The sequence below is a fragment of the Schistocerca americana genome, chromosome 11, assembly GCF_021461395.2.
Source record: "Schistocerca americana isolate TAMUIC-IGC-003095 chromosome 11, iqSchAmer2.1, whole genome shotgun sequence".
NCBI classification, from domain to species: domain Eukaryota; kingdom Metazoa; phylum Arthropoda; class Insecta; order Orthoptera; family Acrididae; genus Schistocerca; species Schistocerca americana.
Window position 1 is genome coordinate 183736249 of NC_060129.1, and position 70466 is coordinate 183806714.

At 50.5% G+C, this 70466-nt stretch overlaps 6 protein-coding genes across 6 annotated transcripts in view; all 6 read left to right on the forward strand.

Moving 5' to 3' along the window:
• The first annotated feature begins 25964 nt into the window (after positions 1–25964).
• On the forward strand, positions 25965–29153 carry LOC124553507 (seminal vesicle major clotting proteins-like). Its single transcript, XM_047127360.1, has 2 exons — positions 25965–26114; positions 28602–29153. The coding sequence occupies exons 1-2, from the start codon at positions 25965–25967 to the stop codon at positions 29151–29153; spliced, it is 702 nt and encodes a 233-aa protein (XP_046983316.1).
• A 1320-nt stretch (positions 29154–30473) lies between these two features.
• LOC124553508 (plectin-like) lies at positions 30474–32925 on the forward strand. The gene is made up of 2 exons (XM_047127361.1): positions 30474–30966; positions 31085–32925. Exons 1-2 carry the CDS (start codon positions 30474–30476, stop codon positions 32923–32925), a joined length of 2334 nt encoding a protein of 777 aa, XP_046983317.1.
• A 10194-nt stretch (positions 32926–43119) lies between these two features.
• Positions 43120–45571, forward strand: LOC124553509 (plectin-like). The gene is made up of 2 exons (XM_047127362.1): positions 43120–43612; positions 43731–45571. The coding sequence occupies exons 1-2, from the start codon at positions 43120–43122 to the stop codon at positions 45569–45571; spliced, it is 2334 nt and encodes a 777-aa protein (XP_046983318.1).
• Positions 45572–56143: 10572 nt separating this feature from the next.
• On the forward strand, positions 56144–58595 carry LOC124553512 (plectin-like). The gene is made up of 2 exons (XM_047127363.1): positions 56144–56636; positions 56755–58595. Exons 1-2 carry the CDS (start codon positions 56144–56146, stop codon positions 58593–58595), a joined length of 2334 nt encoding a protein of 777 aa, XP_046983319.1.
• Positions 58596–66216: 7621 nt separating this feature from the next.
• Positions 66217–68614, forward strand: LOC124553513 (plectin-like). Its single transcript, XM_047127364.1, has 2 exons — positions 66217–66727; positions 66774–68614. The coding sequence occupies exons 1-2, from the start codon at positions 66217–66219 to the stop codon at positions 68612–68614; spliced, it is 2352 nt and encodes a 783-aa protein (XP_046983320.1).
• Positions 68615–70279: 1665 nt separating this feature from the next.
• The window catches only part of LOC124553514 (prestalk protein-like), a 567-nt gene continuing 380 nt past the window's right edge, over positions 70280–70466 (forward strand). The window contains exon 1 of the mRNA XM_047127365.1: positions 70280–70466. This exon is cut by the window's right edge and continues 380 nt beyond it. Within this exon, the coding sequence (XP_046983321.1) occupies positions 70280–70466 (187 nt within the window).

Genomic DNA, 70466 nt, shown 5'->3' on the forward strand with positions numbered 1-70466 from the left:
TCTACGGTCGAACACATGAAGCCCGGTGTGTGTTCACAGATTCACGTACGCCAGCGAGGAGCACATAACGAAATCAGGCATCGTAAACCAAAGTTTTGGCGGACTTCATTCTCGCGATAGGCGCCACCCAGCTACACGACAGAATAATATCGCTGACGCAAGCTTTTTCCATTTCTTTGCCTTCTCAGTGAATTAATTGTTGACTCGAATGCAGTCTTCCTCCTATCATGAGCAGTGTGTAAAGGCATTCGAGGAATCCTTTCTTATCTGTTACCATTTAACAGATCGATACAAAGCCGACGATGCCGTCAACTTTTTAATTACGTCATCATAAGCGATGCCTGATGACAACATATTCGCTAATTCTACGTACACGACTAAGATTTCTCCTTGGCTCTAGAGCAATTTTTCTGTCCATTATACGTCTTCAAAACCATGGAGTGTAAATACGTTTCAGCTCTTACCGTTCCACGTATTCCGCACGACGCGTGTGATCCACGCGAGCGTAATAAAACAGCATCAGTGAGTTATTTGGCTTCGATAAAAACGTTTTGACTGTACTTCTTTACGATTTCCTTACATGTTTACCGGGAGATTTTTTCACTCAATCGCCTCCTTCTCGGGGGTGTAGCGTAACATCAGCTGGAGGCAGCTGTGACAGAAGGCCGTCCATGAATGTGCCGAGTACGAAACGGCACAGTCCGGATGCGTTACAGTGGTACAACTGGCCAGCGACTAGGAGTGTGATTCACATGTGGGGAAGGACACACACCTACGCGAGCTCTTACTGTGGGTAGACATGCGTCGTGTAGGGATTCACTCTCATTTCGATGATGAACACTTGCATCTGAATTTTTCTCCCGTTTTCGCTTATTTCACAAAACCGCCATCAATCGCGGGAGAGTTGAAACTGCCAACATTCCGCGGTGCTGGCAGCAACAATCGGTCTCTGACGCAGCGACAAAGCTCTGTCGGTTGCAGGAGACGGAAAATTAACAGAAAAATAAATCCAGCTTCTACATTACTACCATATGTATTTGTGACTGACGTCTAAATACGCTGACAATCAGTACAGAGTAATTATGCAGATCTGATGCAGGTTTCGTGATTCTGTGTGTCGCGTGCTGGCTTTCCAGTGACGCGACGCAATATGGGCGGAAGACCGGGGTGGGAGTCGTTCAGTGACGTGTGTGTAGCGTACGTTAAAAGTGAACAAATTAAGCAGTGCTGGTTTCGCCATCCTGCATCGTTATACAGAGACCGGAGAAACGATTTGACCAAAAGTTTAAGGCGCAAAGACAGTGTGAAACATAGTGAATACAACTCGGAGTCGCAAATTTGTATTTTCGGGGCTACAGGAACGTAATTAAAATCTGACATGTGGACGTCTTTACCCAAAATGAAAGGTAATTTATAGAAAATGTACGGCTGAACACAGTGTTTGGACTAACCAGTCTTCAGGATGAGAAGAAGAAAACTATAAAACATCACATACACGTTCATCATACTTAGGCGACGTACCACACAATATTTCCTTAGAAATGAAGACAATCGCATGTCCATATTTAATACTTGAAGATGTCTTAAAAAGGTCAAAGTAAATGAAAAATGAGTCACCACTTAATTAAGTAAGCGTGTCGTAGCAAGTGACATAGTGATAGTCGAACTCTCACGACTCCATAGAAAGTGCTGGAATCAACAAAATGACGGAATGCGTTGGTAGCGATATACAACTATAAAATTTAGTAGACGGCAAGTACGTGAAAGAAAATGCGAAACGTTTAAGCAAGTAGTAAATGTATAAATGTGGTGAGAAAAGCGTCTGGCACATTATTATGGGGCAACATATTATGAGCCCCTACAGCGTCGGTATTAATGGAACGAGAGAGACAATGCACCATTGGTCAGTTCCCCAGTTCCCTATGGACTGAAAATGAAACGCAACTTTTAATGGCGTTGGTCGCATTGCTCCTATCATAGAGACGAACTAATTTTATAGTTTCTGTGATGTGGAAGTGATGACTCAGAGACCGATGAATAGTGTGATATCAGCTGCTCTCTGTATCTCGATATATCCCTGCGACACAGTAGCCTACGAGACCGAGTTGCCCTGATTTGTTCTCCTGACAGAGGCGAACTACATTCTATTTACGGTTTTCACTGTACTGAAACGTCGTGAAATTTGCCTCAAATCCTCCATGTAGGTATCTGATACCTGCAGCAAGTTTCCATGTGTGTACTGAGCAGTCAGGATGAACGATACGACAGAGACGACGACTACACGGGAAACAACATTCAGGGGAGGAAAGTTTCGGAAACCGTTTTTCTCTAATCATGTGGTTACATGTTAAACAGTAATCGGTTTTGCTAGAGTGAGCAAACGTCCATGTCCCGAGCTTCATAACTATTACACGCGTGGTCTCTGCAATGCAGCTGTCCTTCACGAAGCAGACTTACCAGTCTTTGCGCAGTAGGTGCAGACATTAACAGATGGTGGAGAGTACGGAATCCTGGCAGACGCCAGTGGAGCCATGATGTAGTGGAGGGTGAAGAGGAGATTGGAAATAGAGGAACGTTCAAGCGTTCATAGAAGCGTTCATTGAAGCGTTCATAGCTGATTTCTTGAGCGATCAAGATTACGCTCGTTGTGGAAAGAAGTGCGAGATGGGCACTGCTGCAAACACATTTCACCAAAAAGCTTTCGGCGTTTAGGCACGGCGACAATACTGTTCAAAGAGTAAAAACACACTCACACCGCTCTGCACAGAGTCACGGGGTGTCTTGTCTCCGGCCACTGTTTGCCGTAGCCCTCGCCACTAAACGAGAGGCTGGCTGTGGTTATAAGCACATTTCCAGGATCGATATCGCAGAGGTCCCGTGATGAGACGGAACTGTTAATAGCAGATCCGTTTGCAGAGACTGCTCTATGTAATTAATAGTAGCTGTCCTACTATTTGACGTTCACAGAAACGGACTGAGTACCAGATACGCTCCCCTACGCAAGTATGTTACTGAGAAATCGGAGATTCGAATAGTAGAGAACAATTGTATCATCGCAAATGTCGTGGCAGTTGTGTTTGTCCCATATTGGGCAATCGCTTCGAGAGAGTGTGTAGATATACAAATCGCGCCGATCTGTGGTACAGCTTTGCGATGTCGACTGTTGAACCGCGACGAATGGTACGTTTAAGAAGAGGACATAAAAATGGCAACATTTGTTTTCGTGGTCATTCAAATAAATCGCGGGATTGTTTTAATATAGACCAAGAATGTGGAACCGACTACGGTAGAATTTGGAGATATAAGACGCTGCAGGAATAAAATCAGCATCTTGGCAACAGACGTCACGTAATCCGTTGGTCGAGGCGAACACAAAGCCGTGAGGAGTACAAGTTTTGCTCTTGTAGCCCAGTGAGTTAAACACGATCGGACAGATATCCGCCGATTACACGCTTTCCAAGTGTGTTAATACCTGTAGTAAAAGAAAAGTTGTATTAAATGGAAAAAATCGTCTGTCCAGAAATGCATGGCTCTTTTGAGAGTAGTTACCGTGTTATTCTAGTGAGAAGCAAAAAGGCCGGGCTCACCCGATTTCAGGGCTAGCATATGTGGCAGTGCGCAGCCGTTCATAATGAATGAGACGCGAGTGTGGATGTTATGACGTCACTGTGGTGTACGAGCAAGTAACGCCGGCCGTGGTCTCTAGTTAATGAAGTACTGTCGCAAAGAGACTGCACAGCTACGCACTAAGCTCTCGATAACACGAGATACAATAATAACAACAACTCATTCTCTATCCATTATCATCACGACAATTGTAACACGCTTTTAGTATGTGGCCGGAATAGGTAAAGAGCCACAGCACCGCGTCGCAATGGAAGGTGCCAAATTAAGGAGAACATGTCAAGCAGTCAGCTCCTAAAAGACAAGTTTAAACCAGAATAATTATATGTAAGCGAGCGACAGAGTTGCAGACGGTAAGATAAACACCTCTGAGATGATTTTAGAATGTATTGAAGCTAGAGCCAAACAAAAAGTATGCCCTTGAAATTCCTTAACTTCCTAAAACGACGGTCTTTCTCGAGTGCCACATGTCTTCTCTTAGTGTGGTCAACAACAGGCCAAGCTGTGTCGGCTCTAGAATAGATGTAAACCTTCACAAGTTGCTTTCTCGGTAAGCAAATTTCTCTCCGATGCTGGTTTGACGACGGTGAGTTTCCTGCACTGCTAATGGCGCATTTGATTGCCGGCGGACACAAACACATGTGAAAACAGTGAGGGTATTAGGAAACCTGAATATGCTTAGGACGATAATGCGAGAAAACAGTTAGTAATAAATGTAAATATTCGCCGTAGTGTTTTGGCAACATTATTTACGTTGTATATATTCAGGTAAAACCAAGGAACATCTGCTCCGTGAGAAGACAGGCCGCAGAGACGAGAGTGTGCAGCAGTAACTTGTACCGTCACGACGGCTGCTGCCTTAGCGCTGGGAAGCTGCAGAGGCTCTCCTAGACTTGATAACTTTTAACCCGTGGTGGAAGCAGCGTCGCAGACATCGACACCTTGTTTGCCAGCACGGCTGTAGTCGGCTGGTCCAGAAAGAGGCGACGGAGAGATTCGTCCGAACTTCGGTTTGTTATTCGCGGCTAATCCGGCGAAGAACGCCGAAAAGCGAGTGTCAGGGCAATGTAGCTGCGGTACACTCCGTTCCCATTTGTAACGAAAGTTTCGGCACGGTTCCAAGTCTCTGTAATTGTTCGTTTACGTATTGCTGAAGAAACGAAAGCCTTTGAACTAATTACGATGGTGAGTTTACAAAACATTCAGCTTTACGAAGACAATGGCTATGGAAATTACTCTCGCTTATATAAGTTAATATAATTCTCTAGCGACCAGTGTCATGGGTAGTTTCTGTTGGAACGAACGCCGACTTTTGCGATTCGGTTTCTACGTCTGCATACGAGTTTCAGCCGCTGTTTCAGAGCGATAAAACATTATCAATCCCTGTTAACAGGGAGCTCACACAACGTTTGTGAATGCCGACATGATAATTAAGCAGTAACAAGACGAAAAATCTTTTTAGCTCGTCAATTACTATTGCGAAAATATTGAAATGCTTTTATATGCGGACAGTGTTTAATATAGCAGACAATCGTTTGCTACAGGGTGGAACTGTCACGCAAGCACGACGCCACAAGTGATTAGTGGAAGTGAGTAGTATTTTTCATTGAGGAATGCGATGCGTAATTTCGATTGGACAGAATGATAAGTTTTGCGTGTTTGTGTGTGGAAGGCCTAACTGTAAATGAGGGTTTAAATGGACAACATACAGTTATGTGTGCCCCACCGACGATGTTTATCGTTTAAAGGTTTATCCTTTACATGTAAAGTTTGATTGGTGGTTGTGCATTTACTATAATATCTCCGTTTTCATTTTCTCCATAAAACCGCCATTGTCAGCGAGCAAGTGATAAACTGCCGACATTGTGGAGCGCCAGCAGCAACAATAGGTCGCTGGGGCAGCGACAAAGCTCTGTGGGCTGCAGCAGACGCGGAATTAACGGAAAAATAAACTCAGCTTTATCTTTCCACGATCTGCAACCGCGATTAAAAGTGCCCAACGCCAGTACCGTGTCAGTATGCGAATGCGACGCTGGTTTTACGATTTTGTGTAACCCGTGCTGGCGTTCGAGTGGCGTCCCTTTTGGTAGTCAGTCACTGACGTGTGTGAGGAAACGCAAACGTAAGCAGTGGCGGTTGGGCGGGGTTTTGTCATCCTGCACTGTTACACATCATCACACATGACCAGGGTGCTGACCGCAGTCTCAATTCTTCGATAAAATGAAAGTGCTTAAAACCGTAAAATGATGGAATGCTGTGGTGGTGTTTTTTTCCCTCGAAATACAGCAAGAAATCCGGCACCGGTGACCATGTTTCGGGAGTCGATATGATAGCGTTTACATGACGAACCAGAAGCGGTAGCGGCAGTTCGGTTTATGGAAAGCACATTCGTTAGCCGTGTGTAGAACTGTTAAATAACGTTTATATTTTGTTTGACAGAATGGAAGCGATTATTAACATTCCGTTACTTTCTCGAAACGGAAACACAAGTGATTCAAAAATTTTATTTTTACGCTAAACATTCTCCTCCGTTCAACATTTATAATTTACTATAAAAAGGTATCAGAATTTCAATGTCCATATTATACACAATGGAGCCCGTATACATTTTTTTCGCACTGTGTATTCCGTTTCACCGGCATATTCCCTATATCAAAGCTTAACGCGGGAAGTCGCATGCTGCCATCTGTCGGCCATCGACGACACTGCATCCTCTGTAACTCCTTTCGCAGTTACCTTCTTCTGCAACACGGGGCGCCATCACAGCGTATACCGCTGATTCGGGTGCGAATCACGCACTTCCAAGAAATAAAAACAGAACATCCGTACATCGAAATCTCTTGTAGTGGGCAACGAGGGAGGGCTGTAGCCTATATGTATGACAGAAGATAAAATGAGATTACTGTGAGCGGACAAGACCGCCACACCAGAGAAACAGGCGGCTGCGGTTCCAAATTCGCCTCCACACAGCACCAGAGAATATCGTATAACGCAGTCAGGAGTCGTAGAATAAATTTCAGACTGTTTTCGTTCTCGAGCGAAGCGTTGCTCAGCGCTGTCAAATAAGTAGTAGCATATTAAAACATAAAATAAGTTTATATTTCGTATTTCTTTTGCAAAGAATGGAAATAAATACTGTTTTTTTCGTCACATTCCAACACTCCCCGGAACATCTTTTCTTTTTCCTGAGAGGAAAAAAAATTGATTTCAATGTGAGGTGCAAGTATATTGCCTACGAAGTGTACTTTTCAACTACTCAAAATAATACGTGGCATTAATTTTCTTTTAGTTGTTCAGTAAAAGGGCACAATTCGTAGCATGGAGTAACAAGAGGCATAAGCAGTTAGGTGCGACGCTGGAAGATACATCATCTGAATGGAGAAAGAGCCAAATTCACAACCGGCGGCAGTCTTCAGAGAATGCGGTCGCGGACCGCGTGTTACGAGCGATCGACTGTCTGGCGGATCTTGAAACGGAAAATCTGAACTACATCGACAGCAGCGGGAGGCAAAGAGCGGAAAAGTTCTGTTACGTAGGAGGACTACCCAGAAATCTGTGGGCGGCGATATGGCACCGGGTGGACAGATTAAAATCGGCGTAACTGGTCAGTGAGTGGGACACGTTACTTTAATGCATCTTACAACTGGCAGCAGACGCGAAATGACGTCTGCCTTTTGCGTAGAAGATCAAATTTTGCACGCAAATCATACAGACTTGTTAAGCACCTAATACTACTAGAGATGTGCCTTGTAAAGGCGGGCCAAGTTTCAGAGGTGAACGTAATTTGCTTGACGCTGGGTTTAGAATGAGGAAATACAGTAAATAACGAACAAGTGCCCGACAAAATTGAATGTAAAATTGTTAATAATCGTGCCGCTCGTAAAAAAGTATTATACAGAGCGTTTAAATTGATTGTATTGATACCGAGAAAATATACTGGAGTTCAAAGGTGAGTAAGTATGGAAATGCTCGATAAAGAGAAACAAGTGATTACATACAGCAAAACACGTCGTGCGTTGTCTTGGAGACAGGGGTGCCTTGTGACGTCACCCCACACTGTGGGCTGCTGCTGCATCCGTGGACGAGCCTCGGCAGCCGTGGCCGCCATTAAGATTTCACGAATGACTCAGCTGCCACTGCAACTCGGTGATGGCAGACATCTGTAGCCGAGTCTCAGTATTTTGTGCCTGTTGTTCTTTGTTGGAAAATCGCAGCATTCGTTCACACTATGCAGTACTTAACTCGGTTCGCCCTTTTACTAAATATTCAGTTTATACAGTAAAGTATGAATTACATGCAAAGGTAATTGTAAAATCATTCCTCTGTCGGAGAAAGAAATGCTCTGGATAGAGGAATTGTTTCCAGGAGGATTGCGTGACAGACGCAAGACTGCTTTCTCGTCTGAGCATTTTGCTAATTCCTTACCTAAAAAAAATACGAGAGTGGTAGTAGAAATAGTCAACTTCGTCATGAATTACAGGCTAGGTTACGTGTAGGTCATAATAAATAGTGTAATTTAGTTGTGTGTAAAATGAAACTTGGCACGGACGATAACTATAGTGAGTTTGCCTGTGGAGGGCCCAACTTAAAACCTGGGTTTCTGTAATTGCAGGTAACTCAATCGCATCACGAAAGTTATCATTCAAAATTGTCATCGCATTAAACTACCAGAAACGTACTGTTTGATTCCGAGTTGGCTCATTCGTTACTTCTTTCTGTTTTCATTCCTTTAACAGAATCCCAGTTACTCCGGAGAAACTCTGAATGTTAACTACCATCATTCCGTGGCGTCAACAGCAACAATCGACCGCTGATGCAGCGACAGAGCTCTGTGGTCTGCGGGAGACGGAGAATTAACGGAAAGATTTAGTCGGCTTCTACATTACTACGATCTGCAATTGCGATTAATGTCCGAATGTGGTTACGACCAGTACGGTGTCACTATGCGAATGTGGTGCGGTTTCGTGATTTTGAGGATCGCGTGCTGGCTTTCCAGTGACGTGGCGGAATATAGGCGGACAAGCTGGCTTGGTGTCATTCAGTGACGTATGTGTAACGAACGTATGAAGCGACTAATTTAAACAGTGCTGTTTGAGCGAGGTTTGCCATCCAGCACCGATATACAGGGCGTGCAGAAACAGTTTGACCAAAAATGCAGGGCGGAAGGACAGCATGAATCATAGGAATGTGTGTTTGGCAACTAAGGGTCGTAAATCCATATTTTCAGCGCTACGGGAACGTAATTGAAATCTGCCATACTGAGGCCCTTGTTCAAAATGATAGGTATTTTCCAGAAAATGTATACGTAAACGGAATGTTTGGACTAACCAGTCGTCACGACGAGAACAAGATAAATTTCAAGCGTCACAAACACGTGTATCGCATTTAGCTGACGAACGAGACAGTACTTCTTCAGAAATGAGGACAATCACATGCCCATGTTTCTTGTTTGAGTATATTTAAAAAAAGTGAAAATGAGTGAAAAATGAGCCACCACTTAATTAACAGGAGTATGTATAGAAAACGTTTTAACTGACCACCGTTTCCATGCCGCCGTAGCGCCTTAAATATTTAACTGCGACCTGTATTTCTATACTCAGATTCCTTCGTTTGACACTCTCTTTGTGCCCTACGCTTTTGGTCAAACAATGGCAACATGTCAGAATGCGTTGGTAGCGATTTGTAACTTTAAAGCTCAGTACACAGTAACTATGTTAAAGGAAATGTGACTTATATAACGAGGCACTACGGAATTAGACGTGTAATATGTTTTCTGATTACAAAAAGTTCTCTAGTGGAGCGGTAACCGCACAAATGTCGTGACAAGTGTGTCTGTCACGCTATTATGGAGCAACGTATGAGACCACACAGAATCGGTATTAGTGAAAGCACGCACCGTTGGTCAGTTGCCAAAGCGTTCATAATTCAACAAAACACCTAACTGGGTCTATGACATTGGAACTAGCATCGTGAATGAAGACGAAATAAATTTATAGTGTCTATGATGTGGAAGTGTGGATTCAGAGACTGATGAATACGGGGAATTTAATTCCTCTATTTTTTTTTTTTTTTTTTGTTCGATAAATACTGTATCTACGACACTATGGAACCAAGTAGCCACTATTCCTTCTCCTGACCAGAGGCAAACACTATTCTACTTATTAACTGTTTTGACAATACTGAAATGTGGTGAATATTGCTCCTAGCCCTCCATCAAGGTGGGCTAACAGAATCGGATACCTGCCGCGAGTTTCCATGTTTGTACTGAGCAGTCAAGATGAAAGGCGGGACAGAGACGGCGACCACGCGGGACACAACATTGGGATGACCAAAATTTCGGAAACCACTTTTCTGTAGTCATGTTTACATGTTAAACCTTAACCGATTCTACTAGCCGGAACGAACGCCTGCGGTACGTCCCAAGATTCTTATGTATCAGACCCATGGTCTCCGCTGAGCAAACTATCGACGATGAAACAAACTTGGCGGTGTTTCCGTATTGTGAAAGGAAGACGTCAACATGTAATATAGAGTACGAATTTCTTACGGAGGTCAGTGAAAATATAAGATGGAGAAGTGTGAGGAGCAGATCACACGTAAAGGACTGTTCAGAAGTCTTATCCAGGCCCATTAAAGCGTTCGTGGCTGCTTTATTAATAGACCGGAATTACGCTCGTTGTCGAAAGAAATACGAGGCGGGCACTGGTGGAAGCGTTCTGCACCTGAAAAGATTAGGCGTTTAGATGTGGGCAGAAGACTTGGAGTAAATTCACATTCCCACCGCTGTACGCAGGGTTAGGGGATGCTTTTGTCACCAGCGACTGTTGTGAGCCGGAGGCTGTGCCACTAAGCGAGAGGCGGCTATGGTTGTAGCGACACATCCAGCATCGATATCGCAGATGTGGAATGTAGTAGCAGTCCTACTATTTTACTGTCACAAAACGATTTGAGGGTCGCATACAGCTCCGTAAATATGTATATAACCGACAAATCAGAGATTCGAATAGTAGATAATAATTGTATCATAACGAATTTCCCGCAGATGTGCTTGTCCCACACTGGGCAATCATTTAGAAAGAGTACGTAGACATACAAATCGCACTGGCTCGTGGGACAACTTTGCGATGTCGACTATTGAAACACGAGTGATAGCACGTTTAATAAGAGACAATCAAAATACTAACTTTTGTTTTACGTGATAATAAAAAAAAATTGCAAGATTGTTTCAATATATGGCAAGAATATGAAGGACACTACGGCAGACTTTCGAGATTGGCGGAAGGTACGGAACACAGTTTGTGTCCAAAATTTTGCACAGGCCGGTGTGCAGCGTGTAACGCATTCAGGCACCGTGAACAAAGCTCTTGCGGTATTGGTTCTCGCGACCTGCTCTGCCCAGCAACAGGACAGAAGAATATGGATGAGACAAGTTTTTTTGTTTTATTTTTCTACCGCCTTGTCAGTGAACTACTGTTTGACTTGAACGTGTTCTTTGTCCTCACAGGTGCAGTGTGTAAAGGTTCTGGATAGATATATTTTAATCTGTTTCCAGTTACGAATGGAATCTGTCGATACACACCGCGTTTAAATTCCGCATCGGCACAAAGCAGGTGATATTGTCGACTACTTTTAATACATCTTCACAATCGATGTCTGTTGACAAAATAGACGCTGACAATGCGTATATGATTAAGACTTGGCCCTCACTCAAGACGAATGTTTCTAGCCGCTACAAGTCTTCATAACCTTGAGGCGTAAATACGTAACAACTATTACCACACAAAGCGTGTGATCCGGGTGGGCATAATAAAACAGAATCTCATGCATTAACTGACCCGGATAAAAACGTTTTGACGGTGTTTTTTGACGATTTTTGTACGTGTTTTCTGGAAGATTTTCTCACACAACCTCCACCTCCTCCTCAGAAATTTAGGATACCATCAGCTGGAGGCAGCTGTGACAGAAGGCCGGCCATGAATGTGCGGACTGCGAAACAGCACTGTCGGGATGCATTAAAATGGTGCAACTGGCCATCGACTAGGCGTGTGATTCACATGTTGGAACGGACACGCATCTCGTGAATGGTGGGCGACGCGACGTCCTGCTGTGGGTGGATTTTAAGAAAGGTCAGATAACAGCCGCGAGAGAGTCGAACTGCCATCAGTGGCAAAGCTCTGTAGGCCGCAGGGGACGCAGAACTGACGGAGAAATATGTTCGGCTTAACTATGTATAATATTTCGCACTTGGGTTTTAAGCAAAAATATTGGCAGCACTGTTAACGACGCAAAACCGAGACAAACAGACTTTTTTATTTCATACAAGGGTTTTACGTATTGTCATCAGAGAGGCCGCACAGATCAGATTTCGCAACTGTAGTTTCAACCTGGACAGCGGCTGTACTCCAGAGTAATTCGTCGAATCATTGACGCCCCGACGTGGGGAAACAGCGTCGCAGACATCGACATCTTCCCTGGCAGCCCGACGACAATGATACGGTCACCAAAAAAAGAGCCATGGAACTTCATAAGATAATCCTGAATCGCTACTCAAGTTTAACTCGTCAAGAGCACCGACAGCGTCTGACGCAAGAATGGCGTCGCGAGCAACTCCGTTCCCAGTTGTAACGGAATTTTCGGCCCACAGCAGGTTTCGCGGCAATTTATAAACACCGCGTCATTTTAATTGTCCGTTTATCTCATACCGAACAGCTATAGAGCGGTGACCGAGAAGGAAATCCAATTACGATGATGAAGTGAAGGCTTTTCTCAACTGTAGTTTAATCGGAAGACCGTAATATTTCTTGTCGTCTTTTCTATTGGTTAAGGGAGACAACACTACGCTCTTTCAGTGAATTCCCCTAGTCAATGAAAGTAAAAAACAGAAGATTTACCCAGAGTTGGGAAATTGCTTCATCGCCTCACTAGTAAAGACGACCTCATTTCATGGCAGATGTGGTTTGGAAACTGAGTTTCAGCTGTGGGCAAAAGTTTGCTACCGAAACTAACTAGAGACGCTCCTTACTTCCCAAATAAAGCATCGCATACGGCGAGAACTGAATAACAGGCACAGAAGTGAAAGAGAGGAACTCATATATAATGATTTAATCGTTGTTTTCCTTTCTGGTCTCAATATACACCTGCGGCACAACCTGAGCAAAACGCGTGTGACGTTGTGGTCCACGTGTAGGAACGGTCAAGCATAGTCTGTCGGAACAAAGAGGTGCTATCAGTTTCTTAAGACCAGAAGACAAAACAGCTTCATTTGTCACCAATCCTGATTAGACTGAAAGCTGCTACACGTAGCCTCTGGAACCGTACGTGGATAAACTCCAAAGCAGTTTCGGTATTTACTTCGAAGCGTCGGTCGGAACGAAAGAAAAGTAGTATGCGTCATTCACAGAAATATTCAGAGTACGTTATAGTGCTACAACGATGAAAAATAATATTACGACAATGTCAAACCTTATTTTCATAAAATAAACAATAACTGACGATATTAAAATTGTAATTATAATTTTATTATTTTAATTTTTGTGCTCAGTGAATCAAAGACTTTCTATTGCACGGAATAAACTAGCATTGTTTGTACTACGAAACTATATATGATTCTTAAGTGAGAACTAATTCTATGTAAGACATTTTGTCTGGGCGGGTTTTGTGCTCGTACTGGTCGGTAGAGAAAGAAAAGTTTCTTAATCGATGTATGTAATGTGAATGTATAAAGGCTATAAAAAGGAGAGAGAGGCAGAGAGAGAGAGAGAGAGAGAGAGAGAGAGAGAGAGAGAGAGAGATAATTCTCGCGGACAATGACCATATTGTATAAGACAAGGTAAATACAAGTTATTCAAAACAAATATCTCTAAAGCGTATCGTACTGTGATTTAAAAAGACTGAAAATTGCGGTGTTTAATCTAAACCTGTTCTGAATAACAGCGAAGAACATTTATGTCATCATATATTTTCTTCGTTTGACCACGGTTGTGATTCGCATGTTACTTTTTGTTACGCGACGCGTTAGGAATATTTTCATTATACGCGCAAAAGCGCACACAGCTTTGATCGAACCTGCATCTTTCGGAAACGAAAACTCTTAATCAGTACAATGACGCGAATACCGTCTGAATCGCAACCGTGATCACAAAAGTGTTTCCTGGACCTGATTTTTATAAATGTGTAGACTTGAAAGCGAACAATATTGCACCATCGCTGGCTCGCAACAATTGAAAGAAAACAAAACAGGGACTGAACAACTTTAAATTTTAAGGCCGTCATCGTTACGAAATCTGAACGACGTAAGTTAATTAATTAAATATTAACAGGAAGAGAATTATTAAATTTTAAATATTAAATGATAGCAAGAATTTAAAGCATTTTAGCATCAGTACGTTTCTTTGCATTAGTAGCTGAGTATCAGATACCATCATATCTATTTAAAAGATAGTGCGTAAATAACATTGCCACCTTTTATAATTATTGTTCTAGCAATTCAACGTGAGACGCTTTCCTATGTAAGGTCAGTGTATTGGAGACATATTAAACATTTTATTAGTACACATTAGTTTTAGCTTAGCAACTGTGCTTGCCGTAATTGGGACACGGTTTTCAAAGATTATCAACATACACAATGCGTGCCATTTTGTAGTGCGGTTTCCTGGTATGGACTTTTCGCACACGTCGGAGAGCGGACACCACACTTAGTACGAGCACCTAGTAATGTTAAAATTTCTTCTCTATTCTCATTAGGGCAACTTTCATGCTGATTTGATACGTGCATGGAATGCATAAGAAATCACAGCACTACTTCGCAGAGGAGGAAGCAAACCACAACGAAAACTCTTTGGCAACAAAGGCTGTGCAATTCGAATGTCGATGCAGAAAATAAAGCGATGGAAATTTGTGCGTTTGGAACATGTAATCCCCGTTTTCCTAACGATCGATTAGATGTACGCCATTTATATGTTTAGATAACATATTAAAGCAGTAGCAGAACAAACAGTACACCATTTAAAAGCTAAAACTTAATTATAGGACAAATCTTTCGCAGTACTAAACGCATCGTCTTAGTGAGAATACTGTAAGGCCGAGCTCTGTCGAAGGCAGGGGCTGCACGTGTGGCGCTGCAGAGTCGGCCGTAATAAACAGGGCGAGTGTGTCCTTCCATGGGTTGAAAGCAGGGATGCGTGTCGGTCGTCAGGTGTAAAACGCTACGAATGGCGAAGATTTTGAGACGACGGGATGTTAATCTCTAACTCGGTATACGGGCGTCCTCCATCAGTAACGTATTCGGTTCTTCAAGCTTCATCTCTCGATACTGTGTCGCTATCTGTACTGGAGTATGCAGGGACCATAGCCTCTTATTCTGTGTAAATTCGGACATCACAGATGTTACTTCTTAAGGCATAATGACGCACACCACACGTGCTCCTGAGGAAACGGCCAGAAAACTGTATGCTTCCCGCCAGGCCGATATTTGCTCTCCTGTAGAAGCGGCCAGCTAAATGAGCCACAGTCTAACAAGAACAGGAATTCTGTCGTTCGTGAAAATAAAGAATTGTCAGGACAGTGTGTGAAACGTTTGCTGTCGTCCCACCTGACCAAACGCAACTGGGATAGATACCGGATTAGCACTGCGAGTCTTGGGGAAATTAGCTTAACTGAATTGCTGCACGTGTGACGCTAATACGACACGGAGATCCGTCGTTGATATGAGTGCTTAATACTGCAACTGTCTTATCCACCTGGTTTCGAACCTCGGCACGGCAAGGATAGATGCATTTGCCGTCTACATGTGTGTGACTATGGCCTAAGGTATGAAACGCTGTGTGTGTGTGCCCAAAGTTTCACGTGCGCCAACGAGCGCCGTACAACGCAAAAAGGCGCCGTAAATTAAAATAAAGCTTTGGTGGCGTTCGTTCTCGCGTTCTGCGCTGCCCAGACACGACAGAATAATATCGCTGACGCAAGATTTTTTTTTCGATTTTTATCACGTTTCCAGTAAATTACTTGTTAGTTTCCATACGGTGCTCCTCTTCACATGTTCTGTGTGTAAAGCGCGACGATAGATCTTTTTCCTTATTCGTTACCAGATACGAATGCAGTCTGTAGAAATACAGAAGGACAACAGCTGGACACGTTGCCACGAAGTAAGACAGGTTCTCACACTGCGATTATATTCCGCCTCGATGCGAAACAGACGACGCTGTCAACTTGTTTATTAAACCTTCACAATCGATGGGTGGTGACAACATATCTGCTAATCCTGTGTACTTGTTTAAGGTTCCGCCTCGACTCGACAGGAATTTTTCTAGCCATGATACGTTTTCAAAGCCGTGGGGTGTAAATAAGTTCCATCCCTTACCGCTACGCATATTCTGCACCACGTGTGTCATTAAAGTGAGCATAATATAAGAAGCACAAGCGTTAACTGGCTTGGATAGAAAGGTTCTGAAGGTATTTTTTGGCGATGTCTATACGTGTTTTCCAGAAGATTTTCTCACAGAATCGTCTACTTCTTAGGAGTGTAGGATACAATCAGCTGGAGGCAGCTGAGACACAAGACCATCCATGTACTGTAGGTGCGGTGTGCGAAAGAGCACACTTCGAATGCATTACAATGTTACAACTGCCAGCGACTAGGGGTGCGATTCACGTGTCGGAATGGACACGCATCTCGCAACTGGACGGCTACGCCAGGCTCTGCTGCTCGTAAATATTAAAAATTAAGTCGCTGTGCCAATTAGGGATTCACTCTCGATCAGATGATGCATATACATTTTTCTCCCGCTTTCGTTTGCTTCAGAAAACCGCCATTACTCGCGGCAGACTTTAAAATTGACATCGTTCTGCGTAGTAGCAGCAACAATCAGTCGCTGAGGCAGCGACAAAGCTCTGTCGGTTGCAGGACGCGGAAGACTAACGGAAAAAGAAATTCATCTTACACATTACTGCAATCTACATTTGTGATTAACGTTTAAATATGCACATAATCGGTACAGTGTAATTACGCGGATCTGATATTGGTTTCGTGATTTTATGTGTCGCGTGCTAGCGTTCCAGTGACGTGGCAGAATATGGGTGGCAGTCACCCAGCGTTCGTAAGAAAAGAAAAATTTAAGCTGTTGTGATTCAGCGAAGTTTGCCATCCGGCGTCGTCATACAGGGTGCATAGAAACAATCTGACCAAAAGTGTATCGTGGAAACGCAGTATGAAACACAAAAATTTGAGTATAGCAACTAGGCTTCGCGACTGAATATTTTCGGCGGCACCGGAACGTAATTAAAATCCCACACACGACCGTCTTGGCTCCAAATGACTGGTAGTTTACAGAAAATGTATACGTAAACACAGGCTATGTGAACTAACCAACCGCCACCATGAGAACAAGATAAATTTAAAGCGCCACTTACACGTGTATCGCACTTAGCTGACTTAGGACACTGCACGTTTTTAGAGATGAAGAGAATCAGATGTGCATGTCTCATGTTTCAGTATGTCTTAAAAAGGTGAAAATGAGTAAGAAGGGAGCCGCCACTTATTGCTATAAGTATGTCATAGCAAATCTTCAAAGTGACCACAGTTGCCATGTTGGCATAGCGCCCGAAATATTCAACTGACACTTGCAATACCGAAATTCCTTCATTTGATGCTGCCTTCCTGCTCTGCACTTTCGGTCAAATTGTTTTTCCCCACCCTGTTTGTTCTAGACGTGACGCGACAGTAATGGTCGAATTCTCAAGTCATACAATACACTTCGTCTATGGTAGAAAGTGCTAAATACGGCAAAATGACGGAATGCGTTACGAGCGATTTATAACTTTGAAGTTCAGTACACAGTGACTACGTAAAAGCACATGTGATACATTTAACCAAATTGTTACGAAGCAAGATTTAAATACGTTTCCTCATTAGAATGGGCAATGATTTCTGAAGAGTATGTAGATACACAAATCGTGCCAATCTGTGGTACAACTGTGCAATGTCGGTCATTTAAACGCGACGGATAGCACACTTCACAAGAAGAAATAAAAATGATAATCTCGTTTCTCGTAGTAAAAAAAAAAATTGCGGTATTTTTTTTAACGTATAGCAAAAATGTGAAACAGACTACTGTAGAATTTCGAGGAGGAAGACGTGACGGGAACAATGTTAGCATGTTGTCAACAGAGGACAGGAGATCCGTTTGTCGAGGCGAAGACAATGCCTTAAAAAAGTATTTTTGCGCTTATCGCCCAGAGAGTAAAACACAGTCGAACAGATATCCGCCATTTCCACGTTTTAAAATTGTTTTACACTTACAGTAGAACAAAATTGAGACGCTTTGAAATAGCGAAGAATTTAATTTTTTCAAAAAACCATAATGTGTCAGAGCACTCACTGTATTATTTTAGTGAGGAGAATGTGAGGCCAGCCACACTCCATTACAGAGCTAGCATATGTGGCAGTGCAGAGCCATTCGTAATGAATGAGTCGCGAGTGTGGATGTTATGACGTCACCATAGTGTATCAGCAAGAGACGCCTGCCCTGATCTTTAGATAATAAAGTACTGTCGCAAAGAAACTGCATAGATACTCACTAAGCTCTTGATAGTACGAGACACAATAAGAACAACTTTCTCTTTTCCATCATCATTGTCATCATGACAATCATAACACTCTCTTCATATGTGGCCGGAATATGTAAAGGGCCACAGCCCCACTTCGCAATGGAAAATGCTGTAATAAGGAAAACATGTCAGCAGTCAGCTAGTAGAAACACGGGTAAGGCGAGAAAAATAATTTGTAAGGTGCAGAGTTGCAAAAGGTTACATATACACGACTAAATGTTTTTATGGCGCTTTAAAGCTAGAGCCAAACAAAAAGTGCGCCCTTGACATTCCCTAAGTTCCTAAACAGACGGTATTTTTCGAGTGCTAATTTTATTTTCTTAGTGTGGCCAATAACAGAGTAAGCTGTGTAGGTTCCAGAATACATGTAAACTCTCGTAAGTAGCTACCTTTGCAGGTACGCAAATTCGTCTCCGATGCCGGTTTGACGACGATGAGTTTTCTGCGCTGGTAATGATGCATTTGCTTGCCGACGACCACAAGCACATACGAAAACAGTTAAGGTATTACAAAACCTGAATACATTTAAGATGAGTAATGCGAAAAAGCAGTTACTAGTAACTGTAAATATTGGCTGTGGTGTTGTACGCAATAATAGTTACGTTACTTATATTCACGTAAAACCGAGCCCCATCACTTGTGTGAGAAGACAGGCCGCAGAGAGGAGAATGTACAGCAGCAACTTGTAGCCGCACGGCGGCTGTTGCCGTAGCATCGACAGATGACAGAGGAGTCTCAAGACTCGTTTACGTTTTAAGCACGGGGGAAGCAGCGTCGCAGACGTCGACACCTCGTTTGGCAGCACGGCTGGTGTCAGCTGGTCCAGGAAGAGGCGGTGGAGACATTCATCCGAACCTCGATTTGTTACTCACGTCTAAGCCGGCCAAGAACGCCGGAAGTGTGTGTCAGAAGAATGTCGTTGCGACACACTCCGTCCACAGTCGTAACGGAATTTTCGGCGCAGTGCTGTTTTAGTGGCATTTCATAAATATCTCGTCTTTGAAACTGTTACTTTATGTTTTGCTGAAGAACTGAAAACCCTTGAACTAAGAAGAATGCAATTAACAGTTGACGAAAGAGAACGGTTACAGAAATTACTGTCGCTTTTATCAATAAGTACTGTTTTCTAGAGACGAATACGATAGTTAACTCATGTTCGGATGAACGACGAGTTTGGTGATTCGGTTTCCACATGTGCTGTTTGATGACAACAAATCATCATCTCTCCGTGTGAGCAAACCGGTGGTCGACGCTCACATAACATATGTGAATACTGACGTGATAATTAAGAGGACCAAAGGTGACAGCTTTGAGTATCTCCTAAATTACTATTGCGGAAATATTGAAGTGCTTCTACATCGGACAGAATGTGTAATAGAGCTCACAGCCGTTTATTGTAGTGAGGTGGAAGTGTTATGAAAACATTACGCCACAAGTGATTCGTGGAAGTCAGTGGCATTTTTCATCGAAGAATACGATGCGTAATTTCGTTTGGACATAACGGTAACTTTTGCGACATTGTGCGTGGAAGGCCCAACTCTGAATGTGGATTTATGCAATAACGGTTATGTGTGCCCCATTGTCGTAATTTTTGGCTTAAGGCTTTGCTCGCCTATAACTTCGCTAAACGTTACGTTTGACTGGTGGTTGTGAAATTATTATCATTTTCCTCCGTTTTCACTTACTTAATAAAATCGACATTACTAGCTAGAAAGTTCAACTGCCGACGTTGCGGAAGGCTAGCACCAACAATCAATGGCTGGGGCACTGACAAAGCTCTGTGGGCTGCAGAAGAGGGAGAATCAACAGAAAAATACATTCGGCTTCTACGTTACTAAGATCTGCAAGCATAATTAAATACGTTCAAAGTCAATACAATGTCATTATTTGGCGATTTCGTGTAACCAGCGCTGGTATTCGAGTGACGTGGCGGAACATGGGGGGTCGACCCGTTTGGAAGTCATCCAGAGACGTATGTGCCACGTTTGTGAAAAAAGGCGTAACTTAAGCAGTGCTGTTTAAGCGAGATTTTGTCATCGTGCACCGTCATTCATGCCAGAGATGAGCCGAGTTGAGCGCTGACCGCTTTCCCAGGAGTTCAATACTTACTTAGTCTCTGATAAAATGATTGTGCTACAAAAGGTAAAATGATGGAATGTGGTGGTAGTGTGCTTTACCTTTAAAATACAGTAAAAAAACCCGGAACCGGTAACCGCATTTCGAAAACCGATATGATAGTGTTTACATGACGAACCACAAGCGGTGGTGAAAGATCGGTTTGTGAAAAACACACTCGGTAGGCATACGTAGAACTGCTAAGGAATGTTTTACTTTTTGTTTCACGCAATGAAAGTAAATATTAACATACCTTTCCTGTTACAAAACGGAAACACAGGGAAGCAAAGATTTTATTTTTACGCTTAACATTTCTCCCGCTTTCGATATTTACAATTCTCAACAAAAGGCTATCAGAATTTTCGTGTGCACTATTATATACAATGTCGGTGATCGCCGCGTGTCACAAGATGCCCAGTAGACATGTTACTCTTTTCCGCGCTGTTTATTTCTTTTTAGCGTCTTATTGTTTATATCACTGCCGGACACTGCAAGTCGCCTACTGCCATCTGTCGACCAACGGCTGCACTGCGTCCTCCGAAACTCCTTTCGCAGTCAACGTCTTCTGCCACGCGAGACGCCAATAGAACGTCTTTCCATATCGCTGGTTCGGCGCGAATCACGCATTTTCGTGAAATGAATAAAAAAAAAAAATAGAAATCTGTTTTTGTGTGCGTCGAGAGAAGGCTGCGGTCTTTTAGCATGAAAGGAGGTAACACGAAATATGAAATAACTGTGAGCGAACAAGACTGCCACGTCACAGAGACAGGCGGCTGCGATTTCAAATCCGTCAGCACACAGCGCCAGAGAGTATCGCATAACGCAGTCTGGCGGTGTGGAATAAACTTTGGATTGCCTTCGTACGACCGTAGCGATGGCCAGCGCTTTCAAATAAATTTGTATTACAGATATGGGATAAGTTGATTTTTTTGTACTTCCTTTGTAGAGAATGGAAATAAATAGATTCCGTTTTTCGTCACAGCTTTCAACACTTCACAGAACGTTTTTTCTCGTCCGAGGTAAACTCTGAATTGAATATCGGGTTCGAGGCTACTCGCTAAGAACTGTTACTTCCATCAGTTTAAAATAATAGTCTACGTTGCATTAATTTTCATTTAGCTCTTCGGAATGCAGATAACCATTCATGGCATGGAGTAACAAGAGGCATCAGTCATTACAACCAACGTTGGAAGAAAGGTTATGTGACTGGAAAAGGAGCTAAGTTCACAATCGGCGGCAGACTGCAAAGAAAGCGGTCGTGAAACACGGACTGGGAGCGACTGTCATTTGGCAAACCTTGAAACGGAAAGTCTAAAATACATAAACTGGGTATAAAGGCCGTGCACGTTCTGTAATAATCTGTGGACGGCGAAACAGCTCACTCTGGACAGATTACAATGGCGTAACTGATCAGAGACTACTGGGCGCGCACGTTGCAATCGGCAGTATATGCGGGGATGAGCTATGGGCGGAGTTTCGGACATACGTTCGCCGCTTCAAGTAGGGAGAGATTCCGACGCGTATCTTAAACAGAGATAAGGATTGACGTCTGTCTTTTTCGTAGAAAATTAAGTTCTGCGTGTAAATTACAAAGACATGTTATGTACCTAATACTTCTAGAGATGTATCTGGTAAAAAGGTCCAAGTTTCGAAGGTACGCGTGATTTGCTTGACGCTAACTGAGCGTAGAAAGAGGAAATGGGGCAACTAGCAAATAAGCTATTGATAAAAATTGAATGTAAAATTGTTAATAGTAATGCCCCTCGTAGGGGAGTATTATACAACACGTTTCATTTGTTTATACCGATCACAAAAAAAACTTACTAACGTTTCAGGTATGAGCAAATAGTGAATTGATCAAATGTAGCGAAACACGTTGTGGGTGGTCAACCGAGACAGGGGTGCCGTGTGACGTCACACCTCAGTGTGGGCTGCTGTGCGGTTGCTACGGCTGTAGACGCGCCTCAGCCGCTGTGGTCACGGCCAAGGCTTCATGAACCACTCGGCTGCAACGGTAGCTCTGTGTTGCCACTATTCTACAGCCAAATCTCGGCACTGACTGGTTGTTTGTTGTTGTTGCCACCAAAATTGCAGCAATTATTCACACTGTGCAGTATGTAATTCGGTTGGCCCTCTTACTAAATATTGAGTTCATAAAGTTACAGATGAATTCCATACAGAAGTAATCACATAATCATTCCTATGCCGCAACAGAAAATGCTCTGACTGTAGAAATTGTATCCTGGATGATTGCATGCTAAACGCAAAACTGCTATTTTGCTCGTTCTTTACCTAAGAAAGATACGATAGTAGTAATACAAACAGACAACTTCGACATGAGTTATGGCCTCAGTTCAGCTCATAAGAAGTAGTCAGAATCAGTTGTCTGTAAAATGAGAAGTGGCAAGGACGAAAACTTTACTCAGTTTGTCCATCGAGGGTATATTGCAGATTCCTGTGATAGCTCTCAGTTCCACTGCGTAGTTTATTGTTTAAAATTGTCATAGCATTAAACCACCAGGATCGTTGAGTTTGACTACTAGTTGCCGCTTTCGTTACTTCTTTCCATTTTCATTTATATCGTAGAATCCCTTATACTTGGAGGCTATTTGAATTTAACTGCCACCATTCCGTGGCGGCAACAGCAACAATCGACCGCTGATGCAGCGATAGAGCTCTGTGGGTCGCACAGTACGGGAAACGGTCGGAGAAACGAGACGAGACATATTCATTGCTGCTTTCTGCAATTGTGATTAATATCGAAAGTAGCACACGTTTAATACAATAGCTTTACAAGAATGTGATGCATGTATCGTAATCAAAGTCTTAACTGTATTGTTCGCCGAAACTTTCAAAAATGACCATTCTACGTGAATCTATTGTGAAACGAATCAAAATTATATACACCTCTTAACCGAGCCAGTCAATTTACTTCCTCGCATCGTCAGTCAGGATGACCGTGTGTAAATAGTGTCTTTGCATTAAGCATTTAGAAGATGTTCACTACAACAACAACTTGCAATGTCATTTTACTTAGGAAATTTATACTATCTCAGCGAAGAAGAAGTGAATGATGTCGATGTGTGTAGGTTACCTAGCCCCATAAACTGAGTAGCTGTGACGTAAAGTCTTTATGTTATCTCGTTATATGCATACGACAGAGTAACGAATCTGCCCCTTGGATGGGGCAGTGTACTGATACGAATTGTGAAGCTCTGTCTGTGGAAACACATAATCGCTTTTAGTTTCTCCTGACCAGAGACTACTTTCATTCTACTTACTAACAGTGACAACAATATCGGAAGGTGGTAAATGTTTCCCATTTTCCTTAATGTAGGTGAGCGACAAGAATAAAATACTTGCTGTAAGTTACACAATGGCGATATCGAGACATTAGTATGAACCATGCAACAGAATTCTTTGCGGAGGTTTCAAACACATGGTGGCATTACACTAGGCCCTGAATCACAGCTATCGAACTGATTCGGTCAATTTAAGAGTTTCACATGTGTGTCTGTGCACGATTTTCGCTGCATGCTTACTAAGATTGCAAGGGGGGACGGGAATGGTTACCTCATCCAAACTAAGCGACAGAGGTAGATACGTATGTGACACTTATCCATAGCTTTCATACTGACTGCATGCGATGAAAGAGTTGAATTTATGAAATGTGATACATTATGAATCCATAAACAGCATAGGGAGCTCTCTAAAAGCAAGTACCTTGAAAGACTTTATGTATGAGCCAAACATTGATATTATTCTAGTTACAGAAGTAAAGGATACTGCACTACACGTTGTATTGGGATATAGCGCTGTAATTAATGCTGGAACTGGAGATGAATTAGAGACCGTGATACTCGCGAAAGAGGGCATAATAGTGGATCACGTTGAAAACTCACATGTAATACAGTTGTAGCTTGTACTGTTTACAACACCTGGCTATTTAATATATATGTTCAACCTGGTAGCAGTAAACTACGTAAACGAGCAGAGTTCCTTTAATTACAAAATTGTCCCTCTCTTCAGATTTCATTAAGGTAATATCATTTTGGCAGAAGATATGAAAGGCATTCTACGTCCAAGAGGTCAATCTCCTAATAGGAACTCTTCTATTGAATTATAAAACGTAAGACAAGAGTACCATTAAATTAACACGTAGAGCATAAAACAGCGACATGGCTGGGTTTACATTAATTATTAACTGCTTGGAAGGTCGCTCGTACAGGCTACACCTGTGGAACAGAGACCAACGTGCTGCACACAGAAGTGTGGCGCAGCAGCTGCACTGAGCACGCTGCACTCGCGTGCACAGCTGATGTGGAGCGACAGCGCGCCCACCACACCAGAAGTCATGACGGAACCTCAACCCTGCACACCTACTGCCAGATGCCGAATGCTGCGACCGTTCCCGCAAAAATATGCAGGAATGGGAAGGTAACTTCACATCCTATATTTCTTTCCTCAGTTTGTGGACAATATGCACGAAAGTAAACTGTCTCCAGAAGGTGTGCTGCCTTTGGGATATGTGCTGTCCTTTGGAGGAGGGCTGTATTTAGGAAATGTGCTGTCTTTGCAAGGTGTCCTGCATTCGCAATGTGTGCAGCCTCCACAAGGTGTGCTGCCTTTGCAAGGCAGTTGTTCTTTGCAAGGTGTTCTCCTTTGCAAGATTTTGTGCCATTGCATTCTGTCCTGTCTTCGCAAGGTGTGCTACTTTCGTGAGGTGTGCTGCCTTTGCAAGCTGTTCTGCCTTGACACAGTGTGTAACCTTCGCAAGGTTTTCTGCCTCTACTATCAGAAGTTGTGCTACCTTCACAAAATGTGCTGGCTTCTCAAGGAGTGCTGCTTCACAAGAAATGCTGCATTAGCTAGGTGTGTTGCCTTCACAATATGTGCTGCCTTTGCAAGGTTACCTTGCGGAAGCTGCATATCTGGTGAAGGCAGTCAACCTCTCGAAAGTAGCAAACCTTGCGAAGGTAGCACAGCATGCAAAGGAAGAAGACCATGTGAAGAAATAAGACACTGCAAAGGCAGTACATATTGTGAAGGAGGGCCAACTTGTGAAGGCAGCACACCTTGTGAAGCCAGTACACTGTATAAATGCAGCATACCGTATGAAGGCAGCACACATTGTGAATAAGCCGGCCGCGGTGGCCGACAGGTTCTAGGCGCTTCAGTCAGGACCTGCGCAACTGCTATGGTCGCTGGTTCGAATCCTGCCTCGGGCATGGATGTGTGTGATGTCCTTAGGTTGGTTAGGTTTCAGTAGTTCGAAGTTCTAGGTGACTGATGACCTCAGATGTTAAGTCCCATAGTGCTCAGAGCCATTTGAACCACATTGCGAAGACAGAATCACTTGTGAAGGCTGCAAACATTGCAAAGGCAGCACACATTGTGAACATAGCACACTTTGCTAAGGCAGCATACCTTGTGAAAGCTGCACAGATTGCGAATGCTGCACACCTTGAAATCACTGCAAGCATTGCAAATACTACAAATTTTATGAAGGATGCACACCTTGTAAAGGCTGCATACCCTGCAAAAGCAGCACATGCTGCAAAGGCGGCACACAATGAAAATGCAACACATGTTCAAATGCAGCACAGACTGCAAAGAGGCACATGCAGCAAAGGAAGCACATGCTGCAAAGGCAGCACATGCTGCAAAGGCAGCACACATTGAGAAGCCTGAAACACACTGGAAAGGCAGCACAAACTGGAAAAGCAGCATATACTGGAAAGGAAGAACACAGTGGAAAGGCGCAGACATTGGTAAGGCATCACAAACTGGATAGGCAACACTCACTGGAAACACAGAACACACTGCGGAGCCACATCACTTGAAAACCACACACAATGTGAGGCAGCACACGCTGCGACTGCAGCCTTACCAGTGTGTGATGCCTTTTCAGTACGTGGTGCCTTTCCAATGTGGTTCAAAATGGCTCTGAGCACTATGGGACTTAACATCTATGGTCATCAGTCCCCTAGAACTTAGAACTACTTAAACCTAACTAACCTAAGGACAGCACACAACACCCAGTCATCACGAGGCAGAGAAAATCCCTGACCCCGCCAGGAATCGAACCCGAGCGTGGGAAATGAGAACGCTACCGCACGACCACGAGCTGCGGACTCCAGCGTGGTGCTTTCCACTATGTGTGCTTCTCCAGTGTTGCTGCATATTAAATGTGTGCTTCCTTTCCGATGTGTGCTGCCTTCCCAATATGTGCTGCCTTCCCAATGTGTGCTGTCTTTAAAATATGAGGTGACTTTCCAATGTGTGTTGCCTTTCTAATATGTGCTTCCTTTGCAACATGTGCTGTCATGGCAGTATGTTCTGCCATTGCAGCGTGCTGCTGCCACAGCAGTGTGTGCTGCTATTGCAGCGTGTTCTGCCGTTGCAGCATGTGCTCCTTTCCAATTTGTGCTGCCTACCATTGTGTGTGGATTTCTAGTGTGCACCGCTTTTCTAGTGACTGCTGCCTATCCAGTTTGTGATGCATTTCCATTGAGTGCTGCCTTTCCAGTGTGTGCTGCATCTCCAGTGAGTGCTGCCTGTCCAGTTTGTGATGCATTCCAGTGTCTGCTGCCTTTATAGTGTGTGTTGCATATCCAAAGTGTGCTGCCTTTATAGTGTGTGTTGCATATCCAGGTTGTGATGCATATCCAGGGTGTGCTGCCTTTCTAGGGTGTGTTGCCCTTCCAGGGTGTGCTGCCTTTCCAGGTTGTGCTGCCTTTCCGGGGTGTGCTGCCTTTCTGGGGTATGCTGGCTTTCCAGAGTATGCTGCCTTTCCATGGTGAGCTGCCTTCCCAGTGTGTGTGATTTGCTGTGTGTGCGGCCTTTCAAGTGTGTATTGCTTTCCGATGTATGTGCAAGCATGTGCTGCCTTTGCAGTGTGTATTACCTTTCCAGCATGTGCTACCTTTCCTGCATATCCTGCCAATGTAGCGCATGCTGACATTACCACATGTGCTGCCATAGGACCACATGCTGCCATAGCAGCGAGTGTGGCTATAGAGGCATGTGCTGTTATAGAGGGAGGTGCATGCTGCCTTTGCAGCATTTGCTGAATTCCCAATGTATGCTGCCTTTTCAGCGAGTGCTGGCTATGCAGTGTGTACTGCCATTGCACCAGGTGCTGCCTTATCATCATGTGCTTCACAGCATGTGCAGTGTTTGCAGGGCCTGCTGCCTTTGCAGTGTGTCCTGCCTTTGCAGTGCATGTTTTCTTTGCAGTGCCTACTACCTTTGCAGCGTGTGCTGCATTTAAAGTGCAGGCTGCCTTTGACATGCATGGTGCCTTTCCTTTGTCTTCTGCTTTTCTAGTGTTTCCGGCCTTTCAGTGTGTGCTGCCTATCCACATTGTGACACTTTACAGTGTGTTGTTATTTCATTGTATGCTTGCTTCCCAGTGCATGCTGGGTTTCAGTGTGCAGTACCTTGCCATTGTGTGACGCCTTTCCGATATGTGCTGAATTTTCAGTTTGTGCTGCCTTTTTCAGCATGGGCTGCCTTTGCAGTGTGCGCTCCCAAGTATTGTGTGCCGCCTTTGTAGCATGTGCTGCCTTTGTAGTGTGTGCTGCCATTGCAGCATGTGCTGCTGTTACAGCGTTTGCACACTTTACATGGTGTGCAGTCTTTGTAGCATATGCAGCCTTTGTAGCATATGCAGCCATTGCAGCATGTGCTGCCTTTGCAGCTTGTGCTGCCATTCCATTGTGTACTTGTTTTATAGTGCATATTGCCTTTACAGTGTGTGCTGCCTGCCGCCTTTCCAAGACAGCAAAGACAGTACGATTTCCAAAGGCAGTACACTGTGTGAAGATAGCACACCTTGTGTAGACAGCACGACTTGCAAAGATGGCACACCTTGCGAAGACAGCATGTCTTGCCAAGACAGCATGTCATGGCAACACAGCACGACTTGCATACGCAGCACACCTTGTAAAAGCAGTATGACTTACAAAATCAGCTGACCTTGAGGGGACAGCTCAACTTGAGGGGACAGCTCAACTTGAGAGGACAGCTCAACTTGGGAGGACAGCACAACTTGTGAGGACAGCACGGCTTGCAAGGACAGCACGGCTTCTGAGGACAGAACGGCTACCGAGGTAAGCACGGCTTGCGAGGACAGCACGGCTTGCGAGGACAGCACGGCTTGCGAGGACAGCTCAACTTGAGAGGACAGCTCAACTTGAGAGGACAGCTCAACTTGCGAGGACAGCTCAACTTGAGAGGACAGCTCAACTTGACAGCTCAACTTGAGAGGACAGCTCAACTTAAGAGGGCAGCTCAACTTGAGAGGGCAGCTCAACTTGAGACGACAGCACAGCTTGCGAGGACAGCACAGCTTGCGCGGACAGCACAGCTTGCGAGGACAGCACAGCTTGCGAGGACAGCAAAGCTTGCGAGGACAGCACGGCTTGCGAGGACAGCACGGCTTGCGAGGACAGCATGGCTTGCGAGGACAGCACAGCTTGCGAGGACAGCACAGCTTGCAAGGACAGCACAGCTTGCGAGGCCAGCAAGGCCTGCGAGGACAGCACAGCTTACGAGGACAGCTCTACTTGAAAGGACAGCTCAACTTGAGAGGACAGCTCAACTTGAGAGGACAGCTCAACTTTAGAGGACAGCTCAACTTGAGAGGACAGCTCAACTTGAGAGGACAGCTCAACTTGAGAGGACAGCTCAACTTGAGTGGACAGCTCAACTTGAGAGGACAGCTCAACTTGAGAGGACAGCTACACTTGAGAGGACAGCTCAACTTGAGGGGACAGCACAACTTGAGAGGACAGCACAACTTGTGAGGACAGCTCAACTTGAGAGGACAGCTCAACTTGAGAGGACAGCTCAACTTGAGAGGGCAATTCAACTTGAGAGGGCAGCTTAGCTTAACAGGACTGCTCAACTTGCGAGGACACCACTACTTGAGAGGAAAGCACAACTTTCGAGGACAGCAAAGCTCGCAAGGACAGCACAGCTTGCGAGGACAGCACGGCTTGCGAGGACAGCTCAATATGAGAGAACAACTCAACTTGAGAGGACAGCTCAACTTGAGAGGACAGCTCAACTTGAGAGGACAGACCAACTGAAGAGGACAGCTCAACTTTAAAGGACAGCACAACTTCTGAGGACAGCACAACTTGCGAGGACAGCAAAGCTAGCGATGACAGTACGGCTTGCGAGGACAGCACGGCTTCCGACGACAGCACGGCTTGCGAGGACAGCACGGCTTGCGAGGACAGCATGTCTTGCGAGGACAGCACGGCTTGCGAGGACAGCACGGCTTGCGAGGACAGCACAGGTTGCGAGGAAAGCACAGCTTGCGAGGAGAGCACAGCTTGCGATGACAGCACGGCTTGCGAGGACAGCTCAACTTGAGAGGACAGCTCAACTTGAGAGGACAGCTCAACTTGAGAGGACAGCTCAACTTGAGAGGACAGCTCAACTTGAGAGGACAGCTCAACTTGAGAGGACAGCTCAACTTGAGAGGACAGCTCAACTTGAGAGGACAGCTCAACTTGAGAGGACAGCTCAACTTGAGAGGACAGCTCATCTAGAGAGGACAGCTCATCTAGAGAGGACAGCTCAACTTCAGAGGACAGCTCAACTTGAAGGAGAGCTCAACTTGAGAGGACATCTCAATTTGAGAGGTCAGCTCAACTAGAGAGGACAGCTCAACTTTAGAGGACAGCTCAACTTCAAAGGACAGCTAAAGTTGAGAGGACAGCTCTACTAGAGAGGGCAGCTCAACTTGAGAGGACAGCACGGCTTGCGAGAACAGCACAGCTTGCGAGGACAGCACAGCTTGCGAGGACAGCATTACTGGAGAGGACAGCTCAACTTGAGAGGACAGCTCAACTTTGGAGGACAGCTCAACATAAGAGGGCAGCTCAACTTGAGAGGGCAGCTCAACTTGAGAGGGCAGCTCAACTTGAGAGGGCAGCTCAACTTGAGAGGGCAGCTCAACTTGTGAGGACAGCTGAACTTGAGAGGGCAGCACAACTTGCGAGGACTGCACAACTTGCGAGAACAGCAAAGGTCGCGAGGACAGCAAAGCTCGCGAGGACAGCAAAGCCTGCGAGGACAGCAAAGCTCGCAAGGACAGCACGGCTCGCGAGGACAGCATGGCTTGCGAGGACAGCACGGCTTGCGAGGACAGCACGGCTTGCGAGGACAGCACGGCTTGCGAGGACAGCACGGCTCGCGAGGACAGCACGGTATGCGAGGACAGCACGGCTTGCGATGACAGCACAGCTTGCGAGGACAGTACAGCTTGCGAGGACAGCGCAGCTTGCGAGGACAGCACAGCTTGCGAGGACAGCACAGCTTGCGAGGACAGCACAGCTTGCGAGGACGGCACAGCTTGCGAGGACGGCACAGCTTACAAAGACGGCACAGCTTGCAAGGACAGCACAGCTTGCGAGGACAGCACAGCTTGCGAGGACAACACAGGTTGCGGGGACAGCACAGCTTGCGTGGACAGCACAGGTTGCAAGGACAGCACAGGTTGCGAGGACAGCATGGCTTGCGAGAACAGCACAGCTTGCGAAGACAGCACAGCTTGCGAGGACAGCATAGCTTGCGAGGACAGGACAGCTTGCGAGGACAGCACAGCTTGTGAGGATGGCTCAGCTTGCGAGGACGGCACAGCTTGCGAGGACGGCACAGCTTGCAAGGACATCACAGCTTGCGAGGACAGCTCAACTTGAGAGGACAGCTCAACTTGACAGGACAGCTCAACTTGAGAGGACAGCTCAACTTCAGAGGACAGCAAAACTTGAGAGGACTGCTCAACTTGAGAGGGCTGCTCAGCTTCAGAGCGCAGCTCAACTTGAGAGGGCAGCTCAACTTGAGAGGGCAGCTCAACTTGAGAGGGCAGCTCAAATTGAGTGTACAGCTCAACTTGAGAGGAAATCTCAACCTGAGAGGACACCTCAACCTGAGAGGACAGCTGAACTTGAGAGGACAGCACAACTTACGAGGACAGGAAAGCTTGCGAGGACAGCAAAGCTTGTGAGGACAGCAAAGCTTGAGAGGACAGCACGGCTTGCGAGGACAGCAAGGCTTGCGTGGACAGCACGGCTTCCGAGGACAGCACGGCTTGCAAGGACAGCACGGCTTGCGAGGACAGCACAGCTTGCGAGGACAGCACAGCTTGCGAGGACAGCACAGCTTGCGAGGACAGCACAGCTTGCGAGGACAGCATTACTTGAGAGGACAGCTCAACTTGAGAGGACAGCTCAACTTTGGAGGACAGCTCAACATAAGAGGGCAGCTCAACTTGAGAGGGCAGCTCAACTTGAGAGGGCAGCTCAACTTGAGAGGGCAGCTCAACTTGTGAGGACAGCTGAACTTGAGAGGGCAGCACAACTTGCGAGGACTGCACAACTTGCGAGAACAGCAAAGGTCGCGAGGACAGCAAAGCTCATGAGGACAGCAAAGCTTGTGAGGACAGCAAAAGTCGCAAGGACAGCACGGCTCGCGAGGACAGCACAGCTTGCGAGGAGAGCACAGCTTGCGAGGACAGCACAAATTGGGAGGACAGCACAGCTTTCGAGGACAGCACAGCTTGCAATGACAGCACAACTTGCGAGGACAGCACGGCTTGCGAGGACAGCTCAACTTGAGAGGACAGCTCAACTTGAGAGGACAGCTCAACTTTGGAGGACAGCTCAACATAAGAGGGCAGCTCAACTTGAGAGGACAGCTCAACTTGAGAGGACAGCTCAACTTGAGAGGACAGCTCAACTTGAGAGGACAGCTCAACTAGAGATGACAGCTCAACTAGAGAGGACAGCTCAACATGATAGGACAGCTCAACTTGAGAGGACAGCTCAACTTGAGAGGACAGCTCAACTAGAGAGGACAGCTCAACTTGAGAGGTCAGCTCAACTTGAGAGGACAGCTCAACTTGAGAGGACAGCTCAACTTGAGAGGACAGCTCAACTTGAGAGGACAGCTCAACTTGAGAGGACAGCTCAAATTGAGAGGACAGCCCAACCTGAGAGGACAGCACAACGTGAGAGGACAGCTCAACTTGAGTGGGCAGCTCAACTTGAGAGGACAGCTCAACTTGAGAGGACAGCCCAACTTGAGAGGACAGCACTACTTGAGAGGAAAGCACAACATGCGAAGACAGCAAAGCTTGCGAAGGCAGCACGGCTGGCGAGGAAAGCACGGCTTGCGAGGACAGCAAGGCTTGCGATGACAGCACAGCTTGCGAGGACAGTACAGCTTGCGAGGACAGCGCAGCTTGCGAGGACAGCACAGCTTGCGAGGACAGCACAGCTAACGAGGACAGCACAGCTTGCGAGGACAGCACAGCTTGCGAGGACAGCACAGCTTGCGAGGACAGCACAGCTTGCGAGGACGGCACAGCTTGCGAGGACGGCACAGCTTACAAAGACGGCACAGCTTGCGAGCACAGCACAGCTTGCGAGGACAGCACAGCTTGCGAGGACAACACAGGTTGCGGGGACAGCACAGCTTGCGTGGACAGCACAGGTTGCGAGGACAGCACAGCTTGCGAGGACAGCACAGCTTGCGAGGACAGCACAGCTTGCGAGGACAGCATAGCTTGCGAGGACAGGACAGCTTGCGAGGACAGCACAGCTTGCGAGGATGGCACAGCTTGTGAGGACGGCACAGCTTGCAAGGACATCACAGCTTGCGAGGACAGCTCAACTTGAGAGGACAGCTGAACTTGAGAGGACAGCTCAACTTGAGAGGACAGCTCAACTTCAGAGGACAGCAAAACTTGAGAGGACTGCTCAACTTGAGAGGGCTGCTCAGCTTCAGAGGGCAGCTCAACTTGAGAGGGCAGCTCAACTTGAGAGGGCAGCTCAACTTGAGAGGGCAGCTCAACTTGAGAGGGCAACTCAACTTCAGTGTACAGCTCAACTTGAGAGGAAATCTCAACCTGAGAGGACACCTCAACCTGAGAGGACAGCTCAACTTGAGAGGACAGCACAACTTACAAGGACAGGAAAGCTTGCGAGGACAGCAAAGCTTGTGAGGACAGCAAAGCTTGTGAGGACAGCACGGCTTGCGAGGACAGCAAGGCTTGCGTGGACAGCACGGCTTCCGAGGACAGCACGGCTTGCAAGGACAGCACGGCTTGTGAGGACAGCACACCTGGCGAGGACAGCACGGCTTGCAAGGACAGCACGGCTTGCGAGGACAACTCAACTTGAGAGGACAGCTCAACTTGAGAGGACAGCTCAACTTGCAAGGACAGCTCAACTTGAGAGGACAGCTCAACTTGAGAGGACAGCTCAACTTAAGAGGGCAGCTCAACTTGAGAGGGCAGCTCAACTTGAGACGACAGCACAGCTTGCGAGGACAGCACAGCTTGCGCGGACAGCACAGCTTGCGAGGACAGCACAGCTTGCGAGGACAGCAAAGCTTGCGAGGACAGCTTGGCTTGCGAGGACAGCACGGCTTGCGAGGACAGCACGGCTTGCGAGGACAGCACAGCTTGCGAGGACAGCACAGCTTGCAAGGACAGCACAGCTTGCGAGGCCAGCAAGGCTTGCGAGGACAGTACAGCTTACGAGGACAGCTCTACTTGAAAGGACAGCTCAACTTGAGAGGACAGCTCAACTTGAGGGGACAGCTCAACTTTAGAGGACAGCTCAACTTGAGAGGACAGCTCAACTTGAGAGGACAGCTCAACTTGAGAGGACAGCTCAACTTGAGTGGACAGCTCAACTTGAGAGGACAGCTCAACTTGAGAGGACAGCTACACTTGAGAGGACAGCTCAACTTGAGGGGACAGCACAACTTGAGAGGACAGCACAACTTGTGAGGACAGCTCAACTTGAGAGGACAGCTCAACTTGAGAGGACAGCTCAACTTGAGAGGGCAATTCAACTTGAGAGGGCAGCTTAGCTTAACAGGACTGCTCAATTTGCGAGGACACCACTACTTGAGAGGAAAGCACAACTTTCGAGGACAGCAAAGCTTGCAAGGACAGCACAGCTTGCGAGGACAGCACGGCTTGCGAGGACAGCTCAATATGAGAGAACAACTCAACTTGAGAGGACAGCTCAACTTGAGAGGACAGCTCAACTTGAGAGGACAGTCCAACTGAAGAGGACAGCTCAACTTTAAAGGACAGTACAACTTCCGAGGACAGCACAACTTGCGAGGACAGCAAAGCTAGCGATGACAGTACGGCTTGCGAGGACAGCACGGCTTCCGACGACAGCACGGCTTGCGAGGACAGCACGGCTTGCGAGGACAGCACGTCTTGCGAGGACAGCTCGGCTTGCGAGGACAGCACGGCTTGCGAGGACAGCACAGGTTGCGAGGGCAGCACACCTTGCGAGGAGAGCACAGCTTGCGAGGACAGCACGGCTTGCGAGGACAGCTCAACTTGAGAGGACAGCTCAACTTGAGAGGACAGCTCAACTTGAGAGGACAGCTCAACTTGAGAGGACAGCTCAACTTGAGAGGACAGCTCAACTTGAGAGGACAGCTCAACTTGAGAGGACAGCTCAACTTGAGAGGACAGCTCAACTTGAGAGGACAGCTCAACTTGAGAGGACAGCTCATCTAGAGAGGACAGCTCATCTAGAGTGGACAGCTCAACCTCAGAGGACAGCTCAACTTGAAGGAGAGCTCAACTTGAGAGGACATCTCAATTTGAGAGGTCAGCTCAACTTGAGAGGACAGCTCAACTTTAGAGGACAGCTCAACTTCAAAGGACAGCTCAAGTTGAGAGGACAGCTCTACTAGAGAGGGCAGCTCAACTTGAGAGGACAGCACGGCTTGCGAGAACAGCACAGCTTGCGCGGACAGCACAGCTTGCGAGGACAGCATTACTTGAGAGGACAGCTCAACTTGAGAGGACAGCTCAACTTTGGAGGACAGCTCAACATAAGAGGGCAGCTCAACTTGAGAGGGCAGCTCAACTTGTGAGGACAGCTGAACTTGAGAGGGCAGCAGAACTTGCGAGGACTGCACAACTTGCGAGAACAGCAAAGGTCGCGAGGACAGCAAAGCTCGCGAGGACAGCAAAGCTCGCGAGGACAGCAAAGCTCGCAAGGACAGCACGGCTCGCGAGGACAGCATGGCTTGCGAGGACAGCACGGCTTGCGAGGACAGCACGGCTTGCGAGGATAGCACGGCTTGCGAGGGCAGCACGGCTCGCGAGGACAGCACGGTATGCGAGGACAGCACGGCTTGCGATGACAGCACAGCTTGCGAGGACAGTACAGCTTGCGAGGACAGCGCAGCTTGCGAGGACAGCACAGCTTGCGAGGACAGCACAGCTTGCGAGGACAGCACAGCTTGCGAGGACGGCACAGCTTGCGAGGACGGCACAGCTTACAAAGACGGCACAGCTTGCGAGGACAGCACAGCTTGCGAGGACAGCACAGCTTGCGAGGACAACACAGGTTGCGGGGACAGCACAGCTTGCGTGGACAGCACAGGTTGCGAGGACAGCACAGCTTGCGAGGACAGCACGGCTTGCGAGGACAGCACAGCTTGCGAAGACAGCACAGCTTGCGAGGACAGCATAGCTTGCGAGGACAGGACAGCTTGCGAGGACAGCACAGCTTGTGAGGATGGCTCAGCTTGCGAGGACGGCACAGCTTGCGAGGACGGCACAGCTTGCAAGGACATCACAGCTTGCGAGGACAGCTCAACTTGAGAGGACAGCTCAACTTGACAGGACAGCTCAACTTGAGAGGACAGCTCAACTTCAGAGGACAGCAAAACTTGAGAGGACTGCTCAACTTGAGAGGGCTGCTCAGCTTCAGAGGGCAGCTCAACTTGAGAGGGCAGCTCAACTTGAGAGGGCAGCTCAACTTGAGAGGGCAGCTCAAATTGAGTGTACAGCTCAACTTGAGAGGAAATCTCAACCTGAGAGGACACCTCAACCTGAGAGGACAGCTGAACTTGAGAGGACAGCACAACTTACGAGGACAGGAAAGCTTGCGAGGACAGCAAAGCTTGTGAGGACAGCAAAGCTTGTGAGGACAGCACGGCTTGCGAGGACAGCAAGGCTTGCGTGGACGGCACGGCTTCCGAGGACAGCACGGCTTGCAAGGACAGCACGGCTTGCGAGGACAGCACAGCTTGCGAGGACAGCACAGCTTGCGAGGACAGCACAGCTTGCGAGGACAGCACAGCTTGCGAGGACAGCATTACTTGAGAGGACAGCTCAACTTGAGAGGACAGCTCAACTTTGGAGGACAGCTCAACATAAGAGGGCAGCTCAACTTGAGAGGGCAGCTCAACTTGAGAGGGCAGCTCAACTTGAGAGGGCAGCTCAACTTGTGAGGACAGCTGAACTTGAGAGGGCAGCACAACTTGCGAGGACTGCACAACTTGCGAGAACAGCAAAGGTCGCGAGGACAGCAAAGCTCGCAAGGACAGCAAAGCTTGCGAGGACAGCAAAAGTCGCAAGGACAGCACGGCTCGCGAGGACAGCACAGCTTGCAAGGAGAGCACAGCTTGCGAGGACAGCACAAATTGGGAGGACAGCACAGCTTTCGAGGACAGCACAGCTTGCGATGACAGCACAACTTGCGAGGACAGCACGGCTTGCGAGGACAGCTCAACTTGAGAGGACAGCTCAACTTGAGAGGACAGCTCAACTTTGGAGGACAGCTCAACATAAGAGGGCAGCTCAACTTGAGAGGACAGCTCAACTTGAGAGGACAGCTCAACTTGAGAGGACAGCTCAACTTGAGAGGACAGCTCAACTAGAGATGACAGCTCAACTAGAGAGGACAGCTCAACATGATAGGACAGCTCAACTTGAGAGGACAGCTCAACTTGAGAGGACAGCTCAACTAGAGAGGACAGCTCAACTTGAGAGGTCAGCTCAACTTGAGAGGACAGCTCAACTTGAGAGGACAGCTCAACTTGAGAGGACAGCTCAACTTGAGAGGACAGCTCAACTTGAGAGGACAGCTCAACTAGAGATGACAGCTCAACTAGAGAGGACAGCTCAACATGATAGGACAGCTCAACTTGAGAGGACAGCTCAACTTGAGAGGACAGCTCAACTAGAGAGGACAGCTCAACTTGAGAGGTCAGCTCAACTTGAGAGGACAGCTCAACTTGAGAGGACAGCTCAAATTGAGAGGACAGCCCAACCTGAGAGGACAGCACAACGTGAGAGGACAGCTCAACTTGAGTGGGCAGCTCAACTTGAGAGGACAGCTCAACTTGAGAGGACAGCCCAACTTGAGAGGACAGCACTACTTGAGAGGAAAGCACAACATGCGAAGACAGCAAAGCTTGCGAAGGCAGCACGGCTGGCGAGGAAAGCACGGCTTGCGAGGACAGCAAGGCTTGCGATGACAGCACAGCTTGCGAGGACAGTACAGCTTGCGAGGACAGCGCAGCTTGCGAGGACAGCACAGCTTGCGAGGACAGCACAGCTAACGAGGACAGCACAGCTTGCGAGGACAGCACAGCTTGCGAGGACAGCACAGCTTGCGAGGACAGCACAGCTTGCGAGGACGGCACAGCTTGCGAGGACGGCACAGCTTACAAAGACGGCACAGCTTGCGAGCACAGCACAGCTTGCGAGGACAGCACAGCTTGCGAGGACAACACAGGTTGCGGGGACAGCATAGCTTGCGTGGACAGCACAGGTTGCGAGGACAGCACAGCTTGCGAGGACAGCACAGCTTGCGAGGACAGCACAGCTTGCGAGGACAGCATAGCTTGCGAGGACAGGACAGCTTGCGAGGACAGCACAGCTTGCGAGGATGGCACAGCTTGCGAGGACGGCACAGCTTGCAAGGACATCACAGCTTGTGAGGACAGCTCAACTTGAGAGGACAGCTGAACTTGAGAGGACAGCTCAACTTGAGAGGACAGCTCAACTTCAGAGGACAGCAAAACTTGAGAGGACTGCTCAACTTGAGAGGGCTGCTCAGCTTCAGAGGGCAGCTCAACTTGAGAGGGCAGCTCAACTTGAGAGGGCAGCTCAACTTGAGAGGGCAGCTCAACTTGAGAGGGCAGCTCAACTTCAGTGTACAGCTCAACTTGAGAGGAAATCTCAACCTGAGAGGACACCTCAACCTGAGAGGACAGCTCAACTTGAGAGGACAGCACAACTTACAAGGACAGGAAAGCTTGCGAGGACAGCAAAGCTTGTGAGGACAGCAAAGCTTGTGAGGACAGCACGGCTTGCGAGGACAGCAAGGCTTGCGTGGACAGCACGGCTTCCGAGGACAGCACGGCTTGCAAGGACAGCACGGCTTGTGAGGACAGCACACCTGGCGAGGACAGCACGGCTTGCAAGGACAGCACGGCTTGCGAGGACAGCTCAACTTGAGAGGACAGCTCAACTTGAGAGGACAGCTCAACTTGCGAGGACAGCTCAACTTGAGAGGGCAGCTCAACTTGACAGCTCAACTTGAGAGGACAGCTCAACTTAAGAGGGCAGCTCAACTTGAGAGGGCAGCTCAACTTGAGACGACAGCACAGCTTGCGAGGACAGCACAGCTTGCGCGGACAGCACAGCTTGCGAGGACAGCACAGCTTGCGAGGACAGCAAAGCTTGCGAGGACAGCACGGCTTGCGAGGACAGCACGGCTTGCGAGGACAGCACGGCTTGCGAGGACAGCACAGCTTGCGAGGACAGCACAGCTTGCAAGGACAGCACAGCTTGCGAGGCCAGCAAGGCTTGCGAGGACAGTACAGCTTACGAGGACAGCTCTACTTGAAAGGACAGCTCAACTTGAGAGGACAGCTCAACTTGAGAGGACAGCTCAACTTTAGAGGACAGCTCATCTTGAGAGGACAGCTCAACTTGAGAGGACAGCTCAACTTGAGAGGACAGCTCAACTTGAGTGGACAGCTCAACTTGAGAGGACAGCTCAACTTGAGAGGACAGCTACACTTGAGAGGACAGCTCAACTTGAGGGGACAGCACAACTTGAGAGGACAGCACAACGTGAGAGGACAGCTCAACTTGAGAGGACAGCTCAACTTGAGAGGACAGCTCAACTTGAGAGGGCAGCTTAGCTTAACAGAACTGCTCAACTTGTGAGGACACCACTACTTGAGAGGAAAGCACAACTTTCGAGGACAGCAAAGCTTGCAAGGACAGCACAGCTTGCGAGGACAGCACGGCTTGCGAGGACAGCTCAATATGAGAGAACAACTCAACTTGAGAGGACAGCTCAACTTGAGAGGACAGCTCAACTTGACAGGACAGTCCAACTGAAGAGGACAGCTCAACTTTAAAGGACAGCACAACTTCCGAGGACAGCACAACTTGCGAGGACAGCAAAGCTAGCGATGACAGTACGGCTTGCGAGGACAGCACGGCTTCCGACGACAGCACGGCTTGCGAGGACAGCACGGCTTGCGAGGACAGCACGTCTTGCGAGGACAGCATGGCTTGTGAGGACAGCACAGGTTGCGAGGACAGCACAGCTTGCGAGGAGAGCACAGCTTGCGAGGACAGCACGGCTTGGGAGGACAGCTCAACTTGAGAGGACAGCTCAACTTGAGAGGACAGCTCAACTTGAGAGGACAGCTCAACTTGAGAGGGCAGCTCAACTTGAGAAGACAGCTCAACTTGAGAGGACAGCTCAACTTGAGAGGACAGCTCAACTTGAGAGGACAGCTCATTTAGAGAGGACAGCTCATCTAGAGAGGACAGCTCAACCTCAGAGGACAGCTCAACTTGAAGGAGAGCTCAACTTGAGAGGACATCTCAATTTGAGAGGTCAGCTCAACTTGAGAGGACAGCTCAACTTTAGAGGACAGCTCAACTTCAAAGGACAGCTCAAGTTGAGAGGACAGCTCTACTAGAGAGGGCAGCTCAACTTGAGAGGACAGCACGGCTTGCGAGAACAGCACAGCTTGCGAGGACAGCACAGCTTGCGAGGACAGCATTACTTGAGAGGACAGCTCAACTTGAGAGGACAGCTCAACTTTGGAGGACAGCTCAACATAAGAGGGCAGCTCAACTTGAGAGGGCAGCTCAACTTGTGAGGACAGCTGAACTTGAGAGGGCAGCACAACTTGCGAGGACTGCACAACTTGCGAGAACAGCAAAGGTCGCAAGGACAGCTAAGCTCGCGAGGACAGCAAAGCTCACGAGGACAGCAAAGCTCGCAAGGACAGCACGGCTCGCGAGGACAGCATGGCTTGCGAGGACAGCACGGCTTGCGAGGACAGCACGGCTTGCGAGGACAGCACGGCTCGCGAGGACAGCACGGTATGCGAGGACAGCACGGCTTGCGATAACAGCACAGCTTGCGAGGACAGTACAGCTTGTGAGGACAGCGCAGCTTGCGAGGACAGCACAGCTTGCGAGGACAGCACAGCTTGCGAGGACAGCACAGCTTGCGAGGACGGCACAGCTTGCGAGGACGGCACAGCTTACAAAGACGGCACAGCTTGCGAGGACAACACAGGTTGCGGGTACAGCACAGCTTGCGTGGACAGCACAGGTTGCGAGGACAGCACAGCTTGCGAGGATAGCACGGCTTGCGAGGACAGCACAGCTTGCGAAGACAGCACAGCTTGCGAGGACAGCATAGCTTGCGAGGACAGGACAGCTTGCGAGGACAGCACAGCTTGTGAGGATGGCTCAGCTTGCGAGGACGGCACAGCTTGCGAGGACGGCACAGCTTGCAAGGACATCACAGCTTGTGAGGACAGCTCAACTTGAGAGGACAGCTCAACTTGACAGGACAGCTCAACTTGAGAGGACAGCTCAACTTCAGAGGACAGCAAAACTTGAGAGGACTGCTCAACTTGAGAGGGCTGCTCAGCTTCAGAGGGCAGCTCAACTTGAGAGGGCAGCTCAACTTGAGAGCCCAGCTCAACTTGAGAGGGCAGCTCAAATTGAGTGTACAGCTCAACTTGAGAGGAAATCTCAACCTGAGAGGACACCTCAACCTGAGAGGACAGCTGAACTTGAGAGGACAGCACAACTTACGAGGACAGGAAAGCTTGCGAGGACAGCAAAGCTTGTGAGGACAGCAAAGCTTGTGAGGACAGCACGGCTTGCGAGGACAGCAAGGCTTGCGTGGACAGCACGGCTTCCGAGGACAGCACGGCTTGCAAGGACAGCACGGCTTGCGAGGACAGCACAGCTTGCGAGGACAGCACAGCTTGCGAGGACAGCACAGCTTGTGAGGACAGCACAGCTTGCGAGGACAGCATTACTTGAGAGGACAGCTCAACTTGAGAGGACAGCTCAACTTTGGAGGACAGCTCAACATAAGAGGGCAGCTCAACTTGAGAGGGCAGCTCAACTTGAGAGGGCAGCTCAACTTGAGAGGACAGCTCAACTTGAGAGGACAGCTCAACTTGAGAGGACAGCTCAACTTGAGAGGACAGCTCAACTTGAGAGGACAGCTCATCTAGAGAGGACAGCTCATCTAGAGAGGACAGCTACACTTGAGAGGACAGCTCAACTTGAGGGGACAGCACAACTTGAGAGGACAGCACAACTTGTGAGGACAGCTCAACTTGAGAGGACAGCTCAACTTGAGAGGACAGCTCAACTTGAGAGGGCAATTCAACTTGAGAGGGCAGCTTAGCTTAACAGGACTGCTCAACTTGCGAGGACACCACTACTTGAGAGGAAAGCACAACTTTCGAGGACAGCAAAGCTCGCAAGGACAGCACAGCTTGCGAGGACAGCACGGCTTGCGAGGACAGCTCAATATGAGAGAACAACTCAACTTGAGAGGACAGCTCAACTTGAGAGGACAGCTCAACTTGAGAGGACAGACCAACTGAAGAGGACAGCTCAACTTTAAAGGACAGCACAACTTCTGAGGACAGCACAACTTGCGAGGACAGCAAAGCTAGCGATGACAGTACGGCTTGCGAGGACAGCACGGCTTCCGACGACAGCACGGCTTGCGAGGACAGCACGGCTTGCGAGGACAGCATGTCTTGCGAGGACAGCACGGCTTGCGAGGACAGCACGGCTTGCGAGGACAGCACAGGTTGCGAGGAAAGCACAGCTTGCGAGGAGAGCACAGCTTGCGATGACAGCACGGCTTGCGAGGACAGCTCAACTTGAGAGGACAGCTCAACTTGAGAGGACAGCTCAACTTGAGAGGACAGCTCAACTTGAGAGGACAGCTCAACTTGAGAGGACAGCTCAACTTGAGAGGACAGCTCAACTTGAGAGGACAGCTCAACTTGAGAGGACAGCTCAACTTGAGAGGACAGCTCAACTTGAGAGGACAGCTCATCTAGAGAGGACAGCTCATCTAGAGAGGACAGCTCAACTTCAGAGGACAGCTCAACTTGAAGGAGAGCTCAACTTGAGAGGACATCTCAATTTGAGAGGTCAGCTCAACTAGAGAGGACAGCTCAACTTTAGAGGACAGCTCAACTTCAAAGGACAGCTAAAGTTGAGAGGACAGCTCTACTAGAGAGGGCAGCTCAACTTGAGAGGACAGCACGGCTTGCGAGAACAGCACAGCTTGCGAGGACAGCACAGCTTGCGAGGACAGCATTACTGGAGAGGACAGCTCAACTTGAGAGGACAGCTCAACTTTGGAGGACAGCTCAACATAAGAGGGCAGCTCAACTTGAGAGGGCAGCTCAACTTGAGAGGGCAGCTCAACTTGAGAGGGCAGCTCAACTTGAGAGGGCAGCTCAACTTGTGAGGACAGCTGAACTTGAGAGGGCAGCACAACTTGCGAGGACTGCACAACTTGCGAGAACAGCAAAGGTCGCGAGGACAGCAAAGCTCGCGAGGACAGCAAAGCCTGCGAGGACAGCAAAGCTCGCAAGGACAGCACGGCTCGCGAGGACAGCATGGCTTGCGAGGACAGCACGGCTTGCGAGGACAGCACGGCTTGCGAGGACAGCACGGCTTGCGAGGACAGCACGGCTCGCGAGGACAGCACGGTATGCGAGGACAGCACGGCTTGCGATGACAGCACAGCTTGCGAGGACAGTACAGCTTGCGAGGACAGCGCAGCTTGCGAGGACAGCACAGCTTGCGAGGACAGCACAGCTTGCGAGGACAGCACAGCTTGCGAGGACGGCACAGCTTGCGAGGACGGCACAGCTTACAAAGACGGCACAGCTTGCAAGGACAGCACAGCTTGCGAGGACAGCACAGCTTGCGAGGACAACACAGGTTGCGGGGACAGCACAGCTTGCGTGGACAGCACAGGTTGCAAGGACAGCACAGGTTGCGAGGACAGCATGGCTTGCGAGAACAGCACAGCTTGCGAAGACAGCACAGCTTGCGAGGACAGCATAGCTTGCGAGGACAGGACAGCTTGCGAGGACAGCACAGCTTGTGAGGATGGCTCAGCTTGCGAGGACGGCACAGCTTGCGAGGACGGCACAGCTTGCAAGGACATCACAGCTTGCGAGGACAGCTCAACTTGAGAGGACAGCTCAACTTGACAGGACAGCTCAACTTGAGAGGACAGCTCAACTTCAGAGGACAGCAAAACTTGAGAGGACTGCTCAACTTGAGAGGGCTGCTCAGCTTCAGAGCGCAGCTCAACTTGAGAGGGCAGCTCAACTTGAGAGGGCAGCTCAACTTGAGAGGGCAGCTCAAATTGAGTGTACAGCTCAACTTGAGAGGAAATCTCAACCTGAGAGGACACCTCAACCTGAGAGGACAGCTGAACTTGAGAGGACAGCACAACTTACGAGGACAGGAAAGCTTGCGAGGACAGCAAAGCTTGTGAGGACAGCAAAGCTTGAGAGGACAGCACGGCTTGCGAGGACAGCAAGGCTTGCGTGGACAGCACGGCTTCCGAGGACAGCACGGCTTGCAAGGACAGCACGGCTTGCGAGGACAGCACAGCTTGCGAGGACAGCACAGCTTGCGAGGACAGCACAGCTTGCGAGGACAGCACAGCTTGCGAGGACAGCATTACTTGAGAGGACAGCTCAACTTGAGAGGACAGCTCAACTTTGGAGGACAGCTCAACATAAGAGGGCAGCTCAACTTGAGAGGGCAGCTCAACTTGAGAGGGCAGCTCAACTTGAGAGGGCAGCTCAACTTGTGAGGACAGCTGAACTTGAGAGGGCAGCACAACTTGCGAGGACTGCACAACTTGCGAGAACAGCAAAGGTCGCGAGGACAGCAAAGCTCATGAGGACAGCAAAGCTTGTGAGGACAGCAAAAGTCGCAAGGACAGCACGGCTCGCGAGGACAGCACAGCTTGCGAGGAGAGCACAGCTTGCGAGGACAGCACAAATTGGGAGGACAGCACAGCTTTCGAGGACAGCACAGCTTGCAATGACAGCACAACTTGCGAGGACAGCACGGCTTGCGAGGACAGCTCAACTTGAGAGGACAGCTCAACTTGAGAGGACAGCTCAACTTTGGAGGACAGCTCAACATAAGAGGGCAGCTCAACTTGAGAGGACAGCTCAACTTGAGAGGACAGCTCAACTTGAGAGGACAGCTCAACTTGAGAGGACAGCTCAACTAGAGATGACAGCTCAACTAGAGAGGACAGCTCAACATGATAGGACAGCTCAACTTGAGAGGACAGCTCAACTTGAGAGGACAGCTCAACTAGAGAGGACAGCTCAACTTGAGAGGTCAGCTCAACTTGAGAGGACAGCTCAACTTGAGAGGACAGCTCAACTTGAGAGGACAGCTCAACTTGAGAGGACAGCTCAACTTGAGAGGACAGCTCAAATTGAGAGGACAGCCCAACCTGAGAGGACAGCACAACGTGAGAGGACAGCTCAACTTGAGTGGGCAGCTCAACTTGAGAGGACAGCTCAACTTGAGAGGACAGCCCAACTTGAGAGGACAGCACTACTTGAGAGGAAAGCACAACATGCGAAGACAGCAAAGCTTGCGAAGGCAGCACGGCTGGCGAGGAAAGCACGGCTTGCGAGGACAGCAAGGCTTGCGATGACAGCACAGCTTGCGAGGACAGTACAGCTTGCGAGGACAGCGCAGCTTGCGAGGACAGCACAGCTTGCGAGGACAGCACAGCTAACGAGGACAGCACAGCTTGCGAGGACAGCACAGCTTGCGAGGACAGCACAGCTTGCGAGGACAGCACAGCTTGCGAGGACGGCACAGCTTGCGAGGACGGCACAGCTTACAAAGACGGCACAGCTTGCGAGCACAGCACAGCTTGCGAGGACAGCACAGCTTGCGAGGACAACACAGGTTGCGGGGACAGCACAGCTTGCGTGGACAGCACAGGTTGCGAGGACAGCACAGCTTGCGAGGACAGCACAGCTTGCGAGGACAGCACAGCTTGCGAGGACAGCATAGCTTGCGAGGACAGGACAGCTTGCGAGGACAGCACAGCTTGCGAGGATGGCACAGCTTGTGAGGACGGCACAGCTTGCAAGGACATCACAGCTTGCGAGGACAGCTCAACTTGAGAGGACAGCTGAACTTGAGAGGACAGCTCAACTTGAGAGGACAGCTCAACTTCAGAGGACAGCAAAACTTGAGAGGACTGCTCAACTTGAGAGGGCTGCTCAGCTTCAGAGGGCAGCTCAACTTGAGAGGGCAGCTCAACTTGAGAGGGCAGCTCAACTTGAGAGGGCAGCTCAACTTGAGAGGGCAACTCAACTTCAGTGTACAGCTCAACTTGAGAGGAAATCTCAACCTGAGAGGACACCTCAACCTGAGAGGACAGCTCAACTTGAGAGGACAGCACAACTTACAAGGACAGGAAAGCTTGCGAGGACAGCAAAGCTTGTGAGGACAGCAAAGCTTGTGAGGACAGCACGGCTTGCGAGGACAGCAAGGCTTGCGTGGACAGCACGGCTTCCGAGGACAGCACGGCTTGCAAGGACAGCACGGCTTGTGAGGACAGCACACCTGGCGAGGACAGCACGGCTTGCAAGGACAGCACGGCTTGCGAGGACAACTCAACTTGAGAGGACAGCTCAACTTGAGAGGACAGCTCAACTTGCAAGGACAGCTCAACTTGAGAGGACAGCTCAACTTGAGAGGACAGCTCAACTTAAGAGGGCAGCTCAACTTGAGAGGGCAGCTCAACTTGAGACGACAGCACAGCTTGCGAGGACAGCACAGCTTGCGCGGACAGCACAGCTTGCGAGGACAGCACAGCTTGCGAGGACAGCAAAGCTTGCGAGGACAGCTTGGCTTGCGAGGACAGCACGGCTTGCGAGGACAGCACGGCTTGCGAGGACAGCACAGCTTGCGAGGACAGCACAGCTTGCAAGGACAGCACAGCTTGCGAGGCCAGCAAGGCTTGCGAGGACAGTACAGCTTACGAGGACAGCTCTACTTGAAAGGACAGCTCAACTTGAGAGGACAGCTCAACTTGAGGGGACAGCTCAACTTTAGAGGACAGCTCAACTTGAGAGGACAGCTCAACTTGAGAGGACAGCTCAACTTGAGAGGACAGCTCAACTTGAGTGGACAGCTCAACTTGAGAGGACAGCTCAACTTGAGAGGACAGCTACACTTGAGAGGACAGCTCAACTTGAGGGGACAGCACAACTTGAGAGGACAGCACAACTTGTGAGGACAGCTCAACTTGAGAGGACAGCTCAACTTGAGAGGACAGCTCAACTTGAGAGGGCAATTCAACTTGAGAGGGCAGCTTAGCTTAACAGGACTGCTCAATTTGCGAGGACACCACTACTTGAGAGGAAAGCACAACTTTCGAGGACAGCAAAGCTTGCAAGGACAGCACAGCTTGCGAGGACAGCACGGCTTGCGAGGACAGCTCAATATGAGAGAACAACTCAACTTGAGAGGACAGCTCAACTTGAGAGGACAGCTCAACTTGAGAGGACAGTCCAACTGAAGAGGACAGCTCAACTTTAAAGGACAGTACAACTTCCGAGGACAGCACAACTTGCGAGGACAGCAAAGCTAGCGATGACAGTACGGCTTGCGAGGACAGCACGGCTTCCGACGACAGCACGGCTTGCGAGGACAGCACGGCTTGCGAGGACAGCACGTCTTGCGAGGACAGCTCGGCTTGCGAGGACAGCACGGCTTGCGAGGACAGCACAGGTTGCGAGGGCAGCACACCTTGCGAGGAGAGCACAGCTTGCGAGGACAGCACGGCTTGCGAGGACAGCTCAACTTGAGAGGACAGCTCAACTTGAGAGGACAGCTCAACTTGAGAGGACAGCTCAACTTGAGAGGACAGCTCAACTTGAGAGGACAGCTCAACTTGAGAGGACAGCTCAACTTGAGAGGACAGCTCAACTTGAGAGGACAGCTCAACTTGAGAGGACAGCTCAACTTGAGAGGACAGCTCATCTAGAGAGGACAGCTCATCTAGAGTGGACAGCTCAACCTCAGAGGACAGCTCAACTTGAAGGAGAGCTCAACTTGAGAGGACATCTCAATTTGAGAGGTCAGCTCAACTTGAGAGGACAGCTCAACTTTAGAGGACAGCTCAACTTCAAAGGACAGCTCAAGTTGAGAGGACAGCTCTACTAGAGAGGGCAGCTCAACTTGAGAGGACAGCACGGCTTGCGAGAACAGCACAGCTTGCGCGGACAGCACAGCTTGCGAGGACAGCATTACTTGAGAGGACAGCTCAACTTGAGAGGACAGCTCAACTTTGGAGGACAGCTCAACATAAGAGGGCAGCTCAACTTGAGAGGGCAGCTCAACTTGTGAGGACAGCTGAACTTGAGAGGGCAGCAGAACTTGCGAGGACTGCACAACTTGCGAGAACAGCAAAGGTCGCGAGGACAGCAAAGCTCGCGAGGACAGCAAAGCTCGCGAGGACAGCAAAGCTCGCAAGGACAGCACGGCTCGCGAGGACAGCATGGCTTGCGAGGACAGCACGGCTTGCGAGGACAGCACGGCTTGCGAGGATAGCACGGCTTGCGAGGGCAGCACGGCTCGCGAGGACAGCACGGTATGCGAGGACAGCACGGCTTGCGATGACAGCACAGCTTGCGAGGACAGTACAGCTTGCGAGGACAGCGCAGCTTGCGAGGACAGCACAGCTTGCGAGGACAGCACAGCTTGCGAGGACAGCACAGCTTGCGAGGACGGCACAGCTTGCGAGGACGGCACAGCTTACAAAGACGGCACAGCTTGCGAGGACAGCACAGCTTGCGAGGACAGCACAGCTTGCGAGGACAACACAGGTTGCGGGGACAGCACAGCTTGCGTGGACAGCACAGGTTGCGAGGACAGCACAGCTTGCGAGGACAGCACGGCTTGCGAGGACAGCACAGCTTGCGAAGACAGCACAGCTTGCGAGGACAGCATAGCTTGCGAGGACAGGACAGCTTGCGAGGACAGCACAGCTTGTGAGGATGGCTCAGCTTGCGAGGACGGCACAGCTTGCGAGGACGGCACAGCTTGCAAGGACATCACAGCTTGCGAGGACAGCTCAACTTGAGAGGACAGCTCAACTTGACAGGACAGCTCAACTTGAGAGGACAGCTCAACTTCAGAGGACAGCAAAACTTGAGAGGACTGCTCAACTTGAGAGGGCTGCTCAGCTTCAGAGGGCAGCTCAACTTGAGAGGGCAGCTCAACTTGAGAGGGCAGCTCAACTTGAGAGGGCAGCTCAAATTGAGTGTACAGCTCAACTTGAGAGGAAATCTCAACCTGAGAGGACACCTCAACCTGAGAGGACAGCTGAACTTGAGAGGACAGCACAACTTACGAGGACAGGAAAGCTTGCGAGGACAGCAAAGCTTGTGAGGACAGCAAAGCTTGTGAGGACAGCACGGCTTGCGAGGACAGCAAGGCTTGCGTGGACGGCACGGCTTCCGAGGACAGCACGGCTTGCAAGGACAGCACGGCTTGCGAGGACAGCACAGCTTGCGAGGACAGCACAGCTTGCGAGGACAGCACAGCTTGCGAGGACAGCACAGCTTGCGAGGACAGCATTACTTGAGAGGACAGCTCAACTTGAGAGGACAGCTCAACTTTGGAGGACAGCTCAACATAAGAGGGCAGCTCAACTTGAGAGGGCAGCTCAACTTGAGAGGGCAGCTCAACTTGAGAGGGCAGCTCAACTTGTGAGGACAGCTGAACTTGAGAGGGCAGCACAACTTGCGAGGACTGCACAACTTGCGAGAACAGCAAAGGTCGCGAGGACAGCAAAGCTCGCAAGGACAGCAAAGCTTGCGAGGACAGCAAAAGTCGCAAGGACAGCACGGCTCGCGAGGACAGCACAGCTTGCAAGGAGAGCACAGCTTGCGAGGACAGCACAAATTGGGAGGACAGCACAGCTTTCGAGGACAGCACAGCTTGCGATGACAGCACAACTTGCGAGGACAGCACGGCTTGCGAGGACAGCTCAACTTGAGAGGACAGCTCAACTTGAGAGGACAGCTCAACTTTGGAGGACAGCTCAACATAAGAGGGCAGCTCAACTTGAGAGGACAGCTCAACTTGAGAGGACAGCTCAACTTGAGAGGACAGCTCAACTTGAGAGGACAGCTCAACTAGAGATGACAGCTCAACTAGAGAGGACAGCTCAACATGATAGGACAGCTCAACTTGAGAGGACAGCTCAACTTGAGAGGACAGCTCAACTAGAGAGGACAGCTCAACTTGAGAGGTCAGCTCAACTTGAGAGGACAGCTCAACTTGAGAGGACAGCTCAACTTGAGAGGACAGCTCAACTTGAGAGGACAGCTCAACTTGAGAGGACAGCTCAACTAGAGATGACAGCTCAACTAGAGAGGACAGCTCAACATGATAGGACAGCTCAACTTGAGAGGACAGCTCAACTTGAGAGGACAGCTCAACTAGAGAGGACAGCTCAACTTGAGAGGTCAGCTCAACTTGAGAGGACAGCTCAACTTGAGAGGACAGCTCAAATTGAGAGGACAGCCCAACCTGAGAGGACAGCACAACGTGAGAGGACAGCTCAACTTGAGTGGGCAGCTCAACTTGAGAGGACAGCTCAACTTGAGAGGACAGCCCAACTTGAGAGGACAGCACTACTTGAGAGGAAAGCACAACATGCGAAGACAGCAAAGCTTGCGAAGGCAGCACGGCTGGCGAGGAAAGCACGGCTTGCGAGGACAGCAAGGCTTGCGATGACAGCACAGCTTGCGAGGACAGTACAGCTTGCGAGGACAGCGCAGCTTGCGAGGACAGCACAGCTTGCGAGGACAGCACAGCTAACGAGGACAGCACAGCTTGCGAGGACAGCACAGCTTGCGAGGACAGCACAGCTTGCGAGGACAGCACAGCTTGCGAGGACGGCACAGCTTGCGAGGACGGCACAGCTTACAAAGACGGCACAGCTTGCGAGCACAGCACAGCTTGCGAGGACAGCACAGCTTGCGAGGACAACACAGGTTGCGGGGACAGCATAGCTTGCGTGGACAGCACAGGTTGCGAGGACAGCACAGCTTGCGAGGACAGCACAGCTTGCGAGGACAGCACAGCTTGCGAGGACAGCATAGCTTGCGAGGACAGGACAGCTTGCGAGGACAGCACAGCTTGCGAGGATGGCACAGCTTGCGAGGACGGCACAGCTTGCAAGGACATCACAGCTTGTGAGGACAGCTCAACTTGAGAGGACAGCTGAACTTGAGAGGACAGCTCAACTTGAGAGGACAGCTCAACTTCAGAGGACAGCAAAACTTGAGAGGACTGCTCAACTTGAGAGGGCTGCTCAGCTTCAGAGGGCAGCTCAACTTGAGAGGGCAGCTCAACTTGAGAGGGCAGCTCAACTTGAGAGGGCAGCTCAACTTGAGAGGGCAGCTCAACTTCAGTGTACAGCTCAACTTGAGAGGAAATCTCAACCTGAGAGGACACCTCAACCTGAGAGGACAGCTCAACTTGAGAGGACAGCACAACTTACAAGGACAGGAAAGCTTGCGAGGACAGCAAAGCTTGTGAGGACAGCAAAGCTTGTGAGGACAGCACGGCTTGCGAGGACAGCAAGGCTTGCGTGGACAGCACGGCTTCCGAGGACAGCACGGCTTGCAAGGACAGCACGGCTTGTGAGGACAGCACACCTGGCGAGGACAGCACGGCTTGCAAGGACAGCACGGCTTGCGAGGACAGCTCAACTTGAGAGGACAGCTCAACTTGAGAGGACAGCTCAACTTGCGAGGACAGCTCAACTTGAGAGGGCAGCTCAACTTGACAGCTCAACTTGAGAGGACAGCTCAACTTAAGAGGGCAGCTCAACTTGAGAGGGCAGCTCAACTTGAGACGACAGCACAGCTTGCGAGGACAGCACAGCTTGCGCGGACAGCACAGCTTGCGAGGACAGCACAGCTTGCGAGGACAGCAAAGCTTGCGAGGACAGCACGGCTTGCGAGGACAGCACGGCTTGCGAGGACAGCACGGCTTGCGAGGACAGCACAGCTTGCGAGGACAGCACAGCTTGCAAGGACAGCACAGCTTGCGAGGCCAGCAAGGCTTGCGAGGACAGTACAGCTTACGAGGACAGCTCTACTTGAAAGGACAGCTCAACTTGAGAGGACAGCTCAACTTGAGAGGACAGCTCAACTTTAGAGGACAGCTCATCTTGAGAGGACAGCTCAACTTGAGAGGACAGCTCAACTTGAGAGGACAGCTCAACTTGAGTGGACAGCTCAACTTGAGAGGACAGCTCAACTTGAGAGGACAGCTACACTTGAGAGGACAGCTCAACTTGAGGGGACAGCACAACTTGAGAGGACAGCACAACGTGAGAGGACAGCTCAACTTGAGAGGACAGCTCAACTTGAGAGGACAGCTCAACTTGAGAGGGCAGCTTAGCTTAACAGAACTGCTCAACTTGTGAGGACACCACTACTTGAGAGGAAAGCACAACTTTCGAGGACAGCAAAGCTTGCAAGGACAGCACAGCTTGCGAGGACAGCACGGCTTGCGAGGACAGCTCAATATGAGAGAACAACTCAACTTGAGAGGACAGCTCAACTTGAGAGGACAGCTCAACTTGACAGGACAGTCCAACTGAAGAGGACAGCTCAACTTTAAAGGACAGCACAACTTCCGAGGACAGCACAACTTGCGAGGACAGCAAAGCTAGCGATGACAGTACGGCTTGCGAGGACAGCACGGCTTCCGACGACAGCACGGCTTGCGAGGACAGCACGGCTTGCGAGGACAGCACGTCTTGCGAGGACAGCATGGCTTGTGAGGACAGCACAGGTTGCGAGGACAGCACAGCTTGCGAGGAGAGCACAGCTTGCGAGGACAGCACGGCTTGGGAGGACAGCTCAACTTGAGAGGACAGCTCAACTTGAGAGGACAGCTCAACTTGAGAGGACAGCTCAACTTGAGAGGGCAGCTCAACTTGAGAAGACAGCTCAACTTGAGAGGACAGCTCAACTTGAGAGGACAGCTCAACTTGAGAGGACAGCTCATTTAGAGAGGACAGCTCATCTAGAGAGGACAGCTCAACCTCAGAGGACAGCTCAACTTGAAGGAGAGCTCAACTTGAGAGGACATCTCAATTTGAGAGGTCAGCTCAACTTGAGAGGACAGCTCAACTTTAGAGGACAGCTCAACTTCAAAGGACAGCTCAAGTTGAGAGGACAGCTCTACTAGAGAGGGCAGCTCAACTTGAGAGGACAGCACGGCTTGCGAGAACAGCACAGCTTGCGAGGACAGCACAGCTTGCGAGGACAGCATTACTTGAGAGGACAGCTCAACTTGAGAGGACAGCTCAACTTTGGAGGACAGCTCAACATAAGAGGGCAGCTCAACTTGAGAGGGCAGCTCAACTTGTGAGGACAGCTGAACTTGAGAGGGCAGCACAACTTGCGAGGACTGCACAACTTGCGAGAACAGCAAAGGTCGCAAGGACAGCTAAGCTCGCGAGGACAGCAAAGCTCACGAGGACAGCAAAGCTCGCAAGGACAGCACGGCTCGCGAGGACAGCATGGCTTGCGAGGACAGCACGGCTTGCGAGGACAGCACGGCTTGCGAGGACAGCACGGCTCGCGAGGACAGCACGGTATGCGAGGACAGCACGGCTTGCGATAACAGCACAGCTTGCGAGGACAGTACAGCTTGTGAGGACAGCGCAGCTTGCGAGGACAGCACAGCTTGCGAGGACAGCACAGCTTGCGAGGACAGCACAGCTTGCGAGGACGGCACAGCTTGCGAGGACGGCACAGCTTACAAAGACGGCACAGCTTGCGAGGACAACACAGGTTGCGGGTACAGCACAGCTTGCGTGGACAGCACAGGTTGCGAGGACAGCACAGCTTGCGAGGATAGCACGGCTTGCGAGGACAGCACAGCTTGCGAAGACAGCACAGCTTGCGAGGACAGCATAGCTTGCGAGGACAGGACAGCTTGCGAGGACAGCACAGCTTGTGAGGATGGCTCAGCTTGCGAGGACGGCACAGCTTGCGAGGACGGCACAGCTTGCAAGGACATCACAGCTTGTGAGGACAGCTCAACTTGAGAGGACAGCTCAACTTGACAGGACAGCTCAACTTGAGAGGACAGCTCAACTTCAGAGGACAGCAAAACTTGAGAGGACTGCTCAACTTGAGAGGGCTGCTCAGCTTCAGAGGGCAGCTCAACTTGAGAGGGCAGCTCAACTTGAGAGCCCAGCTCAACTTGAGAGGGCAGCTCAAATTGAGTGTACAGCTCAACTTGAGAGGAAATCTCAACCTGAGAGGACACCTCAACCTGAGAGGACAGCTGAACTTGAGAGGACAGCACAACTTACGAGGACAGGAAAGCTTGCGAGGACAGCAAAGCTTGTGAGGACAGCAAAGCTTGTGAGGACAGCACGGCTTGCGAGGACAGCAAGGCTTGCGTGGACAGCACGGCTTCCGAGGACAGCACGGCTTGCAAGGACAGCACGGCTTGCGAGGACAGCACAGCTTGCGAGGACAGCACAGCTTGCGAGGACAGCACAGCTTGTGAGGACAGCACAGCTTGCGAGGACAGCATTACTTGAGAGGACAGCTCAACTTGAGAGGACAGCTCAACTTTGGAGGACAGCTCAACATAAGAGGGCAGCTCAACTTGAGAGGGCAGCTCAACTTGAGAGGGCAGCTCAACTTGAGAGGGCAGCTCAACTTGTGAGGACAGCTGAACTTGAGAGGGCAGCACAACTTGCGAGGACTGCACAACTTGCGAGAACAGCAAAGGTCGCGAGGACAGCAAAGCTCGCGAGGACAGCAAAGCTTGCGAGGACAGCAAAAGTCGCAAGGACAGCACGGCTCGCGAGGACAGCACAGCTTGCGAGGAGAGCACAGCTTGTGAGGACAGCACAAATTGTGGGGACAGCACAGCTTGCGAGGACAGCACAGCTTGCAAGGACAGCACAGCTTGCGAGGCCAGCAAGGCCTGCGAGGACAGCACAGCTTACGAGGACAGCTCTACTTGAAAGGACAGCTCAACTTGAGAGGACAGCTCAACTTGAGAGGACAGCTCAACTTTAGAGGACAGCTCAACTTGAGAGGACAGCTCAACTTGAGAGGACAGCTCAACTTGAGAGGACAGCTCAACTTGAGTGGACAGCTCAACTTGAGAGGACAGCTCAACTTGAGAGGACAGCTACACTTGAGAGGACAGCTCAACTTGAGGGGACAGCACAACTTGAGAGGACAGCACAACTTGTGAGGACAGCTCAACTTGAGAGGACAGCTCAACTTGAGAGGACAGCTCAACTTGAGAGGGCAATTCAACTTGAGAGGGCAGCTTAGCTTAACAGGACTGCTCAACTTGCGAGGACACCACTACTTGAGAGGAAAGCACAACTTTCGAGGACAGCAAAGCTCGCAAGGACAGCACAGCTTGCGAGGACAGCACGGCTTGCGAGGACAGCTCAATATGAGAGAACAACTCAACTTGAGAGGACAGCTCAACTTGAGAGGACAGCTCAACTTGAGAGGACAGACCAACTGAAGAGGACAGCTCAACTTTAAAGGACAGCACAACTTCTGAGGACAGCACAACTTGCGAGGACAGCAAAGCTAGCGATGACAGTACGGCTTGCGAGGACAGCACGGCTTCCGACGACAGCACGGCTTGCGAGGACAGCACGGCTTGCGAGGACAGCATGTCTTGCGAGGACAGCACGGCTTGCGAGGACAGCACGGCTTGCGAGGACAGCACAGGTTGCGAGGAAAGCACAGCTTGCGAGGAGAGCACAGCTTGCGATGACAGCACGGCTTGCGAGGACAGCTCAACTTGAGAGGACAGCTCAACTTGAGAGGACAGCTCAACTTGAGAGGACAGCTCAACTTGAGAGGACAGCTCAACTTGAGAGGACAGCTCAACTTGAGAGGACAGCTCAACTTGAGAGGACAGCTCAACTTGAGAGGACAGCTCAACTTGAGAGGACAGCTCAACTTGAGAGGACAGCTCATCTAGAGAGGACAGCTCATCTAGAGAGGACAGCTCAACTTCAGAGGACAGCTCAACTTGAAGGAGAGCTCAACTTGAGAGGACATCTCAATTTGAGAGGTCAGCTCAACTAGAGAGGACAGCTCAACTTTAGAGGACAGCTCAACTTCAAAGGACAGCTAAAGTTGAGAGGACAGCTCTACTAGAGAGGGCAGCTCAACTTGAGAGGACAGCACGGCTTGCGAGAACAGCACAGCTTGCGAGGACAGCACAGCTTGCGAGGACAGCATTACTGGAGAGGACAGCTCAACTTGAGAGGACAGCTCAACTTTGGAGGACAGCTCAACATAAGAGGGCAGCTCAACTTGAGAGGGCAGCTCAACTTGAGAGGGCAGCTCAACTTGAGAGGGCAGCTCAACTTGAGAGGGCAGCTCAACTTGTGAGGACAGCTGAACTTGAGAGGGCAGCACAACTTGCGAGGACTGCACAACTTGCGAGAACAGCAAAGGTCGCGAGGACAGCAAAGCTCGCGAGGACAGCAAAGCCTGCGAGGACAGCAAAGCTCGCAAGGACAGCACGGCTCGCGAGGACAGCATGGCTTGCGAGGACAGCACGGCTTGCGAGGACAGCACGGCTTGCGAGGACAGCACGGCTTGCGAGGACAGCACGGCTCGCGAGGACAGCACGGTATGCGAGGACAGCACGGCTTGCGATGACAGCACAGCTTGCGAGGACAGTACAGCTTGCGAGGACAGCGCAGCTTGCGAGGACAGCACAGCTTGCGAGGACAGCACAGCTTGCGAGGACAGCACAGCTTGCGAGGACGGCACAGCTTGCGAGGACGGCACAGCTTACAAAGACGGCACAGCTTGCAAGGACAGCACAGCTTGCGAGGACAGCACAGCTTGCGAGGACAACACAGGTTGCGGGGACAGCACAGCTTGCGTGGACAGCACAGGTTGCAAGGACAGCACAGGTTGCGAGGACAGCATGGCTTGCGAGAACAGCACAGCTTGCGAAGACAGCACAGCTTGCGAGGACAGCATAGCTTGCGAGGACAGGACAGCTTGCGAGGACAGCACAGCTTGTGAGGATGGCTCAGCTTGCGAGGACGGCACAGCTTGCGAGGACGGCACAGCTTGCAAGGACATCACAGCTTGCGAGGACAGCTCAACTTGAGAGGACAGCTCAACTTGACAGGACAGCTCAACTTGAGAGGACAGCTCAACTTCAGAGGACAGCAAAACTTGAGAGGACTGCTCAACTTGAGAGGGCTGCTCAGCTTCAGAGCGCAGCTCAACTTGAGAGGGCAGCTCAACTTGAGAGGGCAGCTCAACTTGAGAGGGCAGCTCAAATTGAGTGTACAGCTCAACTTGAGAGGAAATCTCAACCTGAGAGGACACCTCAACCTGAGAGGACAGCTGAACTTGAGAGGACAGCACAACTTACGAGGACAGGAAAGCTTGCGAGGACAGCAAAGCTTGTGAGGACAGCAAAGCTTGAGAGGACAGCACGGCTTGCGAGGACAGCAAGGCTTGCGTGGACAGCACGGCTTCCGAGGACAGCACGGCTTGCAAGGACAGCACGGCTTGCGAGGACAGCACAGCTTGCGAGGACAGCACAGCTTGCGAGGACAGCACAGCTTGCGAGGACAGCACAGCTTGCGAGGACAGCATTACTTGAGAGGACAGCTCAACTTGAGAGGACAGCTCAACTTTGGAGGACAGCTCAACATAAGAGGGCAGCTCAACTTGAGAGGGCAGCTCAACTTGAGAGGGCAGCTCAACTTGAGAGGGCAGCTCAACTTGTGAGGACAGCTGAACTTGAGAGGGCAGCACAACTTGCGAGGACTGCACAACTTGCGAGAACAGCAAAGGTCGCGAGGACAGCAAAGCTCATGAGGACAGCAAAGCTTGTGAGGACAGCAAAAGTCGCAAGGACAGCACGGCTCGCGAGGACAGCACAGCTTGCGAGGAGAGCACAGCTTGCGAGGACAGCACAAATTGGGAGGACAGCACAGCTTTCGAGGACAGCACAGCTTGCAATGACAGCACAACTTGCGAGGACAGCACGGCTTGCGAGGACAGCTCAACTTGAGAGGACAGCTCAACTTGAGAGGACAGCTCAACTTTGGAGGACAGCTCAACATAAGAGGGCAGCTCAACTTGAGAGGACAGCTCAACTTGAGAGGACAGCTCAACTTGAGAGGACAGCTCAACTTGAGAGGACAGCTCAACTAGAGATGACAGCTCAACTAGAGAGGACAGCTCAACATGATAGGACAGCTCAACTTGAGAGGACAGCTCAACTTGAGAGGACAGCTCAACTAGAGAGGACAGCTCAACTTGAGAGGTCAGCTCAACTTGAGAGGACAGCTCAACTTGAGAGGACAGCTCAACTTGAGAGGACAGCTCAACTTGAGAGGACAGCTCAACTTGAGAGGACAGCTCAAATTGAGAGGACAGCCCAACCTGAGAGGACAGCACAACGTGAGAGGACAGCTCAACTTGAGTGGGCAGCTCAACTTGAGAGGACAGCTCAACTTGAGAGGACAGCCCAACTTGAGAGGACAGCACTACTTGAGAGGAAAGCACAACATGCGAAGACAGCAAAGCTTGCGAAGGCAGCACGGCTGGCGAGGAAAGCACGGCTTGCGAGGACAGCAAGGCTTGCGATGACAGCACAGCTTGCGAGGACAGTACAGCTTGCGAGGACAGCGCAGCTTGCGAGGACAGCACAGCTTGCGAGGACAGCACAGCTAACGAGGACAGCACAGCTTGCGAGGACAGCACAGCTTGCGAGGACAGCACAGCTTGCGAGGACAGCACAGCTTGCGAGGACGGCACAGCTTGCGAGGACGGCACAGCTTACAAAGACGGCACAGCTTGCGAGCACAGCACAGCTTGCGAGGACAGCACAGCTTGCGAGGACAACACAGGTTGCGGGGACAGCACAGCTTGCGTGGACAGCACAGGTTGCGAGGACAGCACAGCTTGCGAGGACAGCACAGCTTGCGAGGACAGCACAGCTTGCGAGGACAGCATAGCTTGCGAGGACAGGACAGCTTGCGAGGACAGCACAGCTTGCGAGGATGGCACAGCTTGTGAGGACGGCACAGCTTGCAAGGACATCACAGCTTGCGAGGACAGCTCAACTTGAGAGGACAGCTGAACTTGAGAGGACAGCTCAACTTGAGAGGACAGCTCAACTTCAGAGGACAGCAAAACTTGAGAGGACTGCTCAACTTGAGAGGGCTGCTCAGCTTCAGAGGGCAGCTCAACTTGAGAGGGCAGCTCAACTTGAGAGGGCAGCTCAACTTGAGAGGGCAGCTCAACTTGAGAGGGCAACTCAACTTCAGTGTACAGCTCAACTTGAGAGGAAATCTCAACCTGAGAGGACACCTCAACCTGAGAGGACAGCTCAACTTGAGAGGACAGCACAACTTACAAGGACAGGAAAGCTTGCGAGGACAGCAAAGCTTGTGAGGACAGCAAAGCTTGTGAGGACAGCACGGCTTGCGAGGACAGCAAGGCTTGCGTGGACAGCACGGCTTCCGAGGACAGCACGGCTTGCAAGGACAGCACGGCTTGTGAGGACAGCACACCTGGCGAGGACAGCACGGCTTGCAAGGACAGCACGGCTTGCGAGGACAACTCAACTTGAGAGGACAGCTCAACTTGAGAGGACAGCTCAACTTGCAAGGACAGCTCAACTTGAGAGGACAGCTCAACTTGAGAGGACAGCTCAACTTAAGAGGGCAGCTCAACTTGAGAGGGCAGCTCAACTTGAGACGACAGCACAGCTTGCGAGGACAGCACAGCTTGCGCGGACAGCACAGCTTGCGAGGACAGCACAGCTTGCGAGGACAGCAAAGCTTGCGAGGACAGCTTGGCTTGCGAGGACAGCACGGCTTGCGAGGACAGCACGGCTTGCGAGGACAGCACAGCTTGCGAGGACAGCACAGCTTGCAAGGACAGCACAGCTTGCGAGGCCAGCAAGGCTTGCGAGGACAGTACAGCTTACGAGGACAGCTCTACTTGAAAGGACAGCTCAACTTGAGAGGACAGCTCAACTTGAGGGGACAGCTCAACTTTAGAGGACAGCTCAACTTGAGAGGACAGCTCAACTTGAGAGGACAGCTCAACTTGAGAGGACAGCTCAACTTGAGTGGACAGCTCAACTTGAGAGGACAGCTCAACTTGAGAGGACAGCTACACTTGAGAGGACAGCTCAACTTGAGGGGACAGCACAACTTGAGAGGACAGCACAACTTGTGAGGACAGCTCAACTTGAGAGGACAGCTCAACTTGAGAGGACAGCTCAACTTGAGAGGGCAATTCAACTTGAGAGGGCAGCTTAGCTTAACAGGACTGCTCAATTTGCGAGGACACCACTACTTGAGAGGAAAGCACAACTTTCGAGGACAGCAAAGCTTGCAAGGACAGCACAGCTTGCGAGGACAGCACGGCTTGCGAGGACAGCTCAATATGAGAGAACAACTCAACTTGAGAGGACAGCTCAACTTGAGAGGACAGCTCAACTTGAGAGGACAGTCCAACTGAAGAGGACAGCTCAACTTTAAAGGACAGTACAACTTCCGAGGACAGCACAACTTGCGAGGACAGCAAAGCTAGCGATGACAGTACGGCTTGCGAGGACAGCACGGCTTCCGACGACAGCACGGCTTGCGAGGACAGCACGGCTTGCGAGGACAGCACGTCTTGCGAGGACAGCTCGGCTTGCGAGGACAGCACGGCTTGCGAGGACAGCACAGGTTGCGAGGGCAGCACACCTTGCGAGGAGAGCACAGCTTGCGAGGACAGCACGGCTTGCGAGGACAGCTCAACTTGAGAGGACAGCTCAACTTGAGAGGACAGCTCAACTTGAGAGGACAGCTCAACTTGAGAGGACAGCTCAACTTGAGAGGACAGCTCAACTTGAGAGGACAGCTCAACTTGAGAGGACAGCTCAACTTGAGAGGACAGCTCAACTTGAGAGGACAGCTCAACTTGAGAGGACAGCTCATCTAGAGAGGACAGCTCATCTAGAGTGGACAGCTCAACCTCAGAGGACAGCTCAACTTGAAGGAGAGCTCAACTTGAGAGGACATCTCAATTTGAGAGGTCAGCTCAACTTGAGAGGACAGCTCAACTTTAGAGGACAGCTCAACTTCAAAGGACAGCTCAAGTTGAGAGGACAGCTCTACTAGAGAGGGCAGCTCAACTTGAGAGGACAGCACGGCTTGCGAGAACAGCACAGCTTGCGCGGACAGCACAGCTTGCGAGGACAGCATTACTTGAGAGGACAGCTCAACTTGAGAGGACAGCTCAACTTTGGAGGACAGCTCAACATAAGAGGGCAGCTCAACTTGAGAGGGCAGCTCAACTTGTGAGGACAGCTGAACTTGAGAGGGCAGCAGAACTTGCGAGGACTGCACAACTTGCGAGAACAGCAAAGGTCGCGAGGACAGCAAAGCTCGCGAGGACAGCAAAGCTCGCGAGGACAGCAAAGCTCGCAAGGACAGCACGGCTCGCGAGGACAGCATGGCTTGCGAGGACAGCACGGCTTGCGAGGACAGCACGGCTTGCGAGGATAGCACGGCTTGCGAGGGCAGCACGGCTCGCGAGGACAGCACGGTATGCGAGGACAGCACGGCTTGCGATGACAGCACAGCTTGCGAGGACAGTACAGCTTGCGAGGACAGCGCAGCTTGCGAGGACAGCACAGCTTGCGAGGACAGCACAGCTTGCGAGGACAGCACAGCTTGCGAGGACGGCACAGCTTGCGAGGACGGCACAGCTTACAAAGACGGCACAGCTTGCGAGGACAGCACAGCTTGCGAGGACAGCACAGCTTGCGAGGACAACACAGGTTGCGGGGACAGCACAGCTTGCGTGGACAGCACAGGTTGCGAGGACAGCACAGCTTGCGAGGACAGCACGGCTTGCGAGGACAGCACAGCTTGCGAAGACAGCACAGCTTGCGAGGACAGCATAGCTTGCGAGGACAGGACAGCTTGCGAGGACAGCACAGCTTGTGAGGATGGCTCAGCTTGCGAGGACGGCACAGCTTGCGAGGACGGCACAGCTTGCAAGGACATCACAGCTTGCGAGGACAGCTCAACTTGAGAGGACAGCTCAACTTGACAGGACAGCTCAACTTGAGAGGACAGCTCAACTTCAGAGGACAGCAAAACTTGAGAGGACTGCTCAACTTGAGAGGGCTGCTCAGCTTCAGAGGGCAGCTCAACTTGAGAGGGCAGCTCAACTTGAGAGGGCAGCTCAACTTGAGAGGGCAGCTCAAATTGAGTGTACAGCTCAACTTGAGAGGAAATCTCAACCTGAGAGGACACCTCAACCTGAGAGGACAGCTGAACTTGAGAGGACAGCACAACTTACGAGGACAGGAAAGCTTGCGAGGACAGCAAAGCTTGTGAGGACAGCAAAGCTTGTGAGGACAGCACGGCTTGCGAGGACAGCAAGGCTTGCGTGGACGGCACGGCTTCCGAGGACAGCACGGCTTGCAAGGACAGCACGGCTTGCGAGGACAGCACAGCTTGCGAGGACAGCACAGCTTGCGAGGACAGCACAGCTTGCGAGGACAGCACAGCTTGCGAGGACAGCATTACTTGAGAGGACAGCTCAACTTGAGAGGACAGCTCAACTTTGGAGGACAGCTCAACATAAGAGGGCAGCTCAACTTGAGAGGGCAGCTCAACTTGAGAGGGCAGCTCAACTTGAGAGGGCAGCTCAACTTGTGAGGACAGCTGAACTTGAGAGGGCAGCACAACTTGCGAGGACTGCACAACTTGCGAGAACAGCAAAGGTCGCGAGGACAGCAAAGCTCGCAAGGACAGCAAAGCTTGCGAGGACAGCAAAAGTCGCAAGGACAGCACGGCTCGCGAGGACAGCACAGCTTGCAAGGAGAGCACAGCTTGCGAGGACAGCACAAATTGGGAGGACAGCACAGCTTTCGAGGACAGCACAGCTTGCGATGACAGCACAACTTGCGAGGACAGCACGGCTTGCGAGGACAGCTCAACTTGAGAGGACAGCTCAACTTGAGAGGACAGCTCAACTTTGGAGGACAGCTCAACATAAGAGGGCAGCTCAACTTGAGAGGACAGCTCAACTTGAGAGGACAGCTCAACTTGAGAGGACAGCTCAACTTGAGAGGACAGCTCAACTAGAGATGACAGCTCAACTAGAGAGGACAGCTCAACATGATAGGACAGCTCAACTTGAGAGGACAGCTCAACTTGAGAGGACAGCTCAACTAGAGAGGACAGCTCAACTTGAGAGGTCAGCTCAACTTGAGAGGACAGCTCAACTTGAGAGGACAGCTCAACTTGAGAGGACAGCTCAACTTGAGAGGACAGCTCAACTTGAGAGGACAGCTCAACTAGAGATGACAGCTCAACTAGAGAGGACAGCTCAACATGATAGGACAGCTCAACTTGAGAGGACAGCTCAACTTGAGAGGACAGCTCAACTAGAGAGGACAGCTCAACTTGAGAGGTCAGCTCAACTTGAGAGGACAGCTCAACTTGAGAGGACAGCTCAAATTGAGAGGACAGCCCAACCTGAGAGGACAGCACAACGTGAGAGGACAGCTCAACTTGAGTGGGCAGCTCAACTTGAGAGGACAGCTCAACTTGAGAGGACAGCCCAACTTGAGAGGACAGCACTACTTGAGAGGAAAGCACAACATGCGAAGACAGCAAAGCTTGCGAAGGCAGCACGGCTGGCGAGGAAAGCACGGCTTGCGAGGACAGCAAGGCTTGCGATGACAGCACAGCTTGCGAGGACAGTACAGCTTGCGAGGACAGCGCAGCTTGCGAGGACAGCACAGCTTGCGAGGACAGCACAGCTAACGAGGACAGCACAGCTTGCGAGGACAGCACAGCTTGCGAGGACAGCACAGCTTGCGAGGACAGCACAGCTTGCGAGGACGGCACAGCTTGCGAGGACGGCACAGCTTACAAAGACGGCACAGCTTGCGAGCACAGCACAGCTTGCGAGGACAGCACAGCTTGCGAGGACAACACAGGTTGCGGGGACAGCATAGCTTGCGTGGACAGCACAGGTTGCGAGGACAGCACAGCTTGCGAGGACAGCACAGCTTGCGAGGACAGCACAGCTTGCGAGGACAGCATAGCTTGCGAGGACAGGACAGCTTGCGAGGACAGCACAGCTTGCGAGGATGGCACAGCTTGCGAGGACGGCACAGCTTGCAAGGACATCACAGCTTGTGAGGACAGCTCAACTTGAGAGGACAGCTGAACTTGAGAGGACAGCTCAACTTGAGAGGACAGCTCAACTTCAGAGGACAGCAAAACTTGAGAGGACTGCTCAACTTGAGAGGGCTGCTCAGCTTCAGAGGGCAGCTCAACTTGAGAGGGCAGCTCAACTTGAGAGGGCAGCTCAACTTGAGAGGGCAGCTCAACTTGAGAGGGCAGCTCAACTTCAGTGTACAGCTCAACTTGAGAGGAAATCTCAACCTGAGAGGACACCTCAACCTGAGAGGACAGCTCAACTTGAGAGGACAGCACAACTTACAAGGACAGGAAAGCTTGCGAGGACAGCAAAGCTTGTGAGGACAGCAAAGCTTGTGAGGACAGCACGGCTTGCGAGGACAGCAAGGCTTGCGTGGACAGCACGGCTTCCGAGGACAGCACGGCTTGCAAGGACAGCACGGCTTGTGAGGACAGCACACCTGGCGAGGACAGCACGGCTTGCAAGGACAGCACGGCTTGCGAGGACAGCTCAACTTGAGAGGACAGCTCAACTTGAGAGGACAGCTCAACTTGCGAGGACAGCTCAACTTGAGAGGGCAGCTCAACTTGACAGCTCAACTTGAGAGGACAGCTCAACTTAAGAGGGCAGCTCAACTTGAGAGGGCAGCTCAACTTGAGACGACAGCACAGCTTGCGAGGACAGCACAGCTTGCGCGGACAGCACAGCTTGCGAGGACAGCACAGCTTGCGAGGACAGCAAAGCTTGCGAGGACAGCACGGCTTGCGAGGACAGCACGGCTTGCGAGGACAGCACGGCTTGCGAGGACAGCACAGCTTGCGAGGACAGCACAGCTTGCAAGGACAGCACAGCTTGCGAGGCCAGCAAGGCTTGCGAGGACAGTACAGCTTACGAGGACAGCTCTACTTGAAAGGACAGCTCAACTTGAGAGGACAGCTCAACTTGAGAGGACAGCTCAACTTTAGAGGACAGCTCATCTTGAGAGGACAGCTCAACTTGAGAGGACAGCTCAACTTGAGAGGACAGCTCAACTTGAGTGGACAGCTCAACTTGAGAGGACAGCTCAACTTGAGAGGACAGCTACACTTGAGAGGACAGCTCAACTTGAGGGGACAGCACAACTTGAGAGGACAGCACAACGTGAGAGGACAGCTCAACTTGAGAGGACAGCTCAACTTGAGAGGACAGCTCAACTTGAGAGGGCAGCTTAGCTTAACAGAACTGCTCAACTTGTGAGGACACCACTACTTGAGAGGAAAGCACAACTTTCGAGGACAGCAAAGCTTGCAAGGACAGCACAGCTTGCGAGGACAGCACGGCTTGCGAGGACAGCTCAATATGAGAGAACAACTCAACTTGAGAGGACAGCTCAACTTGAGAGGACAGCTCAACTTGACAGGACAGTCCAACTGAAGAGGACAGCTCAACTTTAAAGGACAGCACAACTTCCGAGGACAGCACAACTTGCGAGGACAGCAAAGCTAGCGATGACAGTACGGCTTGCGAGGACAGCACGGCTTCCGACGACAGCACGGCTTGCGAGGACAGCACGGCTTGCGAGGACAGCACGTCTTGCGAGGACAGCACGGCTTGCGAGGACAGCATGGCTTGTGAGGACAGCACAGGTTGCGAGGACAGCACAGCTTGCGAGGAGAGCACAGCTTGCGAGGACAGCACGGCTTGGGAGGACAGCTCAACTTGAGAGGACAGCTCAACTTGAGAGGACAGCTCAACTTGAGAGGACAGCTCAACTTGAGAGGACAGCTCAACTTGAGAGGACAGCTCAACTTGAGAGGACAGCTCAACTTGAGAGGGCAGCTCAACTTGAGAAGACAGCTCAACTTGAGAGGACAGCTCAACTTGAGAGGACAGCTCAACTTGAGAGGACAGCTCATTTAGAGAGGACAGCTCATCTAGAGAGGACAGCTCAACCTCAGAGGACAGCTCAACTTGAAGGAGAGCTCAACTTGAGAGGACATCTCAATTTGAGAGGTCAGCTCAACTTGAGAGGACAGCTCAACTTTAGAGGACAGCTCAACTTCAAAGGACAGCTCAAGTTGAGAGGACAGCTCTACTAGAGAGGGCAGCTCAACTTGAGAGGACAGCACGGCTTGCGAGAACAGCACAGCTTGCGAGGACAGCACAGCTTGCGAGGACAGCATTACTTGAGAGGACAGCTCAACTTGAGAGGACAGCTCAACTTTGGAGGACAGCTCAACATAAGAGGGCAGCTCAACTTGAGAGGGCAGCTCAACTTGTGAGGACAGCTGAACTTGAGAGGGCAGCACAACTTGCGAGGACTGCACAACTTGCGAGAACAGCAAAGGTCGCAAGGACAGCTAAGCTCGCGAGGACAGCAAAGCTCACGAGGACAGCAAAGCTCGCAAGGACAGCACGGCTCGCGAGGACAGCATGGCTTGCGAGGACAGCACGGCTTGCGAGGACAGCACGGCTTGCGAGGACAGCACGGCTCGCGAGGACAGCACGGTATGCGAGGACAGCACGGCTTGCGATAACAGCACAGCTTGCGAGGACAGTACAGCTTGTGAGGACAGCGCAGCTTGCGAGGACAGCACAGCTTGCGAGGACAGCACAGCTTGCGAGGACAGCACAGCTTGCGAGGACGGCACAGCTTGCGAGGACGGCACAGCTTACAAAGACGGCACAGCTTGCGAGGACAACACAGGTTGCGGGTACAGCACAGCTTGCGTGGACAGCACAGGTTGCGAGGACAGCACAGCTTGCGAGGATAGCACGGCTTGCGAGGACAGCACAGCTTGCGAAGACAGCACAGCTTGCGAGGACAGCATAGCTTGCGAGGACAGGACAGCTTGCGAGGACAGCACAGCTTGTGAGGATGGCTCAGCTTGCGAGGACGGCACAGCTTGCGAGGACGGCACAGCTTGCAAGGACATCACAGCTTGTGAGGACAGCTCAACTTGAGAGGACAGCTCAACTTGACAGGACAGCTCAACTTGAGAGGACAGCTCAACTTCAGAGGACAGCAAAACTTGAGAGGACTGCTCAACTTGAGAGGGCTGCTCAGCTTCAGAGGGCAGCTCAACTTGAGAGGGCAGCTCAACTTGAGAGCCCAGCTCAACTTGAGAGGGCAGCTCAAATTGAGTGTACAGCTCAACTTGAGAGGAAATCTCAACCTGAGAGGACACCTCAACCTGAGAGGACAGCTGAACTTGAGAGGACAGCACAACTTACGAGGACAGGAAAGCTTGCGAGGACAGCAAAGCTTGTGAGGACAGCAAAGCTTGTGAGGACAGCACGGCTTGCGAGGACAGCAAGGCTTGCGTGGACAGCACGGCTTCCGAGGACAGCACGGCTTGCAAGGACAGCACGGCTTGCGAGGACAGCACAGCTTGCGAGGACAGCACAGCTTGCGAGGACAGCACAGCTTGTGAGGACAGCACAGCTTGCGAGGACAGCATTACTTGAGAGGACAGCTCAACTTGAGAGGACAGCTCAACTTTGGAGGACAGCTCAACATAAGAGGGCAGCTCAACTTGAGAGGGCAGCTCAACTTGAGAGGGCAGCTCAACTTGAGAGGGCAGCTCAACTTGTGAGGACAGCTGAACTTGAGAGGGCAGCACAACTTGCGAGGACTGCACAACTTGCGAGAACAGCAAAGGTCGCGAGGACAGCAAAGCTCGCGAGGACAGCAAAGCTTGCGAGGACAGCAAAAGTCGCAAGGACAGCACGGCTCGCGAGGACAGCACAGCTTGCGAGGAGAGCACAGCTTGTGAGGACAGCACAAATTGTGGGGACAGCACAGCTTTCGAGGACAGCACAGCTTGCGATGACAGCACAACTTGCGAGGACAGCACGGCTTGCGAGGACAGCTCAACTTGAGAGGACAGCTCAACTTGAGAGGACAGCTCAACTTTGGAGGACAGCTAGACATAAGAGGGCAGCTCAACTTGAGAGGACAGCTCAACTTGAGAGGACAGCTCAACTTGAGAGGACAGCTCAACTTGAGAGGACAGCTCAACTAGAGATGACAGCTCAACTAGAGAGGACAGCTCAACATGATAGGACAGCTCAACTTGAGAGGACAGCTCAACTTGAGAGGACAGCTCAACTAGAGAGGACAGCTCAACTTGAGAGGTCAGCTCAACTTGAGAGGACAGCTCAACTTGAGAGGACAGCTCAAATTGAGAGGACAGCTCAACTTGAGAGGACAGCTCAACTTGAGAGGACAGCTCAACTTGAGAGGACAGCACAACCTGAGAGGACAGCACAACGTGAGAGGACAGCTCAACTTGAGTGGGCAGCTCAACTTGAGAGGACAGCTCAACTTGAGAGGACAGCCCAACTTGAGAAGACAGCACTACTTGAGAGGAAAGCACAACATGCGAAGACAGCAAAGCTTGCGAAGACAGCACGGCTGGCGAGGAAAGCACGGCTTGCGAGGACAGCAAGGCTTGCGATGACAGCACAGCTTGCGAGGACAGTACAGCTTGCGAGGACAGCGCAGCTTGCGAGGACAGCACAGCTTGCGAGGACAGCACAGCTAACGAGGACAGCAGAGCTTGCGAGGACAGCACAGCTTGCGAGGACAGCACAGCTTGCGAGGACAGCACAGCTTGCGAGGACGGCACAGCTTGCGAGGACGGCACAGCTTACAAAGACGGCACAGCTTGCGAGCACAGCACAGCTTGCGAGGACAGCACAGCTTGCGAGGACAACACAGGTTGCGGGGACAGCACAGCTTGCGTGGACAGCACAGGTTGCGAGGACAGCACAGCTTGCGAGGACAGCACAGCTTGCGAGGACAGCACAGGTTGCGAGGACAGCATAGCTTGCGAGGACAGGACAGCTTGCGAGGACAGCACAGCTTGCGAGGATGGCACAGCTTGCGAGGACGGCACAGCTTGCAAGGACATCACAGCTTGTGAGGACAGCTCAACTTGAGAGGACAGCTGAACTTGAGAGGACAGCTCAACTTGAGAGGACAGCTCAACTTCAGAGGACAGCAAAACTTGAGAGGACTGCTCAACTTGAGAGGGCTGCTCAGCTTCAGAGGGCAGCTCAACTTGAGAGGGCAGCTCAACTTGAGAGGGCAGCTCAACTTGAGAGGGCAGCTCAACTTGAGAGGGCAGCTCAACTTCAGTGTACAGCTCAACTTGAGAGGAAATCTCAACCTGAGAGGACACCTCAACCTGAGAGGACAGCTCAACTTGAGAGGACAGCACAACTTACAAGGACAGGAAAGCTTGCGAGGACAGCAAAGCTTGTGAGGACAGCAAAGCTTGTGAGGACAGCACGGCTTGCGAGGACAGCAAGGCTTGCGTGGACAGCACGGCTTCCGAGGACAGCACGGCTTGCAAGGACAGCACGGCTTGTGAGGACAGCACACCTGGCGAGGACAGCACGGCTTGCAAGGACAGCACGGCTTGCGAGGACAGCTCAACTTGAGAGGACAGCTCAACTTGAGAGGACAGCCCAACTTGCGAGGACAGCTCAACTTGAGAGGACAGCTCAACTTGACAGCTCAACTTGAGAGGACAGCTCAACTTAAGAGGGCAGCTCAACTTGAGAGTGCAGCTCAACTTGAGACGACAGCACAGCTTGCGAGGACAGCACAGCTTGCGCGGACAGCACAGCTTGCGAGGACAGCACAGCTTGCGAGGACAGCAAAGCTTGCAAGGACAGCACGACTTGCGAGGACAGCACGGCTTGCGAGGACAGCACGGCTTGCGAGGACAGCACAGCTTGCGAGGACAGCACAGCTTGCAAGGACAGCACAGCTTGCGAGGCCAGCAAGGCTTGCGAGGACAGCACAGCTTACGAGGACAGCTCTACTTGAAAGGACAGCTCCACTTGAGAGGACAGCTCAACTTGAGAGGACAGCTCAACTTTAGAGGACAGCTCAACTTGAGAGGACAGCTCAACTTGAGAGGACAGCTCAACTTGAGAGGACAGCTCAACTTGAGTGGACAGCTCAACTTGGGAGGACAGCTCAACTTGAGAGGACAGCTACACTTGAGAGGACAGCTCAACTTGAGGGGACAGCACAACTTGAGAGGACAGCACAACTTGTGAGGACAGCTCAACTTGAGAGGACAGCTCAACTTGAGAGGACAGCTCAACTTGAGGGGGCAATTCAACTTGAGAGGGCAGCTTAGCTTAACAGGACTGCTCAACTTGTGAGGACACCACTACTTGAGAGGAAAGCACAACTTTCGAGGACAGCAAAGCTTGCAAGGACAGCACAGCTTGCGAGGACAGCACGGCTTGCGAGGACAGCTCAATATGAGAGAACAACTCAACTTGAGAGGACAGCTCAACTTGAGAGGACAGCTCAACTTGAGAGGACAGTCCAACTGAAGAGGACAGCTCAACTTTAAAGGACAGCACAACTTCCAAGGACAGCACAACTTGCGAGGACAGCAAAGCTAGCGATGACAGTACGGCTTGCGAGGACAGCACGGCTTCCGACGACAGCACGGCTTGTGAGGACAGCATGGCTTGCGAGGACAGCACGTCTTGCGAGGACAGCACGGCTTGCGAGGACAGCACAGCTTGCGAGGACAGCACAGGTTGTGAGGACAGCACAGCTTGCGAGGAGAGTACAGCTTGCGAGGACAGCACAGCTTGCGAGGAGAGCGCAGCTTGCGAGGACAGCACAGCTTGCGAGGACAGCACAGCTT

What these genes read in the sequence shown, in the direction of transcription:
- LOC124553507 (XM_047127360.1), top strand. Translation starts at nt 25,965, where the DNA reads ATGCAGCAAAGGAAGCACATGCTGCAAAGGCAGCACATGCTGCAAAGG. An exon ending in GTGGAAAGGCGCAGACATTG is followed by an intron (nt 26,115 to 28,601) that starts GTAAGGCATCAC and finishes TCAACTTGACAG; the next exon opens with CTCAACTTGAGAGGACAGCT.
- LOC124553508 (XM_047127361.1), top strand. Translation starts at nt 30,474, where the DNA reads ATGGCTTGCGAGGACAGCACGGCTTGCGAGGACAGCACGGCTTGCGAG. An exon ending in TTGCGAGGACAGCACAGCTT is followed by an intron (nt 30,967 to 31,084) that starts GTGAGGATGGCT and finishes TTGACAGGACAG; the next exon opens with CTCAACTTGAGAGGACAGCT.
- LOC124553509 (XM_047127362.1), top strand. Translation starts at nt 43,120, where the DNA reads ATGGCTTGCGAGGACAGCACGGCTTGCGAGGACAGCACGGCTTGCGAG. An exon ending in TTGCGAGGACAGCACAGCTT is followed by an intron (nt 43,613 to 43,730) that starts GTGAGGATGGCT and finishes TTGACAGGACAG; the next exon opens with CTCAACTTGAGAGGACAGCT.
- LOC124553512 (XM_047127363.1), top strand. Translation starts at nt 56,144, where the DNA reads ATGGCTTGCGAGGACAGCACGGCTTGCGAGGACAGCACGGCTTGCGAG. An exon ending in TTGCGAGGACAGCACAGCTT is followed by an intron (nt 56,637 to 56,754) that starts GTGAGGATGGCT and finishes TTGACAGGACAG; the next exon opens with CTCAACTTGAGAGGACAGCT.
- LOC124553513 (XM_047127364.1), top strand. Translation starts at nt 66,217, where the DNA reads ATGGCTTGCGAGGACAGCACGGCTTGCGAGGACAGCACGGCTTGCGAG. An exon ending in TTGCAAGGACATCACAGCTT is followed by an intron (nt 66,728 to 66,773) that starts GTGAGGACAGCT and finishes TTGACAGGACAG; the next exon opens with CTCAACTTGAGAGGACAGCT.